This window comes from Dunckerocampus dactyliophorus, chromosome 16, assembly GCF_027744805.1.
Source record: "Dunckerocampus dactyliophorus isolate RoL2022-P2 chromosome 16, RoL_Ddac_1.1, whole genome shotgun sequence".
Taxonomy (NCBI): domain Eukaryota; kingdom Metazoa; phylum Chordata; class Actinopteri; order Syngnathiformes; family Syngnathidae; genus Dunckerocampus; species Dunckerocampus dactyliophorus.
In genome coordinates this window covers 18,113,891-18,185,979 of record NC_072834.1, presented here as the reverse complement: position 1 = coordinate 18,185,979, position 72,089 = coordinate 18,113,891, and the positions used below count along the sequence as shown (strand labels likewise).

Below are 72,089 nucleotides of genomic sequence, written 5' to 3'. Positions count from 1 at the left end.
CACCCTGCAGCCACCCGACCGCTGTCACCTCCCATTGGGGAATATTCCTCTCCATTACGGTGCTCTGTCCGTCCCCCACTTAAATAACAGCAGCCCTGCCACTCTACCAGCACCCCCCATTACCGGACTGGGGCCTTTTTATAAATAGATGCGGGAGACAGAGTGAGAGTCTGGTTAGAGGAGGTAAATTATTCCACAACAGGACCAAAGCTACAAACACACACACTCTGGCGCTGCCTCCACTCCTCCAGGTGTCACTTTGGGCTGACTCAATTTTACACTGTAATGGACCTGCTGGGTCAACTACTTTTTTTTCCCCACCTTTCCTCCTTTTTTTTTCTTTTTATCTCCCCGACGCTCTCTTCATTCATCAGCGGCCAACAACACACACACGCACACACACGTACACACTTTGCTGGCTGTATCGTTTGGAGCACTTAATTTTGTCTAATCAAGGTCTGAACTACACTTCACTGCACTGCAGACTCTGGTTAGCACACTTGCAGCGTAGTCATCATCCATAAGCTCCAAAACGTGTCTTATACACCATACCATGCCTTCACAGACAGTCAGGTGAAGGCTGGCGTCTAAACATCCTCCATTTTATTCGTTATCAAGCCGTAGTTGTGCAGTAACACCAAGCAGCCATCTGTGCCAGCCGCTTTATGTGAGTGCTATTGTAAACTTAGCTGAGATTAGCCAATAATTAACACTGCCTCAATGCTCTACTTTGATACATGTATAAATAAAGTGTCCCTTTATGTATATTTCTATAAATAAAATGAATATGTGATATATTTAAATATAGCTAACTACTAGTCAAATGTTTGGAGACAGTTTTCCATACAATAACATGAGAAAGTGTCTCCAAACCTTTGCTTGGTAGTGTATATTTAAGTACATATAAATAAAGTATATGAATACATTTCTATATTTTTGTGCCAGAGCAAGCCTGTTCTCGCAATTCTTGCAAGAATTTTGGTAGGCTTTTTTGTTTTTTACAAAAAATAACTAGGATTGGCGGGAAAAAGATGTCGTTCAAATGAATTCTAAAATGTAGCGAATACTCCATCTTTGTGGAGTATGTTGCGGCACATCTGCCATTTTTGTGGAGGGTGGAACAGAATGTTTGTGGAGTAGGTTTCAACATGGCTCTGCCACGTTTGCGTGCTGATGTAGCATGCCAGCCATGGGTAAGGAGTGTATTCTGTTGTGTCAGCCATACAGTAGTTGTTGAGCGTGTGGCAGAGCCGTTTTTTAATTACAAAAAAATGTTTTTTTAATTTTTGTGTGTGTGTGTGTGTTATTGTAGCATGTCAGCCATGTTTGTGTCATGTCGAGCATATTTGTGGATCATCTTGCAGAATTTTTTGTCAATATTTTTTATCAATGTATTTTTATTTATTAATTTTTGTGTGTGTGTGTGTGTGTGTGTGTGTGTGTGTGTGTGTGTGTGGGGTAGCATCTCAGCCATGTTTCTGTTGTGGGGCATATTTGTGGAGTGTCTTGCAGCATATCTTTTGTATTTTTAATGTTTTGTCTTTATTTTTATGTATTGTTTGTATGTGCGCTGTTGTTTAGCATTCAGCCATGTTTAAGGAGTGTGTTTTGTCATGTCGGCCATATTTGTGGAGCAGCATGTCCACCTTTTTTTTCATTAAATGTGCCATGTTTGGATGGAGTGCCTCACAGCATGACGGCCATGTTTGTGGAGAAGCTTACGGCACGTGTCCGCCATGTTTGTGGCATCTGTTTGAAGACTTTGTGTACAGTGGTGTGAAAAAGTGTTTGCCCCCATTCCTGATTTCTTATTTTTTGCATGTTTGCACACTTAAATCAAACAAATTTAAATATTAGTCAATGACAACACAACTGAACACAGTTTTTTTTATTAAGAGAGAGTTTTCACACCACTGTAACACCACTGTATTTGTGGACTGCATCGCAGCGTGTCAGGCATATTTTTGGAGCGTGGTGCGACATGACCTCCGCATGTTTGTTGAGTATCTTCCAGCGTGTCCGCCATTTTTGCGGACTGTGTTGTACCACATTTGCCTTTTTTTTGTTAGCGTGTATATCCATGATTTTTGTGGAGCTGTATCGTCGCCATGTTTGGACTGTGTTGCTACATCTGCCATGTTTGTGGCATGCAGTTGCGGCATATCCGCCATATTTGTGGAGTATGTTGCAGCCCATCCGCCATGGTTGTGGAGTGTTACCAAATGAACGCCATATTTGGAGGATATTAAAAGATGTCGTTGCCATGTTGGTGGCCTTTGTTGAAGCACGTCGGCCATCTTTGTGGAATGTGTTTATCGGACTGGGCTAAAACAGTCTCATAGTCAATTAATAGTCCTATTGTTAATATGCTAAATGAAGTGCTGAATTGTCAGGAGAACCACATTTCATCCTTCGTGTCTGCCAAGCAAGAGTGAGTTTAAACTAAATGTGATAAATGCTCGCCAAACAAAGCCGTTTAAGCACTTGGAGTCCTTTAAGGGATTCCAGCAGCAGTCCACCTCAGTCAATAACCTCCTTTTTAAAAAAATAAAATAAAATACAAGCAGGAATGACAGTTGGCTTCAAAGTAGAACACTTTGACTGACCTCTCATTGCTGGCACAGTTAGAGGAAAGCATTCCTGTCTGTTTTCTAGGACATGACAACTAAAACTGCTAATCATCACAGGACAGCCCACTTTACTCATTGATGCTTGTAAAAGAGACGTCATGGTCCTCCCTCCTGCCAGCTAGCAGGATAGCGATGGTGATTGATCCGGCTCCTCCCCTTGCACTGCTTATGAAGAAGAGGCTGTGCGCTGCTCATCATAGATTTTTAAATTAGTGTCAGCTTTGCCCTAAAGATGTCTTATTGACTGATGGAATGGAAATTGAGCTCCAACAACTCCAGTCTTTCCCCAGAGTTTCTCTTCACCCCCCTCCCGAGCCTGGTAATTGAAAAAGGGTTAAAGACGAGTGTGAGTTCAAGGGAGTGTGCAGCTGTGTGTGTGTGTGATGTTTACCGTTTGACGTGTTTGTCTGCTGTGCGTTGTTTATCTCAGCTGGAAAGAAAAAGTCCAGACTGGAATGAAGCATTGCATTGGAGATTGTTATCTTCAACGTATAGTGCGCCATGCTTTTTCATCACATAAACACATCAGTCACAGGCCCCGCTACCCCCACCCCCACCCCATTCTACCTAGGTGGGTTCTATATATTTACTGTATCTCAGTGCATCTGCACAGCCAGGCAGGAGACTGGGGTTGGCGCAATACAGTATATCGATACGGTCATGTATCGCATTGATATCTATTGTGGTAAATTGTCAATATGCAGTTCACTCAGATGTCGATAAATTAGTTGGACAATGTTGCATCTAAAAATATAGCTTAATACTACTCTAATACATTTAAATTTATTTTAGTCACGCATAGTTAATTTAATTATAAATATTAGTTTATCACTGACTATTTTTCAATATTTTCAATCAACTCATTCAATACCAAAGATATTATACATTTTTATAAACCCAAACACCCGATCCCAACAATGTATTTATACGTCTTTTAAATGTTTTGTGCGCCAGAGGCTGTAGAGGTGATGGTGCAACTCCTCACCAATGGATTAGGCTTGAGAGCAATTTTAATACAATAAAAACGGCCACTAGGTGGCAGAAGTGCATCATGAGCGGAAGGAGAAACACACATGACAGGAAGAGGAAGCCCTTGCATAAAGGCAGCTGTTACATTGCGTACCGCATGGAAAAAAAATACGCATTGTAGGGAAATTTTAATGCACACGCACGCACCTGCAAACACATGTACACACATAGCTCAGTTTCAACTGTGAAAATTGTGAATAGTTGGTGTTATATTTGTAAATAAATTATTTTGATGTTAAAAACTGTGTTGGGTTAGTGTATAAGTATAATTCATTATAAACAATTTGAATTAATCATGTAAAACAACACAATTGTGTTGTGATTATTTGTAATAAATAAAATAACATGAAATAACAATAATAATACTAACATTCTTGTTCACATATACGGTACATGGTTCCATTTTTTTTTTTTTTAAGTAAGTAATTTGGTCAAATTAAATTATTTAGAACTATATAGAATATTTTTCAATGCATACTTAATTGAATTATACGCATGGAACTTTTTTTGAAATAAAATAAACATAATTAATTGAATTATTTATAAAAAAAAGTAGTCATTGTTTGTAATTAATATAAAATATATAGACAAATAATCCAATTGTATTGTGATTATTTGTAAAATAATTAAATAAATAATAATAATAATAATGCAATTCTTTTTCACATGTACATGGTTTAGCTTTAAATTTGAAATTGAACTCATTCAATCCCAGACATTTTTCAAAAGAGAGCCCCTTCAGTGCCGGCCATTTTAGACGATTTTGATTGATTTGATTTGACAGATTTTTCAAGGCACTCCAAATATTGTGTTGTATGGCTATAGAAACACGGAACCTATGTAACATGGAAAATATCAGTTCCTACCACAACATAAACAGCAACAAAAGGTTGTTTTCCATCAAAATAACAATTTATTTACATTTATAACACCATGAACTGTCTTATCAAATGCAGTTCTGACACCTTGTGGCCGTTTTTATGGCTTAAAACTGCTGTAAAAGTGACATCTATTAGTGTGCAGTTGCGTCATCCTCTAAGTAGGATTTTTTTAAAAATAAATGTACCTCTAATTACATAAAATACTTTTCAATGCATAATTCAATTATACATATGGAACATTTTTTATGAAGTAATCAGAATTAATTGAATTATTTATTTTAAAAAATTATCAACTGAATTAAAATGGTTTAGAATTCATTTGAAAATTTGTAATGAATTACTTCAAAAATACACTTCATTGTGGTTTATATTCACATGCCTCAGCGTGAAATATAAAGCCCTTTTTTCAGGTTTTCCCTGTTTCGGTTAGACGGATATCAACATGTGTCGGAGGTGCATTTCTTGCAGCCTATGGAAAAGTGGTTATTTATCATGAATTCATGTGTGTATTTCAGCGTTATATGGCTTTCTGTGATTTCTTTTTGTGAGTTTGGATCCTACAAGGAGGCAAATCTAGAAGAAAAAGAAGCAAAACCTGACAAAGATTATCACAGGATGGATGAATCGTACTGCTAATGAATCGACTTAATATGTGATAGTGTCGTTCAGTTGTGTAATGGCCTATTTCCACCACTAGAGGTGACACCTGCAGTTTGTTTTAAATGAAGCAACCTTGAGTTTTGAACATGTTTCATTGATGGTGTCGATGTTTTGTGTGCTTGCAGGATCAGACATGGCCATCTTCTGCCTGCTCTGCGGGAAGCGTTTCCAGACCCAGACGGCACTGCAGCAGCACATGGAGGTCCACGCCGGCGTTCGCAGCTACATCTGCAGCGAATGCAACCGGACCTTCCCGAGCCACACTGCTCTGAAACGCCACCTACGCTCACATACAGGTCAGTGAAGGCACCACCGATACATGTTTGCAACCAGCTTGCATCATCCTGTTGTGTGCGTGATGTATTAGCATGATTTTACTTTGGAGCCCCCGCCATTCCCTTTTCGGGGGTCTTGGTTCTAAAACGAGCACACTTCAAAGTGAGACGTCGTCTCTCGGTGCATCAAGGATTTATGGAGACAAAACGGGACATTTAGGACGGTTAGTCACAGGGATCAGAGTCATTTGAGGGAACGGTTATTTTTTTTTATTTCAAGCGTTTTGATAATGAAAGCAATTTCATTTGAAGGGAGGCTGATGGATGAGGGCCTTGCAGAGTTATTAAAATCTTTGGTAAGAGTTGTTTAGAGTTGTTAAAATAGGCAAGATTAAGCCGAGTGAATGCAGAAACATTATAGCAGCATGCAGGCTTTTATTTTGAAATCCCTGCTCCACACCCATGTTGTCTAAATATATTTTTGCATTATATAATTGTCATAAACCAATAATGTATCGGTAGTGTAGCTATGGAACCAAACGAATGATAACTAGATGAAGCAGTTTCAGCAGAAATTGCGTGTGAATGCTGAAATATCCTGCAAATGTATTTTATACCGACTGAGGATGGAACCAGCAACCATCAAGTTGGGAGATGACCTGAGCCATGCCACCATTACTAAGTAGACTGTTACATGTGATGTTAAATATCAAATGAATTTCCACAGATAGGGGGCAGCATTGAAATTGTCCATTCATTTTCAATGGGAAAAATGTCACAGAAAATGCAGAATTTTGGAAAATGGAGGAATTTTTTGGAAAGTCCTGGCAGATAGCCTACATGTTCTGAATGAGCTGAACATTTTGATGTTGGAATGGTTTGATGGGGAGTGGTTAGCAGACAGAAAAAACAGCGAAATTCAAAATGTAAAAATGCAGAATGACTGTTGAAATGTATAAGTACGTCGAACGATTGCACAACAACCGAGGATAGAACCAGCAACCGTGTGGTAACATTCTGCTTAATTCTATGCATGGTGGCATGGCTCTGGTCGTAGAGTGGCTGCCTCCCAACCCAATGGTTGCTGGTTCTCAATCGGTGAATGGATTTCAACGCATTTCTAGGATATTTCAGCTTTCATTCTACATTTCAGTTCACCTTCAGAGTTTCAGCATTTGCACGCAATTCCAACTGAAATGACTTCATCAATCTGTTTTATTGTTGTTTTAATGAATTCCAATACACAAGTAGATGAAAGCCCAACTGTAATATCTCTGGTGAAATGTCTTTTTTTTTTTAATTCTATTTAAAAGGGGCGCTTTAATAACTATAATAATAACTGCTAAATAATAATAATAAAAATGAATTCATATATATATATATATATATATATATAACATAATATAAATAATAATAAATAATATAAACAATTATAACAAGTACAATGTAAAAGTAGCTATAATATTAAATAAATAGAATTAATTAAGAATATTAATAATTAGCAGTCATAAGCATGATGAATATTCATTCTACATTAAATTATGAATACCATAATAATTCAGATGATGATGGTGATCTTGAAAATGTAAAACTATTAATATTTTTAGATGAACAAACTGGGAAACAAATGTAAATATGAAAGAAAACAGTGCCTCACATTTGGCTTGATCCCAGGTTTATTCAGTCCACTGAATACGAGGATGCACATTCTTTTTTCTTTTTGTTTTTTTTTTTTTTAGATAATACACTTATCGGTTCACATTAGCAGTATTCTACGATGTGTCATTTGATCATAAATGAGTGCATTCACAAAGGCAATCGTGATTTGTCTTCATCAGTCCTTGTGCTCGTATAAGCGTGCCAGTTGGGGTGTGCATCAAATCGCAACTGATTGCATACATGAACACAATTCACTCAAAAAGAAGAGGTCTAACATGCCTCTGCTGTTATTACTGCGAACAAATTTGTAGGTTACGATGCTTTCCAGTCATTGTGTATCAGCAGTGACTCATGAGACATAGAAAAAAAACTATTCCTATACTAATTATGATTTTTTGTTGTTGTTGTTTTTGTTTTACATTAACATTTTGCAGTCATCCTTCAGCTGTGAACAGCCTCAGTGCCAAAAATAGCTTACAGTAAGTAAAAAGCCATGTTGTTCCTCCCCAGCCGCTCTCTTTGCATCCATTCAGGTCAGCTGCAAACATCCCTGCACCAGTCGCACTTATTTCCAGCACCTTATGTTATTTATTGTTACTGGTGTGTGTGCACAGAGGCCACGCCGTGATGCTAATGCATTGTTGACAGATGTGAGCATTCTCACACAGACACAGAGGGGGGAGAAAAAATGAACACATGGAAATGAATTCCATTCCAGCAGTGAAGAATTGCTTGCAAACCCCCACCCCGCCCTCGCTTGTCTGCGACCTTAAATAACAGTCTCACTGTCACGGCCGATTTAGCTCACCAGCGCCGGGATAAATATTTGAAAGGAAAGGCAGCGAGATGAAAGCAGCCGGCCTCTATTTACGAGTCACACCAATAGGATGCGCTGTGCTAAAAGGGGATGCAGACTGTTACAGTACGTGTGCACATCTGCTCCGTCTAGCAGACCTTGGAGAGTGCCGTCTGCCCCCCCCCCACCACCACCACCACTACCACCACATCCACCTGCCCACCCAGGCGTGAATATTAGAGGGAGATGGCGCCGCCTGTCGCCGGCGTCTTTGAACCGTCGTGAGTTGGGTGTTGAATCACAATGAGAGAAGCCGTGCTTTAAATATGATTTGTGTCGGGGGGGTGGGTGGGCAGATTATACAGTCGGAAATAGGTCCTCCGAAAAAAGAAAACTGCTTTCCGCCGAGTGTGTGTGCTTTGAAGTTAATCATCTTATTTGCACTTTTTCTAGCTAGTGAGTGGCTAAAGCTAACCCAGGCTATTTTATATCGAGGCTATTTTGTCCATGCTAAGTTTTAACGTCTGCTGTTGCTGGGTAGACCTGCACAATGAAATGAGCTGGATCACAGAAATCTGAGGAATCAGGGGAATCCCAGACCTGCGAAAAAGTATGCATTATTCATATTTGTCATGCATTTTTGACCCTTGAGGACACGTTGGGCTACATTCACCCTGCAGGGTATGGTGCCCAATTTGGGTTTTTTGTTAAAATCCAATCTTTTTATTTAGTCCAGGGATGTCAAACTCATTTTCATTGTGGGCCACATTGCAGTTATGACTGCCCTCAGAGGGACACTTTTAACTGTCAATATAAATATGAATATAACCTCATGATATTATTGATTATTATATTTTTACTAACAAACTGATGGATAACCTGCTTTGAAATGAGAAATGAAGTGAGAATGTCATGTGACATTCAAGTATTAATTTTTGATTAAAAAAAAATGCTTGTAATATCTTCTTGCGTGATCAGATAATATTAAAGTTTAGAAGAACTGCACACAGTACAATTTTTCTGTCAAAAAGAAAGAACACATTTAGAAGGGAAAAGGTGAGCTGCATTACAGACACACATTATTCCCAAGCATTCGCGGGCCACAAAAATGTGACTTTGTGTGCAATGTGAATGTCATGCGTCCGGGAAGTGGCGCCCATGCGCACAAAACACGTCGTCACGGGCGATTTAGTATGTTTACATACTTCCTGGTCTCAGTCCAGGCACATTTGTGGCAATTTCAAGGATTTTGTGCAACCGGAGTCAACATTTTCTTAAAGGAAAACTGCACTCTTTTTGGAATTTTGCCCATCATCCCCTATGTGAGACATGAACACGTCTTTCTTTTCTCTGTGCGTTCTAAAGATATAAAAACAGCTAAAAAGAACGACCTCAGAATTCACGTAATGGGAAACTCTTATTCCGCCTATAAAGCCTTCAGAAAAAAAGGCAAAAAAGTGCCAACAACGCTCCATGCGTGCGTGTGTGTGTTAAAATTTCCCTCCAATGCTAACCTTCTGCACTACACTCCATGCTCTCTCACTTCCTCCTTTCTGTCATGTCTGATTTTCCATTCACTTGATCTCTCCCACCTTGTGGCTGTTTTTTATGGCTTAAAAGTGCTCTGAAGTGAAATGCACAGTTGCGTCATCACCTCTTTCTGCCTCTCGTGCAAAAAAACGTAAAAGACATATAAATACATTGCTAGGATCTGGTGTTTGGGATTATAAAAACGTATAGCTACGTCTTTGCTATCGAATGAGTTAACTGGCCCGTATCAAAGTCTAAAAATATAATTGACTTTGGCCCGCGCACAATATGCGCTTAACTGTTTGCTATTTTTTAGTATGTCACCTGTATCTTATTTTTTCATGGCGTGTGAACAGTGCAATTCATTCTTTTTCAAATGCGAGCCATGCCGTGTTCGTATGTACATATAAATCCGATATGTAACCAATCATGTACACGTCATGGAAAGGCGTGCTTTGCCGAGACTTGGGGAAAGGTAGTCACAGGTGTAGACAAAAGTTCTTCTTGTCATCCGAAAATGATTTTAAAAATCTGTCAGTGACGCGGCTCACGTCAGTGTCCCAGCACTCCTGGTTCGACATACAACCACACGCTCCTTGGAAAAGACGTTGCAGCAAGTTCCCCACCAACTGGCATAGCCCAAATTATTGCTCTCTACTTTCTTAATCTTCTTCGCAAAATAATTTGGTTGAGCAAATGTTGACTCTGGTTGCACAAAATCCTTGAAATGGCCAAACGCAAAGGCATATTTGCTTCCTTAAAAACCAATACGTGTGACATCGTGCTTTGTGCGCATCACTTCCCTTCATACCCTGCAGTAGTTTTAATGTAGCGGTCGTATTAGAAGCAGCAACACTGACAAGTTGCTTGCTTTGAGGAACAAAAGCAACACACTTCTTTTATGTAAAATACAAATCATTCAATAAGTCACACATTAATAAGCTGTCAGTGTATGGATGCTTAACAGTTACAAAGCAATGTACTAACACTTTTTAGTAAACCATAGTTCTTGATTCTTCATTTGGACCAGGGGTGTCCAAAGTGCGGTCTGGGGGAGATTGACGGCCTGCAACTTGTTTTCATATTTGGCTCAGCACATGGTAGAAATAAAATTAAACAAAAAAAACTCCATCAAAAAAGTGGAAAAAAGTGCCAAAGGCCTTATGTAAAGAGAAATATTGACACTGTTAACAAATAATACCACAAAACTTTGTAATACTGTACGTTTTGTTGAACCTTTTTACAAAATATTGAAATTATATATTTATATTATATCACCCCTGGGATAAATGAACATTAAAGGTTACTTTTACCTTCACAGAAGGTGTGGTTGTTGCCAAAGACGCAATGTGGCGGCAAGATCAACACGGACACCACCTTAATTTTTCGCTATGAGCTATTTTTTTAATTCAATACCGTTTCTCACATCAAGTCTCTGCTTTTCTTTTGATCACGGCTGCAAAATAACCCAAAATGGAGCCAGACAAAGTTGTGTCAGCAAAGTGCCAGCATTTTGATAAAGAAGGTGAGAAACTCAGAAATTCACCTTTCCCCATAATCACAGAGGTTAGTTTTCTGCAAATTGAAGTGCAAATCTTTGTAAATTCTTGTAAGAGCAGACTAAAACACACAAGAAACAACCCCAGGTTTTATGATTCCCAGTAGCAGTAAATAGCGGCGGTGTTGTAAATTCCGGGGTCTATGTAATATTCGGGGGCTGATTTGAATGGACGATGCGCGTCGCCTCATCTGCCGCTGAGAGCTTTCTAGATGAACGCGCTTATTGCTTTGCGTTAACATTCCCGTGTATCAAGTGACAAACAGAAAGCGTTTTTGGGGACATTCATTACCGCCTGCTTCATTTACCTGTCTGCCGCCTTATCTCGGCGACGCAGCCTCGCCCTGAGCCGTGACACCGGATCAACGCTTAAAAGACGAGGCGCGAGGATTTTTAATGGTGTTTATTTCAGCATCTTAATCTGGACCATCTTTATTCTCCTCCGACCACCTGCGCTTGTCTCGCTGGCTTTTTTATTTGCTCTTTATGCGTGTTTACTGCACGTGTGCACAGTGCATTAAAGGTTGAAGTGCACACGCTCAATTATACTGTTGTGTTGGCAGCACACAGCAGGCCTTCATTAATATTCCATTGTTGTTCACTGTCTGTCTGTGTGTGTTTTTAACTGCCAGCCAATTTGCTGTCCGCCACGCCACGTTTTGTGTTCGCAGCTGTATTTGACGGAGCTCACAGCCAGCAAATAAATCAGCTGCGGCCCCACGCCCGTGATTTACAGCCCTTTAGCTTTAACAGAATTGACGCCGTTGCCGCCACCGCCGCCCCTCAGCTGCCCTCCAATGGTGCCCGTGGGCGCCACCGCCCTCCTTTGGGGTGTCACAGAAGATGATGGCCTGAGCGAAGGGTAAAGCGAGGACGGGGGGGGTTGACAGAAGGACGCAGGTGGTGATGCCCACGGGCACCCGAAGGTCCACTCGCCGTGTGATGTGGTTCCACCTCACTGTGCTGGAGGGAAGACAAAGATGTGCCATCTTTAACCAAAATTCTACCCTGCATTAGTGAAATACAGTACAATTTGCATTGTTTTAATATTCCAATTATTTAATAGTCTTATAAATAATGATCTATTTAAATAATCTTCACAATTTTTTTTGTCATAACATTTTGACTTCCTCATAATATTCTAACTTTTTCACAACCTGATTTTGTTTTGATATATACATATATAATATGTATGTGTGTAAATAAATCCATTTTTTTTCCCAAGCAACAATTTTCTGTCGACCAATCAACAGACAGCAGCATGTCTAGACCCGCCCAAGGCGAGCAAACTACACCGTACGTACTGCAAAGCATGGGGTGGATACTGCGAAATGCTTCAATTAATGCCTCTATTCAATGAACTGTCATCTCCTATAGTTACCGGAGGCGTGGTCTACTAAAGCAAATAATCGCCAAGGTCTCTGATTAGCGCTGTGTCAAATAACATTGGCATAGGCAACCTCCTTCATAACATATGCAAGTAGCTGCAATTTTGAAGTTTGATGAGCGGTCAGCCACTTTATCTACCTCTGCATGTGCTTTAAAATGTTGCTAGTAGCTCAGCAGTTTGCTCCTTGCTGCTTTTACAACATTGGTTCTGTTGCTGCTGTTGTGTAATGCACTTGTTAGGCCCTGTCCACACAGAAACACTTTTTGTATTATGGCGGGTTGAAAGACAATTGCAACCATACTGTGCTGGATTCATAAGTAGTTGCATCCAGATGGGGACGTGTCACTGAGTGAAAACGATGTAATACATAAGGTACACCTACCTGTGGTGCTGTGAGCAGACGCGCAGACAGAACCACGTGACTACAGAAGAAGAAAGAATGGATGGGCATAAAGTCGTCTTCCGCTTTCCAAGGCTTGTCTAGACTGATGACAAGTTTTGAAGGCTTAATGTGATGACAAAAGCGTCCACAATCAAAAAGGTTGTAGTTTGCATACAAGGCCACTAGTTGGCGAGCCATGCATGGCTCATTTATTTGTGTCAAGTACCTCAACTCGTCTACTCCTGAACCGCTGTACAAGAAAGGCCCTCATTAATATTCCATTGTTACCAAAGTAATAGCTATTACTTTTTGACAAATACACCACATGGTGGCGCTGTTATTTAGCTCCCATAAGTCTGACTGGCTTGAAATTTCTCGCCAGCTCAATGCACTGTACAAAACACCCACTGTAACGTTTGTCAACAGTCAACAGTGTTTAGCTGAATCACCACCAGATTTGGTAAACACCTTTTTGGAGGACCGACAAGCTTGTGTGTAAAAGATTGGTTGAACACGGCCCCCATCAAGCAAGAGGGCGGGGCTTGGCACATAATTGTCCATAAGTCATTGAGCATTTGCCTAATGATGATACAACTTTGAGGATATCTGTATTACAGTACACGTATGCTAGCATGTCTTCCACAGCATTTTTATGATGTACAACCCATAGGGGGCACCACACTCTTTATCTTGAGCAGCACTTTATCCACCGTTGTTGTTTTTAGTGTAAACATCCCCTAAGTATGATTTGTCTACTGAGCCCAAACGCGGCTGCATTTCATTCTCCTTCTTATCGCTTCTTCTTTACGCTTTATCTCCTTGTAAGTAATCATGACTGCTCCAAATGCAGCCGCACACTAAAATGCGCTTTTTTAAAAGCTGTGCATCGCTGCGTGTCCTGATAAAGTTTACAGGCGATAAACAAGAGAATGAGAGCGAGAGAGAGAGTGGAGCTCAGGTCATTGGCGCCATATAGTCGATGTTCAATACGATAGCAAATGATAAAATGATCGCTTATGAATTCAGCCTCCAAAACCCAGACTGTGTTTCTGTGTTTTCTTCTCTCAAAGGTAACCTCAACTGAAAAAAAGAACACATTTTATTTTATGAAAATGCAATAAAATGGATCCTATCCAAAGTGTAATCACTTCAACACACAAATGAGAATTTATGCACAAACCCTGCTCTTTTTTAGCTGCACAGGTGGGCCTCGTGTTACGTACACGTTGCCTTGTTACGACGGCGATGCAAGTCGAGTTTTAGTGTTAGTCTAAATTATATTAAAGACAAAGAAAATGAAAAAAAACAGTAAAAATACAGTCTGAGAGAAGATGGAACAAGGACTTGCCTGATTCCAAGTTCTTAGTAGACCATATTTCTCTTGAATTCTAAACAAATTATCAGATGAAGGATTATACTAAATTAAATTAATATTAAAATACTGAGTTGATCAACCACAAAACTGAGAACTGAGTTGAATTAATCTGGCCCCTCTGATTAATGTTTGATTAATCTGGCCAGGGCTGCCAGGCCCGGGTAGACGGGTAATCACACCGGTGCCGGACGTCGCTCGAATGGCACGTAAAAATGTGCTTGAATAAACAAACAGAGCTGCTTGAATGGCAGCCACTCATGGCGGCGGTGTTAATTCCACGACATAGATATGTAGATAGATAGATAGATAGATAGATAGATAGATAGATACTTTATTACTCTCCGCTGGCCATCTAGACATTTCAGGTATCTTATTGCCACCCCTACGTGAGTAATGGTCTCACGAAAAATGTCTGGCTCCGACACTGCTGCTGCACTAAGAGTGCTGGGCCTACATGAAAATTATAAATGTTGATTTTCTTCTCTGGACGTTTTGATGATCAAAACATGTAAATGGCTACTCTGTTGACTTTTAAAACAAATATCACAGCGTAAGCCTAATCGCAAGTATTTCTCAGATGTTTTACAATGTTTACAACCACATTGAGAAGCTAATTGCTTAATTAATGAATTAGCTTCACAACAGATATGTGTTAATTCCACCACAGGATATGTCATGTTACACGTGTTATTATCGGCTGATATCGGTATCAGAAATTGAGAGTTGGACAATATCGTGATCAAAAAAGCCAATGTCAGACATTATTATTCCCCTTTTTGTTTTTTTAGATGTAAATATGTGGTATATTCATGGAAATGGCATTAGCTGTCCACAGCCGTCATTGCGCGGGTATTAGCATCCCACTCACTGAGGCGCCCTAATTAAAGGCAGGTGAACGCCAGCTGCATTATCATTCCTGCGGCGTGGTGTGAGGCCGCCCGGCTCGGTGATGGATTGTGATCTCCGCTGTGGCCGAGACGCCCCGAAGAGGCGGCGTGTCTTACAGCAGGAGGCGCTGATAACTTCATGCAGACAAATAAAGACTGTCACATTTATTGATTTTTTTTCCTCTTCCTTTACCGAGCCAACACCCCTCACATACGTCCCCTCCACAGAAATCCCACAATAAAGAGCCCTGAATGTGTGAAGTGTGTAGCCAAATGTGATCAGCATTTAAAGTGTGCAAAGAAAGCACCTTGTCAGCGTGCAAGAAAGCCTTAAAATAAGATAATATGCAGGGCAGAGCTGCCAGATTGTCTCTTAGCGGCGGAACGTAACGACAAAATGCAATTTATTCCCCAGCACGCCGCTACTCTGACAGTCAGATAATGAAAGGCATAGGTCATTGATGGCGACTTTAAGTTGCGGTGTTGGAGTGAAATGCATTACTTGACTGGAGTGTGACACAGGCGGCCATGCAGGTAGATCCCCCTCATCAAACACGAACATGTGCAATTAGCCCACTAGGCTGCCGCCTAGGTTGGAATCAGCGATGTTGGAATTAAAGATGAGCGTTTCAAGACGTGTCTAATACATGGGGAAAACAAACAATATCTTAGTAGATTTGCATGCAATTCTCTTCATTTGGCATGAAATTGTTTAAACTAGATTGTCGACTGAGTCTTCTGCCATTAAGGAATGTGACAGGCCTGTCTGTTGTTGAGCCTAAGAAAGTCTTTGCCTATATATCAGCTGTTTTAGTGGAATGTACATCTTGGTTATCTATTTAATTGGCATGTAGAGGTGCCATGTAATATCGCTAATGCTCATGGATAGCGTGGACATGGGATTTTAAATGCATTTCCTTTATGTTTAATTTTACAGAGAAGTGATTTTCTGTCTCATGTAAGTTACAATCGATATACTTTATATCTGTATGTTCAGTTTTACAGTGCTTCAAAGTTGAGAACCGTTGGTTTAAACTGAACAGAGAGAGGAAGCTCAGAGCTTATCTTCTTTAAACTGAAATGCACAAGCCAAAGAAACTCTCATTAAGTCATTCTTACTGAGTGTATGTCCACATGTGAAAATTACCCAGCAGATGCCATATGTCGATTTGTTGCCAGGGAAACTTCACTCCATTCACTTTCACTGGTCGAAAATGATGCTTGTCAGGAACCAACCAGTCTGACAAATAAACAATATGTCATTAAATGTAGATGTAATTCCCCTAATTTAGCATAAGACAGTTTGTTTAAACAAAGCAAGAGAAGAGAAAGCTCAGAGGGAATCTTTAAATCAAAATGCACAAATTGAAGAAACTCTCAGGGGAAAAGGTAATATTACCAATGATATAGGTACTACATGTACGTGTATACATATACAGTATATGCGTATGTATGTAAATATGATTTTGGATGCCGTAGTAATATTAAACGAGGATAATTAATGAAAAAAACAACAATAAAAGTGATATAATAATACGTAATGATAAATGTTATTTACCTTTGAAGAGGAGTGGTAGAGCATACGTTGTTGGTAGTGGTAGAGGATATACTGGGAAAAAAGGACAAATGGTCGTCGTCGTTAGACTCTTCTAAAAGAGGTAGTGTTCTGTGGGTGGTGTAGAATTAAGCAGGCCTATTAACTCTTCATAAACTTTAATCACACGCTCTGTCCGGGTTGTATCATACAGCTACAATGTAGCTTTCTCTCTCCTCCCCTCCTCCTCCTCTTGTTCTCCAGCTGTTGGTCCCATTAGCATTGTCACAGTGCCCTCTGCTGGTCAAGCATGTAGCAGAATAAATATGGACTTACAGGGCAAAACACATGAAAATATAGACTAGTCGGCTTGTGTTCGTATCTCCGAAAGTTCGCACGTCGGATGTTCGTTAGTAGGGGACTTAGTGTACTGTATATTAGGGCTGTCAAAGTTAATGCATGTAAGTTTCCTTTAAAGGCACAAATTCTTTTGATGCAAAGTTAACATGCGCACAACCAGCTTGATCCTCCGCCCACACCGTAGTGTGATGAAATGCAGCGGCGTGGCAAATATTCAGCAGAAATTGACAAAGAAAAGGGTACTTTGAATGGTAAGTTTAGCTCCACAGCCCTGGTAGATGCCTCTCTCGACAAGACCAAAGTTATTTGTGTCGCTGTGAGGTAAGTTGCCGCGAAGTACGTTGACACAAAGTTACTGGTGCACTGCAGGTATTTTTTTCATTGGTAATGTGGCATATGAGTGTCCCAACTAAGAGTGAGATGTCTCTTGGCGGATTTTTGCCTTGAGCTGCTAGCTAAAATTTGGACTAGAAGCTACTAGCTATGGGCAGGCATAGCCGAGGACAGCTATTTGGGGGCTTGTGTCAATGAGAATGGTTAGCGCTCTCGCTAGCGTTGGCAGCACACTAGCTGGTCACCGGGAAAGATTTTCAGCACACACGTAACATGTGTACATTATAGCGACCTGATATATCTTATTTATTACGAATTGTGCAAAACTATGACAGGAACAACACAAAATTGAAAGCACTAAATGAATACAAAGCCACCATCCACCAGTAAGAGCCTGGATTTGTTTTTTTCAGATAGGTGCACCAACAAATACGTACATCAGAACTCAATAACGTCATCAAATCTTACCTTTATGCATTCCCATGAGGTGAAAGAAAAAACAGAAAAACAGCAAAGTAGTCTTATCTGTGCATTGTGGGAGAAGATGCATTGCAAAGTTAAATGGTGCATTCAAGGACCATGGAACAAAGTGGAACAAGTCGCTGCTCGCATTAAACATGCAAAAATTGTGGGATTTCTAACTATATATTATTTTTGTAATAAAACAATGGCCCATATTTCCAAAATTTGTATCCCTTTATTTATTATTATTTATTTAAGTTATGTGTATTCCTGTGTAATGATTCCTTTTGGGAAATATGAGCATACGTAGCCAGGCAGATATCACCACTCTAATTTTTCCAGCCTAGAGAACCTCGCTCCATTCATTTTCAACTGACTTTGCTGTCAATGATGCTTGCTGGGAAGTATGAATACATGGCAACATGCGAAAGTCACTAACCTTTCCAGCCTGAGGAACCTCACTCATTTACTTTCCACCAGTTTGTATGGAAATAATTCCTGTCTCACTAAAGAACATTTGGTCAAGTATTTCCTGACCATGGAGTGCAATAATTATCTTTTCCTCATCTGCCTTGTTTTGCCCGTCTTTCGCAGCCGGGGACCACCCATTCGAGTGTGAGTTCTGCGGGAGCTGCTTCCGCGACGAGAGCACGTTGAAGGGCCACAAACGCATCCACACCGGCGAGAAGCCCTACGAATGTAACGGCTGCGGCAAGAAGTTCAGCCTCAAGCACCAGCTGGAGACCCACTACCGCGTGCACACAGGTACCGTATGAGTACTAACGTTACTGCATGTGGATTGTGTCTCTTCATTAGGTACACCTGCACAACCTAATGAGGCCTAATATAAAGAAAAAAATCAACTTTTATTTTGTGCATTAAGAAGATTGACTTTATTGGCGTCCCAATCCCCGCACTGCGCAGTAGTGAAAACATGTCACTGTGAGTGGGTATTCCCCCGAAAATGAGTCTTTATCGCTGGCAGTGTGTATGTTTGTACTTTGGACGCTGCTTTATTGTGAATTGTAAACTTTACGCTTCCGTTGGGTATTGAATTAATAAGCAGTTTGAAACCATAGCCAACGTGCGTGAACAAAAAAAAAGTGAAGCTCAGTTGAACACATTCAAAGGAAAGGATGCCAACATCAGACTGGAATCAAATATATGTAGGATGAGTACTTATCTACAGTATTTATCAGTGCTCATGTCAAACTTTTATCAAAATGTGACCATGCAAGAATCAGTATAAAATTATTTAACCAATTAATGATGTTCAACATTTCAAGTCAATTAACATAAAAACGTTTGTGTTTTAAGTGTACATGGCTTCAGGTCAAATGTCTGAAGGGGTACACGACTGTAAAAAGTTTGGGAGCCACTGGTCTATGTGCCCTACGATTGGCTGGCGATCAGTCTAGGGCAGGGGTCACCAACGTGGTGCCGCGGGCACCAGGTAGCCCCCCACGACCACATGAGGCGCCCGCAAGCCCGCTTTTCATTCAGGTTTCCAGTTAATAATGAACGAACAGTGGAAAGAAATGCATTCTGAAATACAAAATGTGAGTTGTGGACACCAGCATTTTGTTCATGTTCTGGTGAAACAAGCATATTCGCTTTGTTTGGGTTTCAAATAAGCTCTGAAAATAAATGTTACAAGAATGAGTAGCTCTTGGCCATTTTCATTTTGTAAAAGTAGCTCTCACAAGGAAAAACGTTGGTGACCCCTGGCCTAGGGTGTACCACGCCTCTCGCACCAAGACAGCTGGGATAGGCTCCAGCGGACAAGCGGTATAGAACATGGATGGAATAATTGTTTATTCCTGTTGTTATTATTGTACATACTTTAATGAAATATTACAAATAAATACTGTAATAAATAATATGATTTGTTAAAAACGTTTAATTGATTAAACAATTTTAGAAATGATGAAAAAAGAATATGTACTGATCTGCACAGCACCTGTGCTCACTCTTCTTTTTCCGCGTGCCCACCCTTCTACAAAGTTTCTACCTAATATGTTTACTACTTTTTGCACCATCCTGCTCGCTATCGAGCAAACAAACGGTACTGATAAGATTTATAATAATCAATACCTCTCATTAACATGGATAGGCCCAAAATGGTATCACTTTCTTTAACTGGGATTCATATTTCTTTCTAAACGTATTGTAGTGCCTTTTGTTGTCATTGTACAACAGAATTGAAACGCTGTCAAATCACAGTAAAGTTATAAAATACTGTATATATACAAATGATGCTGCTATTGCACGATTGAATTGTGGACAAACAAAACAACCTTTTATGGCACATATGCCCATACAGCCTCCTGAATAATAGGAGGTGGTATACGTGGTGGTGCTCTACAACCACAATGATAATTCATAATGAAGGCCAAATTCTCGACACAGCTCTTGTATTGGATCCTATTAGATGGTGCAGGTGTAGCTAATGTTGTGTGTAAATGAGCTGTTTTTTTCCTCTGACTACATTCATTAGCTGTGCCTGGGAACAGGAACACATTGTTGCAGCATATGAAGCAGTGGAGGGGCTCACGCACATGCACACGCACACGCACACACACACACACGCACACGCACGCACACACAGCAGAGGCATATCTTTGTTGCCACGCTACAGTAAATGAATGTCTCCAAAGACTGCCTATTGATCCCAGTATATTTAGAGCCCCATAAAGATGTTGACACAGTGATAAGCTGGCGGCCCCCAAGAAGACTGAGCGAGAAGCCCACCAGGATGGGGCAGGGCGGCCGCGGCTTTATGCTTTTCCTCGCCATTTCCTCTCTAATTCACACTGCACAGCTCCCATCTCCCTTTCAATAAGGCAGCTGTTAAGCCACACTATCAAGGCAGCCTGTCCAATAATTGGCTCCCCCCCTCCACCCCACCCCACCCCACCCCTCCACATCCAGGGAGGCGGGGGCAGGATGGCAGGGGTTCACATCAAGCCGTAGAGCGACGGCAGATAACGAGCAAGTGACAAGCTCACCGTCAAAAGGGCACCTCACATAAAAGAGAGCAGCTTGATGGATCATCCACGCTCTGACGCCGCTCTCCCCCCGCCACCCATCCCTTTGCACGAGCCACATGCCAATGCCGGATCAATACTTGGTGGTGACGGGGAAGCATTTGCAATTCATTGTTAGCTGCTTACTAGAGGGCCCCTTGTTTACAGTCTGGTTATCAATATCAACAGCTGTCTGCGTTTATTGGCTTCGGGGCGATGGCGGGCGGGCGAGGTCAAGGTCAACCAGGGGGAGGCAACGCTGCACGTTAGCAGTAGTATTAGCCTCGATGAGCGTTGGGGCCCCGATGGCTTCCGACATCTCGTCTCAAATGCCACCAGCAAAAGGTCGCCATTTACATGTCTGATTTACGGTGGGGCCGCCGGATTGTTTGCCAGCCATCGCTCAAATCATTAGTGCTTTTCGCACGGCGGCCATTGTTGATTGCGAACGACATCCGCTCTTTGATGTACGATGTAACGAAGGATGTGGACACACCTCTTCAGTGATCAATGGATCAGTCAGGAGTTGGACGAGACGTCTGTTAAAGGTCCCATTGGGTGCTATTTTGTCTCAGAAGTGAGTTGGACAAAATAAACCCGCGGAAACGCCGTTTTGTAGGCGTCTGTAGCTTTAATGCTAGCAAAATGCATGTGTTTCCAAGAAGCACTATTGTATGCTTTATCCACTTTTCGTATATACGCTGTATATCACACATGCTGCACACGTTCAAATTGTTGGATAACGTGGATATTAAGGGCCGTGATATGAAGTGTTACTGCATCCTGTAAAATGATTTGCAGTGAAAGTTATTACTGAGGATTTCTGCTACATGGATAATATTGACCAAGTACAGGAACTTTCAAAATCCAATAAGTCATTTTCTTTTGTGTCCAACGCCGTCACGTGCGTTAATTCGCACCTTTTGTTTTGCTTCTAACACACACCAGCTAGGCTATATTAATGGAGCCGAATGACTCCACGTAAAGAAAACCTTATTAAGTTCGTTATGTGTTGCACTCTAAAAATTGTGTGGTGTCCAAATTATGACAATTGTTAATACCACATATATTTCGGTGAGTGCAAGGTTTTATTATTTTTCATGAAGTTAACATTGCATTATCTTTTTGTGATTACATGTTTTTTTTATGATGCGGCGGTGATTGTGAGCTACAGCGCTAACATTAAACTCACATTTTAACAGCAATGTCATGCTAGGTTAGCCTGTTCGCTGAAGAAAAATAAAATGATCAAACTTGCAACTTCCACATCTGTAGATGACGGAAGGATAGTTGAGGTGACTTGGGCATAGTCCAGATGCCTCCTGGACACCTCCCTGGAAAGGTGTTCTGGGCATGCCCAGCCGGGAGGAGACCCAAGGGCAGGCCGAGGGTGCACTGGAGGCATTATGTCCCACAGCTGGCCTGGGAACGCCTCGTGTCCCTCCGATGGTCGGGAAGTCTGGACTTCCTCAATGAGACTGCTGCCCCCGTGACCCGGACCCAGATAAGTGGAAGAAAATGGATGGTAGCGGAGAAAATGTTTTAAATTTACATCGCTTAATGACGAATCATGAATATTACAAATAACTCTGATCTGAACGGCAGCATAACAAATGAACCGTACTGCTCGGTGAAAACGCGGTACACCTTTTCATCCTTTGGTTGTTATTGTTCTTGTTTTTGTGCCTTTTTAGTGCAAATGTTACCAGTTCCCAGCTTACAGCCCCACCGAGGCTCTGACGGCCTCTAGTGTGTTTGATATGTTGAGCTACATCGCCTGATGAATGTGTCACCTTGTCAGCTACTCATGCTAACCGTTGTCTTCAACATGGCTCCCCCAGGTGAGAAGCCATTTGAGTGCAAGCTGTGCCACCAGCGATCCAGGGACTACTCGGCCATGATCAAGCACCTGCGCACCCACAACGGCGCCTCACCCTACCAATGCACCATCTGCCTGGAGTACTGCCCCAGCCTGTCAGCCATGCAGAAGCACATGAAGGGCCACAAGCCTGAAGACATCCCCCCTGACTGGCGCATAGAGAAGACCTACCTGTACCTCTGCTATGTCTGAGACAGGCGTGGTGTGGTGGTCGGAGAAAAGAGGAGGCGGGGGGGCTTTGATGGAGGAAGGAGAATGTAATGAGGCGTTAGGGGTATGTTGACGACGTTGGCGTCAAAAGACTTTTCTTACGAAAAAGGCAAGGGTGGTCAGAGAGTCGTGTCCACCGTGTAGTTCGGAATCACCGGGTCATCGCCCCACCTTGTGTTACTGTGTTATTATTTCAGGTTGCTGAGCGGCAGGGAAGTGTTGCTGCTAGCGGTGTTGACAGATTCTCAAGGGCTATCTGAATCTCCACTGAACGAAATCTGGCAGTGGAGGTTGTCGATTTCATCGTTGTTGTAATCGTAGTTGGTTGTTTAGTTTACCAGTCACACGAAGACGTGAACGGAGGTTTAAAAAAAAGTTCATCACAGCGATGGATCACTTTGTGTTTCCTAGTAGTTGCAGTGAGCAACTAAGAATGTCCCTCAGTAAAGTACCGAAACCTTCGCCAAGGCCGAGTCATCCTGAGTTGTATACTTTCTAAAACAGACAAGGAGAATTTAAAGAAAAGCTCCAAAATACTGTAGTACAAGTAAAAGCAATAGTCAAAAGTTTGCGGACACTTTCTCATACAAAAAATGTATATTCCTCGCTCCATGCTCGGCCCCTCCACAGTTTTGTAGCCGTGTGTTATACGCTAACAAACAGTAGTGCATTCATGCGCTATTCACTGAAGCATCGAAGGAAAAGTGTCCCGACAACAATCTCTGGATACGCCGTCTTCTGCGTATTTGCACTGCAATCCGACTGGTTCTTCCTTGACCGATGTCCCGCCGATATGCAATGCTTGGTCAAAATCTGTGAAGTATTTTTTGCAAAGTTAGTGGTCACTCTGAAACGCTTGAATTTTGAATTGTGGCACTTCCTGTTTCTGTTAAAAGATAATTGCAGCATCCTTTGTGGAAGTTACTACATTGTCACGCAGTCAAAGGCGGACCTCCACCAAGGCCGAACAACCTGTGATTAATTCAGTGATTAAGAAGGAAAATGTGGAACAGAGCCCTTACAACAAGACTTCCTGGATGAACTCCTTTATTTGTGTCCGTACCAAAATTGAATTGGTTCTTCCTTGACCCACGTCCCACCTTCACACAAAGTTTTGCAGAAATCGATAAAGTAGTTTTTGTGTGTCGAAAAAAAGAAAAGGTGCATATAAACTAATAGCACTTCCTGTTCCTCTTCTGTTAGAACGTAACCTCAACCTCCTTGGTGGACTAGAATGCCAGTCTCTCGAGTGCAGACCTCCGCCAAGGCCAAGCTGGGATTCAGTTGTATGTCTTACATACGTTTGAAGTTTTTCATGAAGACTCTTGCACGGTTGCCAAGGTGACAATGAAAGAAAATGTGTAAGTGCCCTTATGACCAAAATATTCGCACCTAAATTGAACAGATTCTTCCTTGACTTATAAACGACTAATAAACTTTGAGTAAAGGTGTCCACTTTAGCAATTTTTCCATTGCTAAAGTAGTTTTGTGTAGTTTACAACCGCGCATATAAACGGCTGAAAGTTCCTCGTTCGTTCATGTTAAAACCTCCTTGGTGGCGGCCACTCAGACACCTCCGCCAAGGCCAAATGATCCGAATGTGTATAAAATTGTTCTTATCGTTCGTACGCCAGAATTTCATCAGTAAGACAGAAAAACGGAAAATGACTAAAAGTGCCCTTACAGCAAGAATTCTTTTATCTATACCAAAATTGAGTTGCTTCGTCTTTGACCTTTTATGCAAAGTTTTGTGGAAAGCAGTGATGTCGTTTTTGCATGGCGTAAGTAAAGTTCCTGTTCTGCTTGGTTTGAAACGTAACCTCAGCCTCCTTAATGGACATCACTCGTATGCCAAGGCCAAAGTTGGGTCAAATTGTACATCTTAGTACGATCGTTAAAATTCTTGATTGACTAGACTAGGCGATTAAGAAGGAAAATGTCTAAAAGTGCCCTTACAACAAGGATTTATTTGCCCGTGTACACACCAAAATTGAATTGGTTCTTCCTTCACCTACGTCGACCTTTACCAGGTTTTGTTAAAATCACTGAAGTAGTTTTTTGCGTAGCGCATATAAACAGATTCAAGTTCCTGTTCATGTTCAAACTTTTGAACCAGAACCTCCCTGAAGGGAGTGTCACTCCAACCAATTGATTTGGACCATGGACCTCCGCCAAGGCTGATTTGGATCAAATTGTATTTCTTATCATCTTCTGATTGTTAGAATCCTTGCATGAGTCACTAAACTCCATGATTAAAAAGGAAAATGTCTAAAAGTGCCCTTACAACAACAACACTCTTATCCGTATCTTCACCAAAATCGAATGGGTTCTTCCTTGAAAAATGTCGTGAAAATTCACAGTCACAAACTTGAATGAAACCAAGTAGATCTTCCCAGTTTTCCTCGTTATTCCGAGATAGCCCCTGAGAATCGGCAGTAGAGGCGGTGGGAATATGCAGTATAGTCAATGAACTTGTTTGGTTGATTGTTGGGGGGGAGCTTGTGCTGCTTTGTTTGCCCCCTCCCTCCACACACACACACACACACACACACATTCACGGTCTTCCCGGTACTGTGAGGTACCCCCTCCCTCAAGGAGGCCAAAGGCTGACTTATATATTTTGCGCTCCGCCGTTATCATAGTTCATCATATCATAGCTTCATTGCACAGGTGACGACAAGCTACGACAACAGTTTCTGTTTGATGTATTACTACAGGACGCCACGTTCATTAATTGCAGCAATACGCAACCGGGCCGCTCCGTTTATACTCTCATTATCTCACACTAACCGCCACACGCTGTGGCTGCATGGACGGGGAAAGACGATAAGGAAAAGCAAACAAAAACGGCTGCTCTCGAAGTCGTGAATGTCGGAAGGGGACGCCGTAGAAGAGGTGTTTTCGAGGCCACGTGAATGTGAAAAGACTCGCACGCTGCCGGACTGGTGTCGGTGCAGGAAGCAGGGATTCCCGATTGGATGAATACGACAACAGATAAATCAACTCTTTCTCTGTGGTTTCATCTCCTGTTCTTGTTGTTGTTTTGTTGAGCGTGAAGTCGAACACGTCGTACTTGAATTACCTCATTTTGTGACCTCATCTTTTTGTTTTTAATTCCCACCTTTTCTTGAGTCGGAAAGATGCATTGCACAGCGTGATTATTTGTGCTCAGACACAAATTTTAAAGTGCCGCAGTGATGAGATTTTATTTGTTAATGTGTTTTTTTTTTGTGCATTATTACCAAACTTTGTATTATTCTTGTTATTATTAACCCTGCTTGTTAACGAGCCGGAAGGTTTTGTTTTTGTGTTTTTTTGTTCTCAAAAAGCTACCTCTCTAAGTTCATGTTTTGGCAAAAAGCACATTTTCTTTTTCTTTTTTTTGGCATATTTCATCATTGCTACTTCATCTCATGCATTTTTTTTTCCTCAGAAAGTTGATTTATATGATTTTCAAAGTGTACATAAAAGGTGACAACGGTAGAGGTGCGTGGGTTTTGGGGCGGGGGAGAAAAAAGTAGAAAAAATGTTTTTGAAGCCTTAAGTGACAAGCAAAGAGCCGACAAAGAGGAAGAAAGAAGCACTGTTGCTTGTTCTAAGGGGGTTCCCAAACCAACAACACATTGAAACTTGAACATATGTGAATAGAGTTTTGTAATGTGAAGGTGCTGGATCGAGGTCGGTCATCGTTTTTTTGCAGAGCGCGACGGACAATTGGATGTTGAGTAATCATCCAAACAAAAGAAAACAAAAAAGAGCCAACAGAGGCAATTTGATATAAAAGAAATTGTGATATTTTTGTATTGCGTGTCAGTCCTTTTTTTTTTGTGGAGGGTTAAAGCAGGGCACAAATATTTGTATTTTTGTTGGTTGTTTTTTTGGTGTCTTTCTCTGGGTGTGAATCGTCTTTTGGCCTTGCTCCTCTTTGATATCGTGTGAACATATTGTAATAATAATAAGAAGAATAATAATAAGTGTTGCTTTCTGGATGTCAGCATTTGTAGGTGAAGGATGAAATTGAACCACCACCTTTTTTTATTATTGTTATAATTTTGTCGTTGTTTATGTGGCAAAGAAGAGACAAAAAAAAAGCCGACCGATGATTCACCGTTTTCTCAATCAAACTTGATCGCGGCCGTATTATTTTTGTTGTTTTTGTACTTGAAGTTAAAAAAAAAAGAAGGGATGGTGGCACGTCCTTGGTGTCCTGCCATTTGATTCTCTCTAACACTGTGAGCTGAAGGGGGCGGGGCTTTTTCGCCATAACTCCACCCACCAATACAATAAGAAATAAGAGTCAGACACTCCCATAATGCAACACTCTCCCCGTCGGTCACGTGACCTCCACCCCCTTAACCCGGTCATCGTCCTCTGAATGTTTTCTACGTTTTTTGTGTGGGTTAACGAGTGTGTGTGTGTGTGTGTGTGTGTGTGTGTGTGTGTGTGTGTGTGTTAGTGGAAAAATGCACTAATCAGAAATAAAATTCTATTCTATGCCACTGTTTTTTTCTCTATGTTGGTAAAAATATATATAAACACGTCAGCAGTGATATAGTTCTTCCCCCTCAGTGTTTCTCTTGTGTGCCTAAAAAGTATCCGCTTGTATTTTCAGATGAACATTTTGCAAAAAAAAACAATAAAAAGCCAGCACCCATGGGATGTCATGACACCGAATATGACTTTTTTTTTTTTAATCCACTGTTAGAGGGCTGTTGATTGAGAATTGTTTTTAATGTTTAAATATCCAGAATGAGAGGGCTCTTGATGCTATTGACATTTGAGATTTTTTGCTATTGAGATTTTGATAATCGGCAACAGGTTTGCTGTCTAACAATATTACGCTTGAGCAAGCTAAAAAAAAAAAAAAGAAAAAAAAATCGGACACATTTTGTGCCCTTGCTTCAGTACTTTTTAGTTGTTTTTTTTGTTTGTTTCTTTGTTTTTGTTTTTTTTTACCTTTTATGTTTCCTACATGATGCATTTAGGGTGTGTGGGACAAGAGGGACTCATGGCATCCCTTGAGCTGGCACTGTTGTGTTATTTCAGTGATGGTGGGGTTTTTTTCCTCCAGATAAGTCGCCATTTCACATGCCATTGAGGTTTAGATGTAAAGATACGAGAAAGAAAGCACGGAGTATTTTTGTAATCTTAGCACTGAGGACCAACAACTTTGCCCTGTCGGACCAAGCGTAACGAAGCTTTTAAACGTGACAAAGCTTTTCTTTCCCCTCTCTTTCTCTGTCGTCTTTGGCTTGTCTGTGCTACTTCTCTCCTACATTGTGGTCATGGAACAAGTTGCTCTGTATTATTAAGAAATGTAAGAAAGATAGAGTTTTTGTGTGTTTTTTTTTGTTATTATGATGATGATTTGAATTGTTATAGTTTTTGTCTACCTCAGCACCTAATCTTAGCCTAATCTTAGAAGGTGCCCAATTATTATTTTTGAAATTAGTTCTCTTATTGTTCTTATATTTTTGGGGGGGGAGGGGGGGGGGTGATTTGCATTAGAGCTTTGCAAAAAAAAAAAAAAAAAGGTCCTTTGTCTTTTCCAGCGACAATGTGCTTTTTTCTTTCCCACTGTGGACGTTTTCATATCTATAGCCAGCGTCTGTTGATATAGAGGTTGATTTTTGTTTCTGTTTTGTTTATTTCCACGTGGAATCAAACACATCTCTTGTAACATTTCAGTGTTCTCTGATGGAGTGTAAAAAAAAAAAGGACAATAAAAGATTTAATGCTGCAGGTCCTTCCATGTTGTTACTAAAGTCAATGTTGTGCCTTTTGATAGTGGAAAAAAATCAATAAAAAAGATATTTTTCTTTTCTTTTTTTACATCCTACTAACAGTATAGATTGTCTTTTTGTAGTGGATTTATTTTGTATTTTATTTTTTTTATTTATGGGTCTCATTATTAAAAAAAAGAAAGAAAATCAAGTCATGATTGTTCAATTGTACACTTCCGATATGCAGTCAGAGGAAATAAACAATGGACTTTATGTCAATCGTCGTAGCGCTTTCTCTGGCTCCTGCTTTGTTTCCTGTTTGATTTTAACAACGCATTCAAAGACATTACGACTTCATAATTGCATTCCTTATGAAAGTGCATTCTAAATATGTATTTTTCCATATTTGTGTTGTACATAAACGTACATGAGATAAACTTTTGTGAGATTTTGTGCAGATAAAACTTTTTTTCCGTTTTTTTTATATTCTTCATCATAGAGGTGTGTACAATTTAACAACTTCTTCGTATTGATTGGATATATTTTGAAGCAATTGTAAAAAAAAAAAAAAAAAAAATGCTGAAAATACCACACTCATTTTCATTTCAAATCAATAACAACAATCGTATTTTTTTGGTTTTAATGAGTCAAAATCAGTTGTACAAGGTTCATCGTGTCTTCAACTCTTACCTCTGGCAGAGCTTCGCCTGCATCCCTGGAGGGCGAGGATATCGAGTGCGAATGGGCTGTATTACGTGCCTCTGTTGCTGAGGCAGCTGACCGGGTCTATGGCCACAAGGTGGTCGGTGCCAGTCGTGGCGGCAGGCCCCAAATCCGATGGTGAACACCAAAGGTCAGGGCAGTTGTCAAGCTGAAGGAGTCCTATCGAGCATGGATGGCTTGTGGGACTCCTGAAGCAGCTGACACGTACCGGCGCGCGTACGGTCATTGTACAACTGAAGCAGGAGCCTGGTTCGCATTCATTGAACCTGTTTCCGGTGAACGCTGGCCCCTTTGTCAGCGATTGTGCTCATTGTTTTCATGGATAGAATTTAGTCGTCGAGGGAGTCCAGTTCGGGGGCCTTAGGATCTCGTCTCTGCTATTTGCAGACAATGTGGTCCTGATGGTCTCATCGGGCTGTGACCTTCAGCATTTACTGGGGCGGTTTGCAGCTGAGTGTGAAGCTTCTGGGATGAGACTCGGCACCAGAGGCCATGGTTCTTAATCGTAAAAGGGTGAATTGCACCCTTTACGTTGCGAATGAGGTCCTGCCCCCCAGATGGAGGAGTTCAAGTATCTCAAGGTCTTGTTCACCGCCTGTCGACCTCATGCTCCAACATTAGCATGAGGTCGACAGGCGGATTGGCGCAGCGTCTGCAGTAATGCGGTTGCTGTACCGGATCGTCGTGGTGAAGAGAGAGCTGAGCCGGAAGGCAAAGCTCTTGGTCATCCAGGAGGAGCTCAGAGTAGAGCCGCTGCTCCTTTACATTGAGAGGAGCCAGTTGAGGTGGCTGGAGTATCTAGTCTAAATGTCTCCCTGGTGAGGTGTTCCAGGCATGCCCAGCCAGGAGAGGGCCCGGGGCAGACCTAGGACACGCTGGAGGGATTATGTCTCACAGCTGGCCTGGGAACGCCTTGGTGTCCTCCCAGTGGAACTGGAAGATTTGGCCGGTGACTGGGAAGTCTGGAATTCCCGACTGAGACTGCTGCCCCCGCGACCCGGACCCGTATAAGCAGAAGAAAATGGATGAATGGAGTCAAAAATAAACTGTAAATATGCAATTTTCACGTAATATATTAATCTAAGAGAAGTACAACATGTTGGCATATTATTATATGTTATTATACAATACATGGATTTAGTAATTGGCCTTAGATTCTCGTCTCTGCTATTTGCAGACGATGTGGTCCTGATGGCCTCATCGGGCTGTGACCTTCAGAGTTTACTGGGGCGGTTTGCATCTGAGTGTGAAGCTTCTGGGATGAGACTCAGCACCTCCAAATCCGAGGCCATGGTTCTCAGTTGGAAAAGGGTGGATTGCTCACTCCGGGTTAGGAATGAGGTCCTGCCCCAGGTGGAGGAGTTCAAGTATCTCGAGGTCTTGTTCACGAGTGAGGGAATGTTGCAGCGTGAGGTCGATAGGCGCATCGGCGCAGCGTCTGCAGTAATGCAGTCGTTGTACCGGACCGTCGTGGTGAAGAGAGAGCTGAGCCGGAAGGCAAAGCTCTCAATTTACTGATCAATCAATGTTCCCACCCTCACCTATGGTCATGATTTTTGGGTTGTGACCAAAAGAACGAGATCGCGGATACCAGCGGCTGAAATGATTTTCTCCGTAGGGTGGCTGGACTCAGTAGCTCGGTCATCCGGGAGGGTCTCAGAGTAGAGCCGCTGCTCCTTCACATCGAGAGGAGCCAGTTGAGGTGAATCCGGAGCACACCTAGGACACGCTGGAGGGATTATGTCTCACAGCTGGCCTGGGAACGCCTCGGTGTCCACCCAGTGGCGCTTGAGGAAGTGACCAGGGACCAGGAAGTCTGTGCTTCCCTACTGAGACTGCTGCCCCCGCTACCTGGAACCGGATAAGCGGAGCAATATGGATGGATGGATTTGGTAATGTCCAGCAATATGCATAACAGTAAACAAATTACAAATAAATACAAAAAAAAATCTGAAATACAATGTAACTATCCCAATGTAAATACAAAATATCAAATATAATTTCAATAGATTTAAAGTTCTAGTGGTTAGCACGTTGGCCACACAGTCACAGTCTGGAGATCGGGAAGACCTGGGTTCGATTCTCGCCTGGGGCATCTCTGTGTGGAGTTTGCATGTTCTCCCCGTGCGTGTGTGGGTTTTCTATGGGTACTCCGGTTTCCTCCCACATTCCAAAAACATGCATGTTAGGTTAATTGGAGACTCTAAATTGTCCATAGGTATGAATGTGAGTGTGAATGGTTGTTTGTCTATATGTGCTCTGCGATTGGCTGGCGACCAGTCCAGAGTGTACCCCGCCTGTCGCCCGAAGTCAGCTGGGATAGGCTCCAGCATGCCCCCGCGACCCTAATGAGGAGAAGCGGTATAGAAAATGGATGGTTAGATGGATGGATTTAAAGTATCTCTTCTGTATGGCTAAATTGTTATGAAGTGGTGCCTTGGTTAACGTCATGGTAATTTGTAAATAAATATTTATTTTGATGTTTTAAAAAAACTTTTTTGTGTTGTTTATTTTATAGTATAGTTGTTTAGATATTTGAGCTGTCACAAAAGCAAAAAATATTTCTGTCAAAGTGAAGGTTATGCTTGAAAAGTATCTTTTCACAAAAAGCTGGCTTTCTCAGTTTACTAGTCTGCAACTGATATTTTCCTGAAACTTCTATTGATATTGATGATTACTAAAGAAAGGAAAAAGGTTTAAAAACAAACTTTTTACTCTGATGAAAGACGGGAGTCATCTAAAATCGCCGGTACTGAAGGGGTTGTCTTTTGAAAAATGGCTGGGATTGAATGAGTTGTTTTACAAAGTTTTTAAACCATCAATTCACAAAATAAACACATTATTCTGAAAACCACAGTTTGCAAAAATAAAAAATAAAAAAATCAAAGTAAATATCAACATTCTAGAACCAATAAACATGTACCTTGCCATTTGATGTAGAAATAAAAAAAAACATCGACTGGCGGCAGTGACGTTGCGTTGAGTTAGGTGTCTACGGTGAGTTTGAATGCTTATGTGTGTGCACTGCAGCCAATGACGAAGCCACTCCCGTCACATTTACTTGTACATTCCTCTGAAATGACGACAGTCTTCTCTTTGTGTCATACAATTCAGAGGTCTGCACCCTTGTCTCGGTACGGTCCATCGCCTTTCTCTTTTGTGCGTTCCATGTGTTTGTTCTATCATGAATCTCTCTACAACTTTGACATAAACAAACACTGTTGTCCTAAAATGGTGCCGGCGGCCCACAATGCATTGTGCGATCACGTGTAAGGATTGCAAGAGTTCGTCTTCAGCACGTGATCCAAGATGTCAGCATAAACAAACCAGACAATATTTTGGACGCTAAACAAGGGGGCGAACACAAAATTTGGATGTTAACCGAGGTACCACTGTACTAAAAATATTTATCGTTATACAGTACAGTCAAACTTGTCTTAGCGGCTACCTTTATAGAACGGCCACCTGCCCATAGTGGCCACTAAAAAAATCCCCCGCAGCAAATTTACATGTTATAGACCCTGTGTATAGCAGTCACCTGTCCAACGCGGCCAGCGGCCACCCATTTTGTCTCCCTTGGTCAATATCTGACCGCATATAGCGGCCAAATTACCAACTCAAGTAGAAGCTTCATGCACGAAAAAGTTTCGTTTTTTTTTTTTTTTTTTTTTTCAATCAATGAAGCCGTCGTGTGTAGACTTTAATTACTGAGTCCTAGCTCAGTCACAATCATTCACAAGATCCACACAAACTGTCAGTTGTTCCACATAAAAAAGCCGTCTTCTTTTGAGCTTGCTATTTCCTGGTCAAACATGTAACTTTAAGAGCATTTGCACCAAAACATTACCGCAAAGTAGGCTGGGAACAGGACGTGCTCCCAGCGACGCTACAATAAAAAAAAAAAAAACATACGCTAGCATGCATGCGGCAGCGGGAGCAAAACTGAGTTCGGTTGTACTTAATTGAAGTATTTTAGAATGTACTCACGTTATTTTTCATCAATCCTCATCCACAAATCCATCAAAGTCCTCATCTTCTGTATTCGACACAAAAAAAGCCGTCTTCTTTTCCGTTCGCTACTAGTCTGTTAACTTGTCAGTGTTATTCAGCTCCGAAGCAAAGAAGGAAACTTCTCCTGTTGCTTCTGCCAACTTTATTTACTGAAATCGGCCACCAGACAGCAGCTCAGAACACACACACATCTCTCAGCATCGTCTCTCCTTCCTGCTTGCCCACAAAGCAAAGATTAAACAAGCCCCACTACATAGCTGTCCAGCCAATGCCTGTAACAAGTGACACCGTTTATTTCCCGGTGTGAGACAATGTGCACTGGTCAATACCGTAATGTCGCTTGTTGTGGGGAAGGAGAGACTCACGTCGCCGATGCACTTTAATGGCTTTATTAACAACGGAGAACACTGCAGGACTTTACATCCACGCCAACATAAACACACTTCCCAACTCTCTCCAAACTCACAGCTAGCACTGAGCCTAGCTCTCCTGCTCGGGACGCCCACCGTCACTTCCTGATAAACTAAAGCTGTAATGACACTCTGCCGTATAAAAAGTAAAATATTAAAAACAAGCATAAGACATTACTAGCACAGCTTTGTTCTGTGGGTTGTGGATAATAACAAGCCTAGTAGTGCTGTACAACTTTTATCCGCAGTCCGCAGTGCCCTCTACTGGTCAACATTATTATTATTTTTTTCTCCCTTTTTTTTCTTTTTTTTTCCTCTACGAGTCAACATTCAAACTGGATGCCACCTGTCTATAGCGGCCACTTTTGCAGACTCCCTCTAGTGGCCGCTATAGACAAGTTTGACTTTATTTATATTGTTTGCCCATGTACAAAATATTTTTGCTGTAGAGCTGATCGTTCCCAGCAGTTTCCCCAGAACATTTTCATCACTTCATCCTAGCAAAACAGAACATTTGGTCACCCTCATTAATGTGAAAAAGCTCTCTTTTGCTGCCGCCTGCTGTCTTCTTTCCACAGTTCTCGCTGAGGCGGAGCTGGAAGCCAATCAGTACACCTGCCACTAATCACCCTGCTCCCATTCATAAGCCGTGGGAGGACTGCGGTCCGGTGCCTGATTGTCGTGGACTCTCTCCCGTGACCACGCCACCTACCAAGCTCCTAGTTCTCTCTTTACTGCTAAAGTTACCTTTGTTCTTGCTATCTTGTCATCCCAGTGGTTGCTGGTTAGATCTTTTGTTCTACACTAAGGTAGTGTATTCCTGTCGGCCTTTAGCCACACTGGTTTTTTGTTGCTCCGTAGTTTTTTCCCTACACCCTTCTGGTCGTAGTCTCCTTTTGTTGCCTTGTTACCTTGGAACTACCTAATAAACTCTCGCACCCTGTGCACCCGTTCGCCCTGCATCGTGGGGTCCTAGTCTCTCTCCAGCACGTGACACTTTCAGCCTAATTCATAAAATAATTCCTTTTTAGTGCATGTAAATGTATTGAGTGTGTGTGTGTATGGGGGGGCGGCAGGGTTGGTTTTCGGTGGGCCCTCCAGGAGGCATATTTAAGGGGCCCCAGAATTTGGTTTTACACCCTCTGTTATTAGCAACACTTCATCTTTTCTCATTATATTCTGTTTTAATAGCAAATAAACGCGAGTAAAACAGCCTGGATTATGCTCCATTGTACGTCAGCTCGCTCCTCCCTCTCCAAAACCTCCTGCTAGCTTGACGTTGACTTTCTCCTCTGATTTCATATTCATATTTTCAATGAAAGTGTTGGAATGATTAGATTTGATTGAGCTCCACAACTGCCTCTCTCTGTCTCTTCAGTTACCATTGTTTGGAAGAGGAAGCAAACAAGCTAAATGAATAGAAGTACAATCCAGGTTTAAAGTGTTCATGACAACAAAACACATATTAATCTGGTTATTTTTGCCATAAAAGGCATATTTCCTGTGTTAGATGTGTGCTTGAATGTTGACATAGTTACCCCTTTTTTTACATTTTTGGCCACCAAAACCAGTCTCCTTGCTGAGACTTGAGAAGACGGAGGAAGTGATGTTGCTTTGAGAATCCTCCCACTTGGAACCACCGATGAAATACATGGGCGTATACACGTTTTTTGTTGATTTTATGTTCTTACATATTTTTTGATACGGGGTGTCTCGTGCTATGAGATCTCACAAGATCAAAACAATAATTCTCATTTAGAGAAAGCTATCTTGCCATGAGTTATGGCATCGCTACCGTAAATGATAATACATGTAATATGGAAGTGCAAGTGTGACAGGCAGGATTGGAAGCGCACATTAAGTGCTTTATACACAACACGTCTTGGCAATCCTGCCTGCACTCGGAGTTCCAAGCGTCACTTGTTCCCGACGAGTGTTTTTTTCGGCAGAGTTGAACAGCTGCCCCTGTGTTAATTAATGTCCAAGCAGGCGTTGTAGTAATTCAATACTTGATCAAACTTACGTAAGATTTGTCAAATCATGCATGTGACTTCTATCAAAACATGTGAGAGTCGAGTCTTAATTCAGACCTACTTTCTGCTTCCGCACTCTCAGCATCACGGGATTCTTTTAGTGTAAACAACCTGCAATCTGTTTTACATGTGTCTTTAAATGATTAGTAGTAGCAGCTGCAACTGCCCTCATTATTTTAACTTTTAGCATTTTTAGTTTTTGTTTCAATTTGGGGAAAGAAGTTCAACAGTTTAAAGGGATAGTTCGGATTTTTTTACATGAAGTTGTGCGTCCAGTTCTGATTGGAGATCCGTGACGAGGAACGTAGTTCTGCTTATTTGCTGGGGCCATTTGGCTTATCAAAGCAATATGTGTTCAAAATAGTAATATATTTACATCACAAAAATGCCTCCTCAAAAACATTAGACCTCACAAAACCCTCGGCATCATTTTTGTCTCCCGCCATATCCCTGCGCCTGTGTCGCCTGTGCATTCATGTGTTTGTGATGAAAACTCTTTGAACGCATATTGTTTTGAGAAGCCAAACTCTTTACTTAAATGGCCCCAGCAACTACGTTCCTCTGTTGTCTCCGACCAGAACTGGACTCACGGGACCAATAAGTCACTGTTGGTGTAGTACACTGCTGATGGGGATGTCATACAACTTCAAATCTGAACTATCACTTTAAAGCATCAAGCTCAGGTCATGCATGCAAAGTTATAAAACATTTCAAAAAGTACCTGCGTGAGCTGAGTGTATCGTGACACCCCTAAAACATATATATATATAATTATTATTATATATTATCAAAACATTACTGGTTAAGTTGGTCTCAAATATTGTTGATATAATAATTTGGGGGACAAATATTTCAGAAAGCACCTGCATTGTTTTGTGACTCACTTAAATTAAAAAGTCATACATTTTATTTATATATTATTATTTATATATATATATATATATATATATATATATATATATATATATATATATAATTTGTTTTTTTAATTTAAAAAAATATGTATATATTAAAACATTTTTTCATTGTTTGTTTCATTTTTTGTTAAAAGTTATGTTAAAATCTCATTTCGTCCTGTTCTCGTAGACCCAATCTCATGTATTGTCTCATCTCATGACCTGAGTGTCTCGTGACACCCCCAACAGACACCATTCGCAGCGTCAGGTTTGTCAGTATTGTATTTTGGTACATTTCAAGGACAGTTGTTTTGATACCGTGCTTCAGATAAAGCAAAGTGTGGGATGTATGTATGTGTGTGTGTGTTACCGCGGTGTGCTACTATCATCAGCTTGTCCCAGCCATCTTTCTTCGAGCCAGACTGAGGAAAACACAAGCACTGACACAAATGGAAGTAAACAAAAAGCCAAAAACCCAGAAGACGTTTGCCAAGGTGTCAGTTCATTCTTTTTTCATGTGTGTTATATCATACTCCCAGTAAAAACTTACCATCATACACTCCTGATCAAAATTTTAAGACCAATTGAAAAATTGCTAAAATGTACATTTTGCACTGTTGGAGCTTAAGGAAAATCTAAGTAGAGCTCGGACTAAGAAGTGCACAGGGCAATCATTAAAGTGAAATAGGCTGTTCATCAGCTGATCAAACCTGATAAAACCAAACCTCAAAACCCCCGAAACCCACTAAAATAGAAATAAAATGTTCAAAAATGAACTTTCTCAGGCGGGCATTGTGAACTGCAGCGTTGGCCTGTTGAAAAAGGCAGCCATTACCACACAAATGAAGGCCTTCAGTCATGAGAGATGCCCCCTGCAATATCTTCACACAGCCAGCAGCCCTTTGACACCCCTGCACAAGCTTCATTGTTCCACTGAAGGAAAAATCACTCCAGAGGATGTTGACTGTGCTGTGTGGAAAACTCTCCATGTCATGCCAGTAACATTGGAAGCCATCAGGACATCAAGGTTCCATTTTTTCTCATTTGAGAAGAAAACTTGATTCCACCTTTCATCATGATTGGTGATCTTGCACAAATTCCAAATGGGCAATTTTGTGGTGGTGGAAGAGACGAGGCCTTTGAAGACGTTATTTCTTCTTAAAACCCTTCTCTCGCAGATGCCGTCCGATGGTCATTGGCCTGCACTCCGCTCCAGTAACAACCTTCATTTGTGCCGGGTCCTCCAGCGCAGGGCCTGGTAGCCAGTCAATCGCAGGGCATTCCTCGAGACCCAACAGCGCAAAATGTAAATTCTTGCAATTTTTCATCTGTTCTTAAAATATTCATCAGGGGTGTATACTAACTTGTTTTCACCTTACTGCAAGTTTGTAACAATTTGACCGTTCAAGCTCATGCTAATGTAACAACACATGCGGGGTGCCACCGTCTGCACTGACATCACGTTGCAATGCAGGGGTCGGGAACCTTTTTGGCTAAGAGAGCCATGAAAGCCACATATTTTAAAATGTATTTCCGTGAGAGCCATATCATATTTTTTAACACCAAATACAACCAAATGTGTGTATACAGTATTTAAGGAATACTAGCAATTTTAGAATATCAGTCTCTGAATGTATTCTTTGTAATAATGTTGTTATATTGAAGCTAACCAATAATAAATAAATAACTTTTTACCATTAATGCAACTTCTGGTGCTGCATGGTTTTGTGACCTACTCCGTATCTTTCTTTCTTTTCCTTTTTCATCAAAAGGGTTGTCTCTTCACAATTAGCTAGCTGACTATTTGATTAAAGAAGGTTTGATTAAAGGAGGGACAACCCCAATAATAATCAAGTTTTGGTGTCTGACACGGAAAACATGGGAAGGACAGCTGGCATTGCGCTAGAAAAAAAAATGGATGGGTTAAAATGCATTACAGTGCATATTTTGAATTTTGTAATGTTTCTGTTTCTGTAATGTTTTACTTTAAAATGTCAGGAAAACAAATTAAAATAAACACATTTTATGGTGTTAAGAAATGTCTGAGAGCCAGATGCAGTCATCAAAAGAGCCACATCTGGCTCCCGAGCCATAGGTTCCCTACCCCTGCTATGTTGTAAACGTGTGCTATACATTTTATCCTTACATATTTATAAATTATTTTAGATTTAGGGTGAAAGAGATGTGTTTTTTTACTAAATAAATGGTCCATTTTTGGGGGAAAAAATCTGTAAATCTTGAAAACTGATGCGGCATCCCGTGTTCACCTAATAGCTAACCCTGAAAAGCCATCAAAGTTCTGTGCGTGTTGTTTGTTTTCAGGAAAGGAGAAAGAAAAGATGATTGTAAATGTGTTTGGAGTGCACACTTTTTGATGTCATTGTGGCTGGTGAGGAAGGAAGAGGCAGAGGATGAGAGTGCGCTCATTGTCTTGATGTCCACCATCCTCCACCAGCCATTGTGAAAGTTTCACTCTGAACCATTCTGATTGTTAACATTTTGTGTGGAAAGGAAAGGAAAGAGTTTTTTTCATAATAAAGAATGGAAATGTGAATATTAGTTCCAGGGTGAAATTATCACCTCCATAAAACCTTTATTGACTGGACAGGCAAATGTTTGAAGTCACATATTATATTTTATATATAAGAGCAAAAATGAGCTGGCCATGATACAGTATGTTCAGATGTGGAATGTTATTATTGTTAGTTGTTATCATTAATACATGAAACAAAGTAATATTACAACACAAGCTCGACTCTAAAATAAGCTTTTATTCTTGAAGAATTCGGTGCTCTTTCTTTAATGAAGCCAGCTGCTGTTTCGGACCAATGTGGCAGTGCACAACGTCACCTTGTGGCTGTTTGGGTGAATTACAGCACTTTCAGACAAATGCTTTTCGCTTTTATTAATCACCGCATTAGTAATGAAATTCAATGGCGTGGATAAGGTGGTGGGTTACACATCATAAACATGACGCTATAATTAACAGTAGATGTTACTGTACAGGTATATTTGATGAAGTTATTACAAGGGGACATGCAAGGGGAAACAAATCACAAATGCATAGGGTAAAAGGATTATATATTAATATATATATATGTTAGTTACAGTATATGCAGCACATTTATATATGCTTCCATGATAATCATTGTTTTACAGTTTGTACAAGCTATGTGTTTGTTTTATGGTTAAAAAATGAAAATGTATTTACATTTTAGCAACGATCCAGTGTTTTTTTTCTTCAACAATGACGATTAAAAAATGTTGATGCCCTTTTTTTCATAACAATCGCATAAAGTTGAGGAGGACACGACTCTTTGATGACTAAAACACAACGAGGCGTGTGCAAATTTTCATTGACAAGACCAGCCTGGACAGAATTGTTAGTGGGAGGTCTGGCCGAAGTTCAAAATGCTAACATTTCTGGCTATTGTGCATGTAATGTCTGCCAAAAGCTAAAAAGTATCAAATTTGGCTCACCATGCCGATGTTCATTGGAAGGTATGATTAAGAACCGGTACTGTTAACATATTTTATACAGATCATTTTACTTGACAATCGGCTTGTGATCAATTTCATAGTAAGCTTCAAGTTACTCCTGGCACAAATGGGCTACTTGCTAGCTTCAAGTTAAAGTTAGCTTTGTTGTGCTAATGCCACATCATTAGCTTATGTGTGTGTTACTGTTACTGTTATTTGTAACATGCAGGGATTTTTGCTCAGGCAGCAGATGTAAAGTCATGTATGAGTAACTGTCAGAAACATGGAGGGAAATGTACCATTTTAGACCTGTTGCTGTTCCCCGTGTCTAAATGAACAGCACACTGGGCTTCTGTAACATTAGCAGCATGCTTAAACTAAAGATGGGGACACACACACACACAAACAAACAAACTAACTCAACAATACAGTTTATAATTTTGGCCATTGCTCAGAACATCATAGCTCATAAGGCTTAGGTCATTAATAAGCTATCAAAACATATTTTTGTTTCACTTGCTTTCTTTTTTTATACTAAAACTATACCAAAACTTTTCACAGTTTTCGTTGACCAAAACTGAACTAAAACTATTACATATACAAATGACTAAATTGAGGCTAAAACTACTAAAAGTAATTTTGCCCAAAAGACTAAAACGAAAACGGCTTCCAAAAACAACACTGATATGGTCTTGTTTCCATTCAAAATATCTACTTACTACTGATGGCATCCATTAGTATGTCATTATTAATCATAAATGTTTAAAGAAGTGAGGCTATATCACTGTGGACATCCTTGAGTTGTCCCAGTTGGAACCTGAACTAGTCATCAGGTATATTTGAGGAATTGTGATGTGTGGATGTGCAAAGATTGTAACTACATGGTTAGCTGTTGCATTACCACACCAGTGCCTCCAAACTTTAGCGACTTTGTCCTATGAAGCTAGCATAAAACAGTTATGCCGTCAAAACTCAGGCGACCTGCCACACCGACCACAATGTGCCCAGCGTGATGCTGTACGCCACCACGGCCACCAAGTAGAACCTGAAGAGCAGCACGTCCAAAACGTAGCCCACCTGCAGCCACTCCTTAGCCACCTCCCGGCAATGGTCCCGCTTCTCCAAGAAGTTACGTATCGCCATCACCTCCTGCAGGATGTTGTTCATGATGGGCGGGGACGGATCCCTGGAGGGGAGCAGGCCCCGACCCAAGAGGCCAACTTCTCTGTCATGCTGCCGGCCGATCTCGCAGGTGTGATGGAGTGTACACTGAGCTAGAAGGATTAAGCATAGCCCATGAATTTGTGCTGCATTCTAAAAAAATGCAACCATTTTCCATTCATTTCTATTCCATTTTGAGCTGGACATTTGAGCTGGAGCCTATCGTAGCTGATTTTGGGAGAGAGGCGGGGTACACCCTGCAAGGCTGCCAGGCCATCACTGGGCGCATATTCACACCCACACCTATGAACAATTTAGAGCCTAACATGCATGTTTTTGGATTGTGGTAGGAAACCAGACTACCCGGAGAAAACCCAAGCGCGCACTGGGAGAACATGCAAACTCCACAAAGAGATGCACAATGGAGATTCAAAATGTTGATCTCCTGACTGTGAAGCCAGCAAGCTAACCTTAGGCCATCACGCGACTCATGACATTAGTAGAATATTGTTCGACAGTACTAAGCAGCATAAGAAGCTCACCAGTCCCATAGTTGCTGTCCTTGTAGTGATCCAGGTCAGAGGCCTGGGAGGACAATCTGGAGCACAGTCGGTGCTTCTGGTGGATGCAGAAGAGGGCTGGAGCTCTCTCCAGAACCAGGTATTTCAGCCAGTGGGGGACTGGAGGCTGCAGGTCCTGCTTGTGGACCAGACGCACAATCAGCACTGTTTCCGTCAGACTGATCACCAAGAGGGCCATACAAACCACGAAATAGACACCTTTGGCACAGGCAAGACAAGATCAGGTCAGGGAAAAGCGGGATAAAAAAACATGGCCATTTGTAGGGCACTACATTGGTCACCTATCAGTGGAGTTCCGATGGCGGTAGCAGGCAGAGTGTCAGATACGATGATGAGGAAGACAGAGTATCCCAGCAGCAATGTGATCTTGAAGGAAACCCTCTCACCACTGTCAGGTGGAAGATAGAAGCCCACAATGTCCATCACCATCAGAAAGATACTGGGCAGCAACAGGTTGACTGTGTAGAATAATGGCCGTCGGCGGATCACCACCTGTGTTGGCATTTATTCAAGTGAGTGTTACTTATTTATTTTACATGATAAAGCAGTGTGCATTCATTCCATACCAGAAGGCTGTCTGACGGATTCCATGAAATCAGTTGACCCCCAAGTGTATGTATGTATGTACTCACATGGAACTTCATCTCAGCATAGTAGTCATCATTGTCCACACTGAAGATTTTGTAGTTGGACAAAATGTGCAGCAGCTCCCACTCTCCCTGGTTCATGAAGACACTCTTGTCCTCTCTCAGCTCTTCGGGGCTTCGCATCAACGTGATGTTGATGTCATCAACTGTGGATCGAACACAATGTCAGGAGCAGTCTGAGACCGCCATGGCAACGACTCACCCTTCACTCAGTCATCTGCTCTCCGAGCACATATCACAGCAGGACATAGTTCACGGGCACATAAGAACATAAAGCGTGGGTCTTGGGGGATAGTGAGTGCTGGATATCTGGGAGTTTTTAATTTGGGCTGTTTTTTGATAGGGGTAGTATAAACTATGATATCAGCACACACTCACTTGTTCATCTCACATTTGTACAAACACGATTGGTCCTACTTGTATGGAGCCAGCTTTGGAAGGTCAAGCTGCATTTCTGGACGTCGAAGGGGAAGTTGTAGATGTTGAGTGTGCAGGCGGTGACCACCTGGATGGGTTTGTAGTTGCGCACCAACCCGTTGTGAGTCACATAGACGTACGGTATGTCAGGAGACTTTCCCACATCAACGCTGGTTTGACGGGAGACATCACAAATGTTAATGAGGTCTCAGGCAAGAAGAATCGAAACGATAAAATGTTTGATGAGAATACAGTCTCACAATTCATTGATGAGGATGTCGGGCACCCACACATTGGCAGTTGGTAGTGAAACTTGTTTGACCTCATCAAAGTCCTCTGGATTCCAGACCAGGAATTCATCTGTCCATGACTAAAAAGAAGCCAAGAATGGAAGAAGCTTAAACACACAACTTAATCACATTCAAGAAAAGCAAACTGGATTGTGACTGTTTACCTGTCTGTACCAGACATAGGTTGTCAAAACCTGGTTCTTCTCATCCTGTAAAGTATGACACATATCCTTGAAGTTATGTCATTTGATTTTCATCTTATTCGTCAGCTCATTCATTCCAGTAATACCCACACAGCACTGTATTTACACCTTACAGGAACTGTTTGCAACTGGCTCCAAATTACATTTTTTAATCCCAAAAATACAGTATAAGGGGTATGTATCAGTGTTGCCAGGTCTTGCGAGAGAAACAAGTGACTTGCTCGCTGAAAACAAACTCAAAACAGTAGGGAACTTTGCAAGCAACTTGCAACACTGATGTGTTTGTGCGTGTGTGTGTGCGTGCGTGCATGTGTGCGTGTGAGTCTACATTACCTGTATGTCCTATATGTCTTATTTCCTTTTATGTCAACAATATTGGGTAATACGAGTGTTATACCTTTATAACACAATAAAGGTGTTATCGGCTCTATTAATGTTAAAAAAAGATCGTAAACAGGTTTCTATGCTTTATTGATGAAAACATTCGATTTATAAATAAGGAATCCTACTTCACTTATCATGGTCAGGTCTGGAACTGATTAACCTTGATAAGAGGGACAACTGTAGCTAAACTTGGGCAAATTCTATCATTGGCTAACTAACAAAGTAAATAACTTGCATTCTGAGACACATTCTCACCACATTGAGGATGGAGTAAACCATGAGGTCAATGGCCACAAGGGTGGATGTTCGCCAGTCCTTCACCGGTCGTACTCCCTTCTTGTAGCCCGCACTCAGAAACTCAGAGAGGCGCACCAAAGTGGCATTGGCGAATCTGCCTGTGTTGCTGCCTAGTTTCTTCACTGAAAGTTTTTTTAAAACAATTGTCATATTGGTCCAGAAATTCCCCCAAACCATTTAACTTTTTCTTCTGTTAGAATAGTCATATTGGATTGTTTGGACAAAAATCAAGTCTGTACACGTGTATGCATATATCTGCATATATATATACAGTATATGCATTATTAAAACTCAATAGTCAATCATAGTAATAGTATGTAGCATAAAGGAGTATCAAAGGTAGGTACCTGTGCAAGCTCTTGATGCTCCTTGAATGACAAAGAAGAGAAGCAATGTAGTCCAGGCCGATGACGATGATGAGAGTCTCATGGTGTTTTCTAGACCTGTTGTCCAGTTGTGAAAACCTTGTTAGCGTTGCCCAGCTCACAGGGGTGAAGTCGCCTCTGTGAGAGGCCACTCCTCCGTGGACGCTGATTTGATGGGGGTGTGACTGCATCATGTGTCAGGACATTTAATGGAGTCATTCCACATCAGAATCGTACTTAACTTTAAAGAAGTTGTCTATATCAAAATTTTAAAGCTATGCTTGAATCAGACATCTTGATGAATCCTAAATTGTGACAATCATGTATTCATGATCTGCTTGTGAATACCACACCATGTCTAAATGGAAGTTTCCCTGTTAATGGGGAGAATTGGCTCCTTACCCACCAGATATTCGACATTAGGGCTCACCACGGACAGTCAGGTCACAGCCAATCACAGGTTCTGGGACTAAACCAAAACTTTATTAAAGCAATAATATCGATAAAATCTTCAATGACCTCACACAGACAGTTCCTCTTCATCTCTTACATAATTCTCATGTAACCAGATCCACTGGCTGATGTGAAAATTGCATTAATATGGATCCTTTCGCTGGCAGGTTTCAAGAACGCACTTTTGATATTCTCATCCAGACTATTAGGAAGCCACCTGGGAGTCGAGAAGCTGCCGCCAAGCTCCGGATGGCTTTTATTGATCTGCTTTGTGGCAGCAGGATGAAAGAATGAACGCAATCACAGCGGTGCAACGTTCACTCCCCTGAGCGTCGTCTCATTATGCAGTATCACTAAGTACATTTCCACTGTCGGGAAATCGTTATAACTGATTTTCCACTGTGATGTCTCTGTTAAACTATTCTCTTTGCTATACAGTTACATTACATCGAAGAGCGTGGGGGAATGCAAGAGACAAATTGACAGTGACATTCATGTTTTATTTAGAAACACACGTAATCCAACACTCAGGCAGGTTTGACAAACTTACTTGGAGGACAAAAGAAAGCAAATTGCTCAGGATATTCTGTTCTATTCAATTATTGGAATACTGATCTCTAAACACAAAGAAGTGTTTGATGTGCTATCAGCTGTACATGATGCATGAATAATCTCCCGAAATATTGAACACAGCAAAAAGGCTGTACAGAATCTGCAAAAGGCATTCAATGTGTTGTCAGGCGAAGCTCCAGCTGGCCTAGACAGCAGCAGGGTTCCTGCATACAAGCCCAGAACAATCAGGTAGAGGCGGAAGTGGAAGCAGTCGAGCTTGGCGCACAGTGCCAGCCATTCATCCTGAGCCGAAGACTCGCTGTCATCCTGGGAAAAGACCAGGCGCAGGGAAACTTGCTCCCTTTAGGAGCCACTCCAGGCTGGAAGGATTGTCCTGGATGTCAACGAGGGATTCCAGGTGCTCTTCCAGCAAGGCCTCAAACTCGTAATCTAGGGACCGGATGAAGATGTGTGAACAGGATGTTTTGAAACATTAGTCATACCGTTGACAACACCCGAGTCCATGGTTTCATCCTCAACTCCAACCTCTCTTTCCTGCCTCAAAGCAACCAAATCACTGAAATCTCCCTTTTCCATTTCTGGAATATTGTCCGCCAACTCAAGCTATTACCAGACTAAGCACAAAAACGCTTGATCCAGAGAACAAATAACCTCCATTGCTCGCTCATATTAATCTATTTAAAGAATGGATTGGATTGGATTGTCCATCACCGCTTCCCTACCCCAAAACCCGAGGTCTGGCAAACTTCCTGCAAGCCTCCCGCCCATTGAAACAAACCCAAAACTAAACCTGGAACTTTACCTCCAGATGGACTGAGTTGGTCAAGGGTTCTGGTGGAGGGCAAAGTGCTCTCTGCGAGGCCGGACCTGTCCAGCAGGCAGGCCGACAAGGACATTTCCCGGACCTCCTTCTCACTGGTTGGGTAAAGTTTCACCACCAGGATTGACTTCATCAAACAGAGCAGGGAAGAACACGCCAAAAACCACAACTTGACAGAGAGGAATTTGTAGCTTGAGTGAGTTCAAACCAGCCCCCTTTGAAACATAAATGTCCTCCTGCCTATGATCGGGGTCAGAAGAGGTGTGGTGGGCCGACTGTGTATCTCAGCAGCGTGCTGATCTTGAAGACAACACGGGTGCCGCTGCTAACGGCAGGTAGAAGCACATCACATCCACCATCCTGAGGAAGATGCTGGGGATGAGGACGCCCACCAAATACAGCTGGTGGTGCTGTCAGATACAGACCTGCAACACAAAGTAAGTACTTTCTCCAATACCGTCACATCATAAAAAGATAACTGTATTTAACTGTACTTTAGTTCATGAAAATAGTGGCAAATAAAACATTCATGTCTGTGATAACAGTCATGGTGATTTGGACACTACTTGATTTTTAGGTAACAATACTTAATTAATTTAACATTTTAATTCACATGGAGTAATTTGACCCCATAACTATAGCCTAGATTCTTATTCTGCAGCTGGTGCGTGTTAGAAGCAAAACAAGGTGTTCAGGGTGCTTCCTATGCTAATTAACACATGTGAGGACGAAGAGGACATGAATGGTAACGATTGTTATTGGATTTACCTGTGTAGCAGAAATTGTATGTGTATTTTGCAAACAGCACATCAATAGTGACGTCCACAACATTCGTTATTTACAGATGATGCAATATTAAAATAAATGCCTGTGTTTGAAGATAGCCAGTGATCCGTGAAGAACTCATCCACCAAACACCCCTTGTTGCTTTGAGCTGCATAAATAGCAGTAATCCCAGCTCTCCACCTGCGAAAGGGCCATGGGGCCATTTGCCTTGCCCTAACAAGACGTCCATTGATCAGGCAGGCGCTGAGACCGTCTCATTATGGTCGCTCGCCCTCTCCCTGTCTATCAGAGCCTCTCTTTTTCTTCTTGCCACCCACTAACAGGCCGAGCCTCATCATTTGGCATTAGCTCACTAGGCTGATCCATGAAGGTCACAGCCAATCGCTTTACACTTAACAGTTCCTCTACATACGCTGTCAGTAGGGAGCGAAGTACTGCTTGTCATTGTGCCTTTTTGGGTGTGGGGATCTGGTCTTCTACTTTTCTAAATTGTACACTTTCATATAGTATGTGTATGAAATGTGGAATATTAGGCTATAAAACAGACTATAAAACTATAAAACTATAAAACAGACAACAGAGGATTACTGCCATGTACTTGTGTAGCAGTAATCCTCAAGAGTAGGCCAAAATATCAGTATTGCAATTATCTCTTACAGCACCCCTTGTAGGGTGTCAGAAATCTAAGTTTTTCCAAGCTTTACAGGAAGAAGTCACACACACGGAAGCCGCAGTGGGCGCTGTCCTGCAGCGTGACAGCAGGTCAGCAGCTCACTTCCGTCATTCATGAAGTCCCTCTGATCATTAGCCATGTCTCGGCGCGCCTCCACAGAGCCAGGTCGATTTCCTTCACTGAAGAAGAGGAGGAGGCAATGGAGGGTGAATATTAGACAAAGGGAAGGAGACAGTTAATTGGACTCAATAAAATGATAGGGAAGAGTACACCACGTGGGCGTGGTTTAACCAGAAATGGGCGAGGTTTAAATTGTACATTATTTTAAGTCTGAAATTGACATGGATTGATCAATATTTATTGTTTATTATTCACATGTGTGTACTGCTATATGTGTACTGTGTATGTGTGTAAATCATCTGTCAGACTTTTCTTTTTTATTATTATTTTTTTAATGATCTGTGTGAATGTGAGTGTGAATGGTTGTTTGTCTATATGTGCCCTGCGATTGGCTGGCGACCAGTCCAGGGTGTACCCCGCCTGTCGCCCGAATTCAGATGGGATGGGCTCCAGCATGCCCCCGTGACCCTAATGAGGATGAAGCGGTATAGAAAATGGATGGATGGATGGATGATCTGTGTGAAGTTGGGATGTCATCCATTGATGGCAAAGAGGGAAATAATCTGTCCACCTTGATCACTGTTGTTCTCTCAAAAGCAGCGCGTTCAGTACAAGCAAAATTTTCCAACTTTATATCACCAGCCAAATTATAAGCAAGCAGACGAAAAAAAAAAAAACAGCAGTGACTGACGCACGCGCTGTCTTGTGAAATGCACCGTATACATTTCGAAACAAGTTTAAGATTGCAATGTGCATACTGCCACGTATTGAGAGGGGTGTAATATTTGACCACGATTATGTATAAAATGTAGTATGATAGCCTATAGGCAGAATGTTTGATGCAGCTCTGCAGGTGTACCTAATGTTGTGGCCAGTCAATGCACGTTACTGTTATCACTGTCTGTGTACTGCCAACTGACAATTAACAAAATTCTTATATTGTAGGTAGCATGATAGGTAGTTTATGATGACTTCATGCAATACGACAAAAATACATTTCAAGGAAAAAAGCGGTCATGCTACCCCAAGTGAGTTGCATACTGTAAGTGACTGACACACAAGCCTGCACGGCGCTGTCTTGTCAAATGCACCGCGTACTTTACCAAACAAGTTTCCCAAGCAACTTTAGATACAAGCCGAAATAGAGACGAGCTGAGGAAAACTGCCAATTGCACCGTGTACATGTGGCTCCAGCCTGCACAGTGTGTCTCGGGACGGTCGCTGCCTGTGACCTGGCCAATCACAGAGCATGAAGAGTGAATATATAATGAGGATTTTCTTTCATCACGATTACGGATAATGACTAGATGTACTTGTTTCATGCTCGTATTCGGCAAAAATGCATTATCTCCACAGTCACTGCTGCGTTTCGTCAAACTACGGTGTGGGCCAAGGGTCAAAACAGGTCCGTGCGCGTTAATTGCTCGTAAAAGTGCTTATAGCAAGTATTCGGCTCATCCCTGTAAAATGATGTTTTTGGTTCTTGCATGTAACAGCTAAGGTTGACAATGTATTCCGAGGCGCTGGTTGAACTCTAAATTTGTTCAATTGAAATATTTAATCGTGATTAATCATATTTGTCCATAGTTTACTCATAATTAATCGCAGATAGAAATAAGTTTTTATCTATATTAAGTAGGGATGTAAATCTATGTGGTAAGCAATTTGATACACAATTACCATGATAACTACATCAAATGTTATTTAAAGGATAACCATTTTAGAAATATGTGCTATTATTTTAATAAAGAAATAAAAAATCCCAGTTTTTGCATGTTTAATGCGAGCAGCGTTTTGTCCCATTTTGCTTGGTGGTCCTTGAACGCACCTTCTAATTTTGTCTCTTTCACAGATAGACTACTATACTGTATTTTTTTTGTCCCCTCATATTTGGTCCCAAATGCATGTGGGAATGCATAACGGTAAGATTTGCTGACCTTACTGAGTGCTAATGTGTATATTTGTAAGGTGGATGGTGGGTCTGTGTTCATTTCAGGCTTTTAATTTGATGTTGTTCCTGTCATAGTTTTACACGATACATAATAAATAAGATAAATTAGATGGCTATAATGTACGTATGTTTTACTGATGAAAATCTTTCCTGGTGACTAACTATTGTGCTGCAGATGCTAATTACATCCATTCTTGGCTTGAGCCATGGTCACATTGACACAAGCTCCCAAAGAGCTGTCCTCGCCTGCCATTTAATAGCAGCTCGTAACCCAAATTTTAGCTCACTGTTCAAAGCAAGAAATCAGCCAAGAGACGGCTCGCATCTTAAAAACACTTGTTAGCTGGGACACTCGTATGCCAAGATACCACTGTGTAAACGACAATAAAAAAAATACCAGCAGTGCTCCAGTAACTCCTCGCTTCTCTCTGGCAGGTGACGTACACTGTGACAACTCAACTGACTGCAACAGTAGATACAAATAACTTTGGTCTTGTTGCGAGAGTCATCTGCCAGGGCTTTGAAGCAAAATTGACCAATTTAAATAGTCTTTTCTTTGTCCATATCTGATCAATATCTGCTCCCGCTTGTAGCTCCACAGTCACTGCTGCGTTTCGTCAAACTACGGTGTGGGCCAAGGGTCAAACATGACCCGTGCGCGTTAATTGCTCGTAAATGTGTCGTTTAAGGAAATGTCCGTTAACGCGTTATTTACAGCCCTAGTTGATACAGATTGCTGCGTACTAGCTTTCATGAGGCGTAACATCTTTTTTTGATGAATGTGCTTACTTTTCAATGTACATGTAGACAAAGCAGCCAGGAAAGAAATGTCTTTCCCACTTTCTTCGCTATGCAAACCGCTATATTGCGCTACTGTAATCCTTCGGTTATCGCGGTTAATTGGCTGCAGACCCGACTATGATAAGTGAATTTCTGCAAAGTAGGATTTCTAATTTATAAATGGAATATTTTTGTTGATATAACATAGAAACCGTTTTTTAAGAAACGTTTTTTAACATTATTAGAGCCCTCAAGACATTAAAATAAAACCCCTATAAACACCTTGACACTCGTATTGCCCAATATAGTACACATAATAACATAAAATAAGCTAAATACTCGTGTATGTTGCTGTAAATGTCTTCCGGTCATAGGGGAACTGAGAAACGGACAGACAGGAAGTGATGTCGGTGGTTCTGAGTTGAGTAAAAAATGTAAACAATTTCGATGAAAAAGATGTACGCAATGGGTAGGTAGTTGTCCATGCCAAGTCGGTGAGACCTCAACTAGAATTTGACCTCATTACAAAACTGAGTGTCCTCTTTGGTGGCGCTCGTGGTCACGTTTGTCAGTGTCAATCAAAACTGTGCATTACTACCTTTGTTAAGGGAAAACTGCACTTTTTTGGGAATTTTCCCCATCATCCCTCTGTGAGACATAAACACGTCTTTCTCTTTTCTGTACTCCAAAAAGTGCCAACAATGCTCCATAATTGACATGGGGGACACCACCTTGCAGAAATGTCTGCGGTGTACCGTGGTGAAGTTAGTTTCACGTTGGACCTTGGATATTTGGCTCCGGAGCTACAGCGGTAGCTCTCTCTCACTGTGCTCGGACTCGGGCCGCACGGTGGCCGTGTGGTTAGCATGTTGGCCACACAGTCAGGAGATCTGGAAAATCTGGGATCAAATCTCCTTCGGGCATCTCTGTGTGGAGTTTGCATGTTCTCCCCGTGCATGCGTGGGTTTTCTCCGGGTACTCCGGTTTCCTCCCACATTCCAAAAACATGCATGTTAGGTTAATTGGCGACTCTAAATTGTCCATAGGTATGAAACATGAATGTTTGTTTGTCTGTATGTGCTCTGCGATTGGCTGGCAACCAGTCCAGGGTGTCAGTGTCTTGCCCAAAGCCAGCTGGAAAGTAGGATTTCTAATTTATAAATGGAATATTTTTGTTGTACTCCAGCATACCCGTGATCCGAGTTAGGATAAGTGGCATAGAAAATGGGTGGAGGTGCCCGGACTGCTACGTCGTGGTGTATGTAGGTGGTGTAAGTGCCGCTCTATCCGTTGATTATATAATATATATATATATATATATATATATATATATATATATATATATATATATATATATATATATAATAGGGACCTTACAAACACTACTAAACTTGTCAAAATGCCGCCGAAAAACCTTGGAAACTCCTCTGTTATGGAGTGTGAATGGAAGCTAGCGGGGTTCACTTAGTGCAGTGCAGCTCTGTGTGTGTGTGTGTGTGTGTGTGTGTGTGTGTGTGTGTGTGTGTGCACCTCAGGCTGGATGAGTATATTTTCACTGTGTTGTGTTTTGCTGCTTTAATGTAAGGACCATTTTACATTTCCCACTGACGACGTGCAGGTCCTGAGTGAAAAAAGACGAGAGGCACGTTTATCTTGCACAGAGCGCATATCAACCGTGAATTGCCATTCAAACACACACAACACATTACGGCTTTCAAAATAAGAACGCTCTTTGTCACATTTGTCATCGTTGTAATTGTGTAAACAAAATAAGGGTTTCATTAACATATCCTACATTAATAACGCGATAGGAATTACTTCTGTGACTACATCTTCCTTAATCACAAGCACGAGCGTTACAGTTTGTTAAACATTTTGTAGCAATATGTGCTGAGTCTGACATCCCATTAGAAAAGTTAGCTACGCTATATCCATTTCTCAATTACTGGACAAAATGGGCCAATGTGGCACTGTGAACAGACATGTACTTGTAGAAGGAACCACGTGACACTCCAAACCGTAGAAGAAGAAAGTAAGGATTTTTGTCAGGATTTGTAAGGATTTTTGCATTTTATTCACTAATCCAAATAGCACACAATGTATGCTCGTAAAATAAGTGGAAAAGGTAAAAAACAGAATTCTAAAAAATGCAAACGAAGGAAACGAAATTTTGGAAAAAATAGAACTGATTTCATAAGGCCCTGAGGGAGTTTGTTAAAAAAAATTAGATTCTATTCTAAATAACACCACAAATTGATCTATAATCGTGTCTAATGTCCTACCTAAAAGTATTTTACACGCACATTTTTTCCAATTTTATATTTCATTGGATTAGGGACCTGACTCACATAGGTTTATTAAAACCCAAACAATATTGTTGGTCTTGCTGTGTAATAAAAAAGTCAAATCTGCAATACTTTTGGTTTGGTTTGGTTTGGTTTAGTTTATTTGAACATGAAGGTTACAATGGAATACATCTCATGAATCATTCTTTGACAGTTCCACATGTCCAAAAGGAGTAGGAAGAAGCAAAGCTTATTTAATCCTACCCCCCATCCAATCTACATCTTGTACAGTACATGTTGTTCACTTCCTGCATTCCATGTCATGTTTTCAGTGATAGTCAGAATGATACATAATAGATAACGGTAAGATAGCCCTCCCCCCCAAAAAAAGAAAGAAAAAAAAAAAATTATATAAATATATATATATGTATATATATATATATATATATATATATATACATACACATACATTAATAATAATAATAATGATGATGACAATACTAAATAAATAAATAAAAAAGAACAAAGCTTTTTTTTTTAAACACAACAAAGAAAATTATAAAAAAAATAAAAAAAAATAAAAAATAAAAAATAAAATAAAATAAAATAAAAAAAATAAAATAACAAACCTGACAGAACAATCAGGACTCTTCTGCCTTGTATTTAGCAAACATCAACTGCTTGTATTGTTTTTTGAATTTGCTCATCTCTGTACTTTGTTTGAGTTCTTTACTCAATCCGTTCCATAATTTAATTCCACACACGGAAATGCTGTGGGTTTTCAGCGTTGTTCTCGCATATAAATATTTTAGGTTTAATTTTCCTCTAAGATCATATTTCTCCTCTCTGATTGAGAAATATTTTATTAGGTTTTTGGGTAACGAGTTATTATTAACTTTATACATTATTCTAGCGGTTTGAAAGTGTACTAAATCTGCAAATTTTAATATCTGCGATTTTAAAAATAGAGGGTTTGTATGTATACTATATGTATGTATCTATACTTGGCATTATGAATTATCCTCACAGATCTTTTTTGCAGTACAGTGAGTGAGTGAAGATTGCTTTTGTAATTATTTCCCCATATCGCCACACAATACGTTAGATATGGTAATACTAGGGAACAGTACAGAGTGTGGAGTGATTTTTGGTCAAGAACATATTTTGCTTTATTCAATATAGAGATATTTCTCGCCACCTTTTGCTGTATATATTTAATATGAGATTTCCAACTCATTTTTTCATCTATTACAAGGAATTTATATTCTTCCACTTTTTCAACTTTGTTTGCATTATTTTTAATGCTTTGAAGAGCTATTTTCATAACCATATTCAATTCCACAAATTCATGTTTGTAACAAAAGCTTATTATTATTATTAAAACAAACAAACAAAAAAGATCAATCTCGGCAAGACTATAAAAAAATCGGATCGGAAGCCAAAAAAATGTGGATCGGGACATCCCTATTAACAATGTTCCGCCGATCGAACTACGTTACTGGCATATTGACACCTTGCCACACCACACCGGCTAGATACTAGGCGGCTAGCAACTAGCTTCACCACACACTCGCCCGCAGCACGTCAGCACTCAGACTTTACCAAGATAAGACTGCATATTGTAGCTGCCAACACCACTGCTGTGTTTTTATTTTTGAGTTTGGAAAAGTTAACGCCTAAAGGTGTGGGCGTTTGTTTCTATGTTGTTATGTGAAATCAATGCCCTCAGGAAGGAAGTTTCGGTAATGCTTAAAAGGACCAAAATACAGTAAAATACTGTAAGTATTATATGTCATCATGCTACTGCATGGTCACAGCATGTACAGTATATAAAACCATAAAACCTTGTTGGATGTTTTTGGAGGTGTTTTAATAGCAGCTTTTGTAGGTGGCATAGGTGTGTCCCATTACATACAGTAATGAGCTGCCTCTTTTTTATCAGTTTTTATATCTTTAGAACGCACAGAAATAAGAAAGACATATGTTTTCATGTCTCACAAAGTCTGTGGATGATGGGTAAAATTCCCCCAAAAAATCAGTTTTCCTTTAAAGGGATAGTTAGGATTTTTTGACATGAAGTTGTATGACATCCCCATCAGCAGTCTAGTGCATCAACACTGACTTACCCCCCACTTTGTTCCCGTGAGTGGAGTTCTGGTGGGATTTTGGTGAGGAGGAACGTAGTTCCTGTTAGTTGCTGGGGTCAAATAAGTAAAGAATTTGGCTTCTCAAAACAATATGCGTTTAAAAGAGTAATACATTTGCATCACTAAACCATTGCTAACAAAACAGTATGACCTCTCAGTTGCCCGCTGTTATTTCCTCTCCGTTCGTATCACAACGCGGTCTCGCCTGTCCATTGTTGTGTGTGTGTTTCACTGTGTTTACATGCGTGAATGGAGGCTGCTTTTGACAAGAGACTCAGTTGCAGCAGTTTTCCTCCGCTGTGGAACACATACACAATGGAAAATAATTCCTGAAAAAATTGTCTCTGATATCAACGTACAACTCACTGATGATGATGATATTTAACTGAGTTAAACCCTCTTGTGTTAATATTTTTGGTCTGGAACAGATTAATTGGGTTAACATTTCAGTGGTACCTCGGTTTTTGTTTTTAATTCTTTCCAAAGGGTTCCAGAGGCTTAGTTTTGAATTTGTCATGAGCTGTGGTGCTGCTCTGCTGCCCTCTTGTGTCCGTCTGTTGCAGCACACCCGCCGACCTATGGGAGGAGCCTCATGGCCTCATGGACTATTAAAGCCCCGGTCACACCGCCCGAACTTTGCTGTAGCGTTGTCCTAGCGGTGCACTGCTGAAACCGCCGTTGCCTTAGTGTTGGTTTAACGGTAGTGAACGTTGATTTAGCGGTGACGCGAGCGTTGATAGAGCGGCGTTCTGCGCATACGGGCTGGTGGCATCCTCATTGTTCTGTGTCGAACAAGCCTACTAGTATTTTATGACTTTAATCGCCAGGTCTGCTCGCAAGCATCAAACAGCTCCACACTCACACAATCGCAGTCCTACAGTGCCCTCTACTGGTCAACATGTAGCAGTATAAATATAATGTGTTTGCAAACGCTACACTCATGAAGTGCTGGAAGGCTCATTCCACAGCTCCACCATTAGCTCGTCATACAGTCCATGTTCAGGCCTTCTCAGTATCCACTGTCTGACCCACAATACTCTGTGTCTCCTTCTTCTCTCTCTTCTTCTGTTGTAATCTGAGGAGGTTCTGATTCTGCTGCTGGACTAGTGCACCAATCATAGCAAGGCTCTCAGCATCCATGATAGTACAGTTCAAGCAGATAAACGAGTGGAGACCGCCCTCTACTGGATTAGCAAATTGGATATAACTGAGGTCTGCACTGAACGGCTATTCCAAATGGGCTCCTGGTCCATTTCTCCCCGTATTTATAGCGAAATTATTCTCCGCCTCCGACACCTCCATACCAACGGCAAACCAAAGTTCATCACTGCAATGGATCGCTGCTTCATCGCTGCTTTAACGCCTGACACTGTTCCAGCAATCCCGTGTCCGCTCGTAAAGCGCTTACAGCCTCTCCAACTAAGTTTTTGCAACGTTTAATCACCGCCCGGGCAAAGCTGGCGAAGCAGCAGTGGTCCAGCGTTCAAGATTTCTACGTTGGCCTCGCGGACCCAAGCGTCCACGAACTTCCGTCTAGCAGCGCCAAACTTTAACTGGGCGCTGTTGGAGCGGTGATGAACTTTGCCGAAGCGGAAAATTGCCCGCTCCTCACCGCTGGCAATATTTTGTGCAGCTCAAAACTTCTGAGCGGTAGGAGGGACCATCAGCGGTGGCCGAGCGTATACGGCGTCGCCTTAACGGGGGCCAACTTCTGTTAAACGGTGGTGCGCGGTTACGAGCGGTGATGAATTTTTTTCACCATTCCAGGGACGCTACAGCAAAGTTCGGGTGGTGTGACCGGGGCTTTAGACCCTGTGTTGCTAACTACCTGTTGCCAGATTGTCTTCTCATGTTTGCTCTCATTTTTCCTGTTTTGCCTTGTTCACTTGCTCTCTGGTCTACCTTCCCTCCCATTTTGTAAGTACCCAGATCTTCCAGCTTGCGTAGCCGCAGCAGTGATTTTTTTTGTTACCCTTTTTTGATACTTCTTGGTTCTCAGCAGCCGTTTCTGTTCGTGTTTTTTCCCTGCCAGTTTTTCAGCAGTGTTTTTTTTGTTGTCTAGCATTTTTTTCTTTCCTGCTATGTGTGTGCAGCACCATTTTGTTACTCTTTTTCATTGTATAGTTTTTCCCATGGCTAGGCCCAGAGTTTTATGTTGTACTTTTCACTTGTGGACATTTTTTGTGCTTGTTATCTTTTTTTGTTGTTAATAATTTTTTGTAACACGGACACTTGTCTCTCTGCATATTGGGATCCTAATTACCGGCTACACGCCGCCTGATGGATCCCGCAGAGCTAGACTATTTTCGTTCGGCGCTTTCTTTTCTTGGGAGAATGAACAGAATAAGAATTCTTCTTGATTTAGAGCAAAAAGGACGCTCGGTGGCCAATACCACTTGAGGACTACATTGATACCACTACTACAGAGCCTACCACCCTGGCCACCAAGGTCCCCATGCAGCTGGAAGGAAGTCAACTATCCTTGGCCGAACGGTCACGCCGTTGTCGACTGCATCTGTGCCTCTACTGCGGAGCATCGCCCGGTGTCCAATCAGACCTGCTCCTTGCTCGCAGTCTCCTCCCGATGTCATGAAGGTAAGTACGCCTGTCCAGAAGGTCTCCTCTTCTGGTGATGGACCCACAGTATCGGCCTGTGAGTATGATAAAGAGACAAGCGAGGAAGGCACCCAAGCCGCTCAAATAAGACTTCAGGTCTCTGGAACTATGATTGGGGGGTTAGGAGCATACCCATCTTGGCACTTATTGATTCTGGGGCTGATGATAGCTTTCTAGACTCTTGAGTTTGTTGAAAGAAATAAATTGGCTAAGATTCAGCTTGATAATTCCAAAGAGGTGCCATTATTAGCGGAGGTGGTTTTTCAAACCGAGCCGTTGACTCTTCAACTCTCGGGTAACCATCATGAAATGATTTGTTTCATCATTATTCCGTCACCACTGGGGCCGACCCCAGTGGTCTTGGGACTTACTTGGCTCAAATTACACAACCCAATTATTGATTGGCAAAACATGAATATAAATAGTTGGGGTAATCACTGTTATGCTAATTGTCTTCGTTCATCTGTACCCGAGAGTCCGGTGGTCAAGCCTCCGGAGAGCATTGAGGTTCCCACTGTTTACCATGACCTGGCCTCAGTATTTAGTAAGGATAGGGCCCTCACTGACCTTACGACTGCGCTATTAAGCTCGGTTCGTTGGGTCAAGTGTAAACGCAATCATCCGAACCATGGTGTGCACCAAACAACCAAATGCAGACCTGCCAACTTTGCCTTGGCCCTCCTCAATCCATAACCATTGAAATCCGCGCTGGATTTCGTTACTGGACTACCACCGGCTACTCGTTAGACATGTGTTTCGCCTTCACGGCGTCCCCATGGACCTCGTTTCAGACAGAGGACCACAGTTTTCATCACGTGTGTGGAAAGCATTCTGCAAAGCCCTGGGTGCCTCTGTCAGCCTTTCTTCAGGGTGCCCGCTTGCCTTGGCAAGGTTGGCATCTGCATCTCAGCTTTGTGATATAGTTGAAAAAGCATATACTGTATACGGGACTGAGAGCTGCTTCCTGTCTGAGCGACACAAGCATCGCCACCTGCTCATGGAGTTAACGACACATTTGGAGAGAACCAAGGAGAAAGGGACACTTACCAGAGGCAAATCCACCTCAGCAGGCCTGTGTCGGTAAGTTTTCACTGCTTCTTTCCGGCCTGTACGTCAATCATCTGCAGCGGGCTCCGACAGGATACCTGCTGCAGTATTAGCTCCAGACCTGACATCGATGTCTCCCCGCTGGAACAGCCACCACTGAGCCTCCGGCCCAACAACTGCCACTTGGCTCCTGCCTTCATCACCAGGTCTCGTCAACTGCCATCGCTGTCATTGCTAGCGATGCAAACGTTAGCTGGAAAAACCACTGCCTTCAGCCTTCGCTGCCGTGACATGCCAGCCACTCCATCCCTCACCACCGGGAACACAGCCGCAATCACATAGTCTTGGCTGCAACTGACAAAGATTGAGAAATATGGCTACCAAAAGGGACATGGAGGAACTTAAAAGGTCAAACGAAGAACTAATGAAGTCTGTGGAATTTACGTATGGAAGAAGAAACAAGTAAGCAAGACACATTAATAACATAATGAAGGAGATCAAAGAGTTGAAGAGACAAAATGAGGAGAAAGATGTATTAATTGCAAATCTGGAAAGTAGATTATCTGAGCTAGAACAATATACACGAATGAATGATGTGATTGTCACTGGGTTACCAACACGGTCATTTGCTGCTGCAAGGGGGAAGGAACAGTTGACCAGAATCAAGACTTGGACTTGGTCGAGCAGCAAGTGGTAGATTTTTTGCAAGACAAAGGAATTAATACACACATAAACAACATAGAAACCTGTCATCTTCTCCCACAGAAAGACAAAAGCAAACCAGCGGCCATCATCATGAGGTTTTTCAACAGAAAATTTTAAAAACAAATTATTGCGGCAAGGTAAGATGTTTAAAGGAACAAATGTTTACCTTCATGAACACCTGACCAAAAACAATGCGGAAATAGCAAAGAGAGCGAGATATCTACAGAAAGAAAAATACACACAATACAAGCAACATGGACTTTCAACTGCAAAATGTACATAAAGTTAAACGGAACATTTTATTACAGTAGCTCATGGTGGACCTCACATGTGGACGATAAACTACTAAATTTCATAACACAATACAAACAATATTGGAGGAAGACATAGACCCCGACACAAAATGGTTTTCTCACATCAGAAATGACTGCTGCTACTATAGAGATAAACAATATAATAACTTTCAGATTGGCAATAAGTTGTCAATCATTCACATTAATAGCAGTAGTATGTATGCAAATTATAATAATATCAGACAATACCTAAGTCTATTTAAGGAACCCTTTAAAATAACCGCAATTTCAGAAACTTGGATTAATGTCAACAAGGGCATGGACTTTGAGCTGGAATCTGCATCAATAGGAAAAAACAAGGTGGAGGAGGAGTGACTGTGTACGCAGATAAATATCTGAACTATAAAGTGGTAAAGAACATGTAATTTGCTATTGATAACATTTTAAAATCCATAACCATTGAAATCCGCGCTGGATTTCGTTACTGGACTACCACCGGCTACTCGTTAGACATGTGTTTCGCCTTCACGGCGTCCCCATGGACCTCGTTTCAGACAGAGGACCACAGTTTTCATCACGTGTGTGGAAAGCATTCTGCAAAGCCCTGGGTGCCTCTGTCAGCCTTTCTTCAGGGTACCATCCTCAATCCAACAGCCAGAGAGAGTGGGCTAACCAGGACTTGGAGACCGCCCTTTATTGTGTCTGCCACCAGCACCCCTCCTCGTGGGCCTCCTACCTCCATTGGGTGGATTATGCCTACAACTCTCTTGCCAGCTCGGCTACAAGTATGTCTCCGTTTAAAGCTGCATACGGTTATCAACCTCCTCTTTCCCATCTCAGGAAGTGGAGATCGCCGTCCCAGCCATTCACACGCACCTGCAGCGAGCTCATCGAGTGTGGAGGGAAACCAGAGCTGCGTTAACCCGGACTGCGGCACGTAATTGTCAGTTGGCTGACCGCCACCGGATCCCTGCTCCCGTCTACCAGCCGGGCCAGGAGATGTGGCTTTCATCTTGCAACCCTCCCTTGGCAGGGACCAGCAAGAAGTTGGCACCCAGGTTCGTGGGACCGTACACCATCGACGCCATCATTAACCTCTCATCTGTCAGGCTCAAGCTTCCATCTAAGCTCAAAGTTCATCCAGTCTCAATGTCTCACGTCTCAAGCCGGTATCCTCCAGTCGGCTGTGCACCGCGCATGATTGATGGCCTGCCCGCTTATACGGTGAGACCAATTTTGGACTCGAGGAGAAGGGGTAGGGGGGTGCAGTACCTGGTCGACTGGGCGGGATATGGACCAGAGGAATGCTCCTGGGTGGCGTGCTCCTGTGTCCTCGACCCCTCATTGATTAGTGACTTCCACTCACTCACAAGCCACGTAGGCCACCAGGGGGCGCCTTATAAAAGGGGGGGAGATACTGCTATCTCCGTGTGTGCAGCGCCTTTTGTTACTCTTTTTCATTGTATAGTTTTTCTCGTGGCTCGGCCTGGAGTTTTAGTTGTACTTTTCACCTGTGGACATTTTTTGTGCTTGTTATCTTTAGAATTTGGGGGGAAATGTTTTTCTTTGTGAGGTCACAGAAAAAGGGGGGGTCAAAGTGCCTCTGTTGTAACTTAATAAATGTAACTTAATAAATTTTGTGACACAAACACTTGTCTCTCTGCATCTTGGGATCCTAATTAAACGCCGCCCGTGACAGAATTAGGTCAAAAGCTATAGCAAACAGGAAGCAATATGTGAAGCTAGGAAAATATACATCTGCAAGCAAGCTTAAATATATTGTATGGTGTACCCCAGTGGTCAATACTTGGAGCAAAACCGTTCAACTTATATACACTCCTGATCAAAATCTTAAAAATTGCTAGAATTTGCATTTTGCACATTTGGATCTTAATGAGGTTTTAAGTAGAGCTACAATATGCAAAAAAAAAGAAGGGGGTTTGAGACAAAAAACATTTTTAAAAAGTTATTCATTGAAAACAATTAAACTGAAATATGCTGTTTATCAGCTGATCAAAAGTTTAAGACCACAGGCTATAAAAGCCAAAATCTGCTCCAAATGTTCATTTTCTGTCAGGCATTCACACTGTCATGCCTTCCTGATGGCTAAAGCTAAGAAGTTTTCTCTTTGTGAACGTGGTCGGATCATCGAGCTGCATAAGCAAGGCCTCTCGCAGCGTGCCATTGCTGCTGAGGTTGGGTGCAGTAAATCAGTCATTCTACATTTTTTGAAAGATCCTGAGCATTATGGAACAAAAAAGTCGAGTGGTAGACCCCAAAAAAATCACACCTGCGCTGAGCCGGAGGATCCGATTGGCTGTCCATCAAGAAACAGGGCGGTCTTCCACCCACATTAAGGCCCCCTTACTGGTGCCGACTGCATCGCAATAACCATCTACGGCATCTACGGGAAAAGGGTTTAAAAAACAAAAAACTAATTCAAAGACCTCGTCTCCTTCAACACCACAAAACTGCCCATTTAGACTTTGCCAAGGAGCATCAAACTTGGGACATGGAAAGGTTGAATAAAAGTTTTATTCTCTGATGAGAAAAAAATGTCCAGATGGCTTCTAACGTTACTGGCATGACAAGGAGATCCCAGCTGAGATGTTTTCTACCCGGCACAGTGGAGGGGTTCCATCATGATCTGGGGTGCTTTTTCAGTCAGTGGAACACTGGAACTTCTGGTGGTGCAGATTATGACTGCTAAAAGCAACACTGTCTCCACCAATACAACGAGGGAGAACTGCTGGTATGCCAGCATGCAGCGTGTGAATGCGCAAGTTAACACTGATTATTATAAAACTATACCCTACTAGTCTTTTCATTTATCAACGCTCAACATTGCGCAACTTTGACATATTAACACTTATCCAATTAAAAAATAAATACATTGGAGCATCAACTTTCGTTTTTGACATTGTAGTTTCATGAAATATTTTAATCTGCTGTATCTCTTTGTGACCACTAGATGACAGTGTTTTGCGTGTCACGTGTTTTGTGGCGACTTTTAATTTTTTTCCCCTTTTTGTAATAAAACAAGAGTTTTAATTGATGCCTCAGAGTGGTTATTCCTCCAGCAAATATTGTAATATAAGAATACTAACGGACTGAGTACTCACGCAAAGACTCCTGTGACATTTACATCTGCTAAGATTAATTATTAATATTTCATATTGCATTTTATTCCTGGTGCTCGCCTGAGCATACCTAGTGTATTCCCTCCTCTGAAAATCATCTCGCTTATCATCAGGGAATGCTCTTTTTTTCTGTCCCCTCTGGAGCCTCCTAGGTTCTAATAAATGGTGACGCCATCACCGAATTTGTTAAAACACTGAAACAGTGGCACTTTCATAGCCCATTTTAAGCTGAAAGCCTTGACATAACCTGGTCACGACCAGGCTATGTGCTTAGCCTAAGTTACCATGGTGATACAGCTGCTTTAAAAGAGAGCTCTCTTCGCTGAACACGCAAGTCCGGCTTTCTACTCAACACAGCTCGCCAACCCACTAAACTCGCTTTGCAGAATACCCCCAAGAACAACAGCAACAACAGCAATTGCAACGACAATAAGAAAACAACAGAAACAAACAGGACTACATCAGCAATGTCTATGACGGTCATTGAAACAGTCATACTTGTTAATAGTAATGAAAATATTAACTATAATAGTGAACAGAATGACAATAACTGTAATGCACACAATTGTAATAACTGAATGTTATTGCTGTCATCACCATCACTGTAATAAAACCAACATGATAACACCGTAGATAAATCAGTGAGTTATGTGGGGAAGTACGTACCGGTATGTACTGTGAGTGTGTATATGTATGCGTGTACAGGTATCTCTGTAGGTGTGTATGTGTGCATGTATATATATGTGCGCGTATTTGTGAACGTGTAGTCGTCACAGAGAGTGTATGAAAGGAGAGAGACTGCTCCTACCACCCAGCAAGCCCCGCCCCACACAGCCAGGCTGAGCCCCCACCACCAGAGAGACAATTAATTTGTTCCAAAAGGTTTGACAAAAACTGGAAAAAAATTAGGCAAATTTTCCAATAGGAAAAAATCAAAAATCCAATTAATTCATTCCAGATAGCCAAAAATATTAACATATATATATTTTAGAGGGAATAATTATAGTTTTACATGCACAAAACAGTGTGAAATACTTTGAAATGACAAATTGAGCTTATTGTTGAAGCAGACTTCCCGTATATGGTGGGATTGAATTCAACAGTGTTTCTCACCTGCTTTGTCGAAGTGCTGGCAATTTGAAGTTTTTTAACCCCATGGGCATTTATTTAGCAGTCTCAGTCGATTAAAAACAATCAAAGTCAGCAACCCCCTGGGTGCTTTGATTTGGGCCCCAAATCCCAATTGCAATTGCACCAAATGACCAGCAAGTGGAGACAAACACCAGCGAATCACAGACTGACTACCAGATGGACCAACGGCAATCCACCTGTGTGTGCGTGCGCGCACGCGCATGTGTGTGAGACACCTCGCCCACGCTAAGGTCATTGCACTTTGCATGTTCCTTGGACAATACATTTCTGCCAGCATTCTTCTTTTTTAGCAAGTCTGGACGCTTTTAAAGGACATTTGCCTGCCATAAAGAGGATACCATTTTCTGCCTGAATGAGGTGAGCTGTTTTCTCTATGCAAGTATTAGAAACTGCTGGAACATTTCTAGTTTGAAACATGTACGTTTGAATGTGTGTAAATTTGAGGTTGACTTCGGTAAATTTTGAGCATTGGACAATTGCAGCATTGTGTTTTTAGAGTAGCCCTCTCTACTTTGCCCTCCTATTTTTGTTTAAAGCCATATTAAAATGTCTTGGAAATGCAAGTACTGCCCTGACATCTGTGAGAAGAGAGCACAGCTTTTTAAACATTATAGGCTAAAACATGGGACTTATGCAAGAACTGAGCCCTTTCCTTGCTTGTGTTTTTTGTGTTATTAATGTTATAAGTAACTCTGCCTCAATATAAAAATTGAGCATATTTCATATTTTTCAGGTGTACTTGGAGTTTAACAGGGTTGCTGGTAGAAATCTTAAAGAAGAGTTCTTTGGTGTTCTTGATGGTTTGTGTCCAAGCTTGATGGAAATCTTCAAGAGGAAGACAGGTCGGATAGGCAAGCATAGCTGACCTGCTACAACAGACAACGGTGGGTTGAAAGTTCTGTTTTTTCTTGTCATGATATTGATGGTTAGTTCATACATATTACAAAAACTGATTCTACCACCTTCCCTTGTGGTACTTCTCTATATGAACAAATAAACTGATATAAGATGCATATCTTTGTTCTACATTTAAGTGTGTGTTATATTTCTTTGCAGAGCATCTAATGGCCAACAGCCATTAGATGCCTTGTCCTGAGAGGACTTCCAGTCATTCTTGGGGATGATGCATCTATGTTCTTTAAGAGCAGTTTGGTGAGTAAAGTTTTCTGATAGGAGTTTTTCCAGTCTTCTATGTTTTGTTTATTTGGGATGATGGATTGTGATAATTAGTATTTATGAAAATGTTTCATTGAACTTAAATTGATTTTAACTTGATAATGTGCCTTTCCTGTTAGCACGAGGAAATTAATTACTGCATTTTGTACTGCAAATTATGTAAAAATTCAAAGGGCTTGGATAGTGACTTGATTCTGCAAAAACAGAAAACATAATCCCCTGTGCGGCTGCTGCTGGAACTTCCAGTCAATGCGTAGTTTGTGGCAGCTCCACTGAATGAATACAAACATCTCCAATGTATTTCTAACATTGACTTTATTGATCTACACACACTTATCCCAATAATAACTTGAATAGAGAATAAACAAAAAGGCTCAAATTAGGCCACTAATACTCCGGTCAAAAAACTGTGTTCCTCTCCCTGATCAGCAGCACACCTGAAGAGTCACACTGTCCAATACACCAACTACTGTCAAAATATGGGATCTACACTACAACAGACACCTATACATGAACACACAAAAAATGACTCTAACAGCTAGTTTACACAAGATTATCTAAAATAAAACCACTGTGAATTATGAAAATCATAATATTTATGAAGACCGCACAACTGATTGTAGATAAATTGCTGTTATCCTGAATATCCTCTTTTTGTCTTGTTTCTCACACGAATCACAGAATCTTAATGAGGGAGCCTCCGTGGACATTCCTGTGCGAATCCTCTGCTATGAGGACACCAGCGCTGCAAGCCCAGCATTGCCACAACTAAATCCCTCAAGAGTGGGTATCATCCTAGAGGGCAGCCTTGTAATGGAAGCGCTCACCAACCTACCTCAGGCCATGTGCCTCTTGTTTGGCTTTACCTACGCACTCCACCTGCAGTACCCGAAGTGCTTAAAAAACACATTCAGCAGGTAATGCTAAATTGAGGTCGAAGTGAGCTACCTCCCAAGGTTCAAAAGCTGAAGAATGATCTTGCAGTGTAAGACACATTTATGCTCATGGCACAGTTCTTCAGGTCCGTGTCTGGATTGTTGCACAAATACATTGCACTGACTGGAGCAAATATTCTTGCAGTTGCTCATTTTGTATGTGGTTCTTCTTGAACTGGATGTGTCTAGTATTGCTTGTTTTACTGAAATGATTCTACAGATGACACATTTTAAAAAGTTGCATTTTTTTTTTTTTTTACCAACTCTGGTCCTCACTGCATAGTTATTCTTAATGCCTACTTTGCGTGGCACACAAAGCATATAGTTTTTCCTTTAGCACTCGCACTATGCTGCTTCATGGTCAGTTTTGTTGTTTTTTTCATACTTGAAAATTGTTCACAGAACAAATAATTAAAAAACTGTGCTGTGGTTGTATTTGGAAGGAAATTGTTTCATAATTCAATACACATGTTCTGTTTGCTGCATCATAGAATGGTACTGTAAGGTAAGATCTGCAGCAAAAAGTAAGAATATATTGTTGTACGGTAATTGTTGACAAAGACCCATTTTGATAATTTGATGAAATTTTTGGATTTGCATCTGGTATTTCACATAGCATCATTGTTAATACATATTTGTTGCTTTGTTGTGTGTCTAAATAAAATAAATACAATGTACTGCATTGTGTGGTCATTGACAAAAGAATTAAATTTGAATTTTCTTATCCCAAATATAATATTAAATTTAATATATTCATATGGTTAATAAAACTAGAATTTTAAGTAGACTCCACAACTTTTTTTTTTATTATTGTTGATTACTTAAATCATTTAAGTTTATATAACTTTAAAATGTTAAATTCTGACATACATACATTTAAAAGTTGACTATACTTGAATAAAGTAATTTTCTCTGCTGTCAGTTACTGAAACCATTTCAGGCAATCACTTGACACAAATAGTTTGGTTTGGTTTGGTTTGGTTTGGTTTAGTTTATTTGAACATGAAGGTTACAATGGAATACATCTCGTGAATCATTCTTTGACAGTTCCACATGTCCAAAAGGAGTAGGAAGAAGCAAAGCTTATTTAATCCTACCCCCCATCCATTCTACATCTAGTACAGTACATGTAGTTCACTTCCTGGATTCCATGTCATGTTTTCAGTGATAGTCAGGATAACACATAATAACACATCCCCCCCAAAAAAAAGAGAGAACATTCATCATAATGATAATAATGATGACAATACTAAATAAATAAATAAATAAATAAGAACAAAGCTTTTTTTTTTTTTTTTCCCTTTCCTTTTTTTTTTTTTTTTAAACACAACAAAGAAAATTATAAAATAAATAAATAAATAAATAAATAAAAATAAATAAATAAAAAATAAAATTTAATTAATTAAATAAAAAATAAAATAAAATAAAATAAAATAAAATAGAAAATAAAAAAAATAAATAAAATAAAATAACAAACCTGACAGAACAATCAGGACTCTTCTGCCTTGTATTTAGCAAACATCAACTGCTTGTATTGTTTTTTGAATTTGCTCATCTCTGTACATTGTTTGAGTTCTTTACTCAATCCGTTCCATAATTTAATTCCACACACGGAAATGCTGTGGGTTTTCAGCGTTGTTCTCGCATATAAATGTTTTAGGTTTAATTTTCCTCTAAGATCATATTTCTCCTCTCTGATTGAGAAATACTTGATTAGATTTTTGGGTAACGAGTTATTATTAACTTTATACATTATTCTAGCGGTTTGAAAGTGTACTAAATCTGCGAATTTTAATATCTGTGATTTTAAAAATAAAGGGTTTGTATGTTCTCTATACTTGGCATTATGAATTATCCTCACAGATCTTTTTTGCAGTACAGTGAGTGAGTGAAGATTGCTTTTGTAATTATTTCCCCATATCTCCACACAATACGTTAGATATGGTAATACTAAGGAACAGTACAGAGTGTGGAGTGATTTTTGATCAAGAAGATATTTTGCTTTATTCAATATAGAGATATTTCTCGCCACCTTTTGTTGTATATATTTAATATGAGATTTCCAACTCATTTTTTCATCTATTATAACCCCAAGGAATTTATATTCTTCCACTTTTTCAATATCCGTTCCATTAATTTGTATTTGGTCGTACGTGTCCTTTCTACTATTACCAAATAACATTATTTTAGTTTTACTTAAATTCAGAGATAATCTATTCTTGTCAAACCATGACTTTAATATGACCATTTCATCCTTGACCTTTTTAATGAGTTCTTGTGTGCTTTCACCAGAACAGAAAGCAGTGGTATCATCGGCGAATAAGACCAACTTTAAGTTGTTAGTTACTTTGCAAATGTCGTTAATGTACAAGTTAAACAGTTTTGGTCCCAGTATGGACCCCTGTGGTACTCCACACGTATTGTGTAGACTCCCAGATGTATATTCTCCTAGCTTTACAAATTGTTTCCTCTTTGCTAGGTAGCTTTTAACCCAATTTAAGACTAAACCTCTAATTCCGTACCTTTCTAATTTTGAAATTAAAATAGTGTGATTAATTGTATCGAAAGCTTTTGTCAGATCCATGAATACTGCAGCTGCGCATCTTCTGTTGTCTATGGCAGTAGTGATTTCCTCCGTGATTTCCATCAGTGCCATAGAAGTTGAAATGTTGGCTCTGTAACCATATTGACTACTTGCCAATAATTCATTCTTATTAATAAATTTGTCCAACCTATTATTAAATAGCTTCTCCACAATTTTCGAGAATTGTGGTAACAAGGAAACTGGTCGATAATTTGTAAATTGGTGTTTGTCTCCTTTTTTGAAAATTGGAACCACCTTGGCTGTTTTCATTTTGCTTGGAAATATTCCAGTCTGAAATGATAAGTTACTAATATATGTTAACGGGTCTGCGATCTCATTGATGACCCTTTTAATTGTTTCCATTTCGATTCCATGACAATCAGTTGATGTTTTTGCCTTAAAATGGTTAACAATGTCAGTGATCTCCTTTTTGGTTACAGCAGTGAGAAACATAGAATTAAGATTCCTATCAATAATATCAATCCCTTCATCAATTGTGTCTTGTTTTGGAATTTCCTCTTCCAGTTTTTGTCCAATATTTACAAAATATTCATTAAACATTTCAGCTACCGCATTCATGTCATTCCTGTAAGTGTTTCCAACCATGAAATAGGGAGGATAGTTTGCTTTCTTAACGTTGTTCTTTATAATACTATTTAAGATGCCCCAAGTTGCTCTCATGTTATTTTTGTTCTTATTTAGTACGTGACTATAATATTCCCTCTTACACACTCTCAAGATAGTTGTCAACTTGTTTTTGTATGTCTTATACTTTTGTTCTGCTTCTTTAGTCTGTTGGATGATGAATGTCCTGTATAATGTGTTCTTCTTCTTACAGGCGTTTTTTAGTCCTTTTGTCATCCATGGCTGCTGGTTTTTCTTTTGCTTCTTGGGCTTTTCTTGCCAGGGACAGTTCTTATCGTAGAGCTCCATATAAGTACCAAGGAAGCTGTCATATGCCTCGTCCACATCTGTTGCACTGTAGACACTCTCCCAACTTTGTTCTTCTAGACCTATCTTGAAGGCACGGATGTTATCCTCTGTACGCAATCTTTGAAAAGTCTTTTTTGCCTCCGCCTGTTTTTTCTTATAATGTTCATTGTAGATTGTAAACACTGGAAGATGATCACTGATGTCACTAATTAGCAGGCCACTGATGGTGTTGTTATCAAAGTCATTGGTGAATATATTATCGATGAGGGTGGCACAGTGGTCTGTTATTCTACTTGGTCTAATGATTTTAGGATATAAACTCAAGCTATACATTGTATCTATAAAGTCATCTATTTCCTTGCACTTGTGTGAGTTCAAGAGGTCAATATTGAAGTCTCCACGTATGAAAATAGTTTTCTGACCTATGTCTGTAAACGTTGTCTTAATCCAATCCTCAAACATTCCAATCTTTGACTTTGGAGTTCTGTACACACAACTTATTAACACATTTTTGCTTTTTTCTTTACAGATTTGTAGTTTAAGTACAATCAACTTATCTGGGTTTACAGTGTGTTTGCATGTGTGTGTGTGCCCCAATAGCATGTTACTGTTATAAAAAGACACAGCCAACTTCTATGATCAACAGTCTAACCTGTCAGTAGCTGGATACACTCCCACACAGAGCTCAACGCCATCGTGATGAAGCGGGGTGATTATCCATGTTGTAAATTCCCTTGTAATTTCATGTTTAGTACAGGCACTGTTCAGGGCAGACTTCATTTGCGTTTTGCACCAGGCACCTTGCAGGGCGACTAAGAGGTCCTCAATACGACCACAGCCTAGCAATCCAGGCATGTTGAAAAGCTTGTCCCGTACTGTATATGTCTGTCTGCGTTAGTGACGAAGGTGAGTTATGTGCTGTTAACGATCGTTCGCGATCGTATTTATACGCAAATTAGGCGGCGAATATCGCCCATTGTTGTGTGTGGGCATGTCTATTATGCAGACGTTTGAAGTGCTAGCTAACCTGTTGGTGCCCATTTCGTCGTGAAGCCGTGTGTGTGTGTGTGTGTGTGTGTGTGTGTGTGTGTGTGTGTGTAAATTAGCATGTGCTCCTCTGTGCTAGCGACTTACATTTCCATGTTAATGTTTATTCATTACAGAAACTAGACTCCTTGAGACATCAGACTCAATACAGTTTAACCTGTTGGATGGAAATTGGACTGTAGATAAATAAAATCCATATAGTTCTGTTGTTGTGTCCGGACTCACTCTCTGACCGGAGTTCTGGTGTGGATGAGGTGCTCCAGCGAACCTACTTAACACAAATATAGTCCGCTCTCCCCCACATTTGGTCCTTCGAGCCGGATTACTTCACCCATATCAGCAAATGGACACATCAAAAACGTCAATGCTCACCAGTGAAGCAACAGGACGGCTATGGCAGATACCATCTTACCTCCAGGACGACCAAGTCAGCCTTCCCCTGTCCCTCATGCCTAATTCTGCTCCTCATCGGGATGACAACATAGGTGCCAGTGCACAGCAGTTGCAGTCACTCAGCCTGCAGACCGGGTCTGCAGTTCAAGATGGCCAGCTGCTCCCAGCACTCGGGCTCCAACCCTATTCTCCAGCAGCGGCAGTCGATAAGGTGAACCAGTGGACTACACTGGTACTGAAGCACTACATGATAGCACCCAGCCTGGCCTATCAGCGGTGTGTGGAAGACCCCAATCGCCTGCCTACAGTGGAAGCAGCCTGGAAAGCCACGTCTCCACAGACTACTGCCTCAGTGAGCCCAATTCTCCAGCATCACAGCTATCAATGCAAGTGAACCCAGTGAGCATGCAGCCACCTGCACTTACTGTGCAGTATCACAAGCACAGTATTACTGACCCCAGTTACAACATCCAACACTCCACGCCACAGCCATGGCCAAAATGACATTTTAACACAGTCCATTCCGGCAGCATTGCCATCAATATCACAGTTTGGAGCAGCCCCAACGCAACCACTCCCCATAGCAACAAGCTTGCTGCAGTCAACACCATCAGCGTCATACCAACCAGTCCAAATAATTCATCCTGTGTCTATGGCAACAAACATCCAGCATTGTGGCCCAGCTACACCTGTGACAGTGCAGTAGCAGCCCAGTTCCACTGCTCCCCGGCTATGTAGTCCACCAGCCACCCCCAACGGTGATGACACCAACATACCAAACATCGGTTCCCACAGCACCGATCCCTGTGCTTCAACCCATGGCTCCATCAAGTAATGCTGCATTGTACCATCAGTTGTCATATACTCCTGCTGCAGTCCCACAGTCTGTGTATCAGCCATCACCAGCTATTACTGCTCGGCCTGTAAACCAGCCTCCACCCACCACTTCACAGCCTGTGTACCAGTCACTAAGCTACCAGCCAAGCCCATTTATGCAACCTGC

General features: G+C 41.2%; 2 protein-coding genes and 1 long non-coding RNA gene across 6 annotated transcripts in view; 2 read left to right on the top strand and 1 right to left on the bottom strand.

The window, feature by feature from the left end:
* Positions 1 to 28,336, top strand: part of zbtb16a (zinc finger and BTB domain containing 16a) — a 165,370-nt gene extending 137,034 nt beyond the window's left edge. For all 3 annotated transcript variants that reach the window (XM_054755693.1, XM_054755692.1, XM_054755694.1), the window contains exons 5-7: positions 5,326 to 5,496; positions 18,336 to 18,506; positions 22,609 to 28,336. In XM_054755693.1, the coding sequence (XP_054611668.1) occupies positions 5,326 to 5,496; positions 18,336 to 18,506; positions 22,609 to 22,838 (572 nt within the window). In that variant the 3' untranslated portion in view covers positions 22,839 to 28,336. The remainder of the gene's footprint in view (positions 1 to 5,325; positions 5,497 to 18,335; positions 18,507 to 22,608) is intronic.
* A 10,924-nt stretch (positions 28,337 to 39,260) lies between these two features.
* htr3a (5-hydroxytryptamine (serotonin) receptor 3A) lies at positions 39,261 to 44,552 on the bottom strand. Of its 2 annotated transcripts, none has more exons than XM_054755170.1 (9): positions 44,460 to 44,552; positions 44,071 to 44,234; positions 43,393 to 43,437; positions 43,199 to 43,308; positions 42,939 to 43,108; positions 42,507 to 42,667; positions 42,156 to 42,366; positions 41,836 to 42,072; positions 39,261 to 41,406 (listed from the first exon to the last, which is right to left on the bottom strand). In XM_054755170.1, exons 1-9 carry the CDS (start codon positions 44,539 to 44,541, stop codon positions 41,105 to 41,107), a joined length of 1,482 nt encoding a protein of 493 aa, XP_054611145.1. In that variant the 5' UTR covers positions 44,542 to 44,552; the 3' UTR covers positions 39,261 to 41,104. The 2 variants fall into 2 exon arrangements, with proteins under 2 accessions (XP_054611145.1, XP_054611146.1); XM_054755171.1 differs by having other exon boundaries at positions 42,261 to 42,366.
* Positions 44,553 to 64,241: 19,689 nt separating this feature from the next.
* Positions 64,242 to 66,691, top strand: LOC129169322 (uncharacterized). Its single transcript, XR_008566414.1, has 4 exons — positions 64,242 to 64,375; positions 64,752 to 64,902; positions 65,075 to 65,170; positions 65,876 to 66,691. It is a non-coding gene; the product is annotated as an uncharacterized LOC129169322 (long non-coding RNA).
* Positions 66,692 to 72,089: the final 5,398 nt, after the last annotated feature.

Coding starts and splice junctions, on each gene's coding strand:
- htr3a (XM_054755170.1), bottom strand. CDS start 44,541: ATGAGACTCTCATCATCGTCATCGGCCTGGACTACATTGCTTCTCTTC. Junction 43,438..44,070: donor TTTACTCCATCCTCAATGTG/GTGAGAATGTGT, acceptor CATACTTTACAG/GATGAGAAGAACCAGGTTTT. Junction 43,109..43,198: donor GACATCCTCATCAATGAATT/GTGAGACTGTAT, acceptor CCGTCAAACCAG/CGTTGATGTGGGAAAGTCTC.